Genomic DNA, 72089 nt, shown 5'->3' with positions numbered 1-72089 from the left:
TTCCACTGTAAGCTTTCGGCGGGGCTGGAGCAGCTGGAGTGGCCGGGGTGGTGGCAGCATGGACCGCCACAATTTGCTGGTCCTTGGAGGCGGTTTGAGTTTTCTTGCCTTTCTTCTTATCCCATCGTTTCCTTTTTCTGTCAGATGAATCGGGTGGTGCAGTGGTTGTTGTGGTTGTTGTTGCTGGAGTAGAGGAGATTTCGTGGTTGATCAGACTCTGGGTCAATTCCTTGGCGCTGTCAAAAGTGGTAGGGCGTGAGGCCAGAACATTTCCTCGATACGGGGGCACTAAACCCCAGAGGTATCGTTCAATCTTCTTGCTTTCAGAGGGGATCATGTTTGGACACATAGCCGCCAAGTCGCAAAACCTGGCCGTATAAGCTGTTATGTCAATCCCCTTCATCTTGAGGTTCCAGAGTTCTTCCTCAAGTTTCTGAACTTCGCCCCTAGGGCAATACTCTCCTCTCATGATATCTTTTAGAGTGTCCCAGCCCATGGCATTGGCTGTGACCAAGGAGAGTGCACTGACATGGCCGTTCCACCATGTCAAGGCCCTGTTAGTGAGGGTAGCGGTAGCGAATTTGATTTTGCTCTCCTCGGGAGAAGAGCATATCTCAAACACAGCTTCGGTTCTTTCGAACCATTGGGATAATGCCAGAATTCCTCCGGTACCGTCGAAGAAGGTAGGTTTACAGTTCATGAAATCCTTATAAGTGCATCCCTGCACCCTATGATGGACTTCACCGAACCTGGAGTTACCACCGCTCGCATCCCCAGAGTTCATTTGGGTCATGGCTACTGTCACGGCCGCGGTCACCACTGTTTGGAACAACACCGGGTCGATCTGCGGAGGAGGAGGTGGTGGAGGAGGGGTTTGAGTTGCGGGTCTTCTTCTGCTGGGACGCTTTCGTGGAGGCATCCTTCATTGGAAGATCATAGAAATGATAGCAATAGTAAGAGCCTATTGCGAATATGAATAGAGTGTTTCGTGGATTAAATCAACATAATCCAAGATCAGAATGAGAGTTATAGCAATAGAGAAATCAACTGCCAATATACTGGTATTAATGATGCAACACCAGTTCATGAAAATTGACCTAGTAGTAGGTCTTACATCATACCATAGAGAAAATGTTGGTAGTTTAGAGGTTTAACTAGAGTACTTTCAAGCTAGGAATGTTGACAGATAATAGACCTACGGAACATAGAGAGAAAAGGCTAATCCTTTAAACAAAAGATTGAGGTAACTAGACGTCTTCTACTAACGACGATTACTTGTTGGGCGAATCCTCAGATCCGCTAGCTGACGCATAACTTCTTGAAGGTGTTGATCATGAGTCCTTTGGCGTGCACGGAGTTCCCCAACTTCGTCTCGGGATGCAGCCAGTTGATGCTGTAGAGCCTCGTTGGTCCTCCTTGTCCTGCCCATGGCTTCTTCGAGTTGGCGGATGCGGACAGTGTTATGATTCGAGTTGGCATCCACTTCTACAACTCGACCTATAGCAGCTTGACCTTGCTCGACATTCCTGGAAATCCTTCGGATCATGATGTGAAGAACCCGATCTGCTGATCCTCCTTCGCTTATGTTGTAGAAGCTTCGGTCTCCATTGTATGGCATGGGCTGACCCTACTCCTCGCTCCATCTGTGCAAGGATATGGCCCACATAGGAGTGGGACCCTGAATTGTCGGACGGGGGTTGGGGTTCGAAGCTCCGGGAGGTAGGTTATTAACTTCTGGCTCGGAGTTGGAGTTATCCGAAAAGCCTTCTGCTCGGTGGTCATCTAGAGGGATTGGGTGGTCGTCGTCCGACTCTTCGCTGAGCCATCCTCCATTGCCCTGGTTTGGGTAGTATGGGTCGCCGGGAGGGTGGAAGCCAACCATAATATCTATGCGAGAAAAAAAAGGGAAAAGAAGATTAATAGGCGCACTAACCTAAATTTCTTATAAGATGATCGTCACGAGTTAGGCCAATACTTGCATAATGCATACTAATTACATGTGACTGGGGCAGGATAGTCCATCGAATAAGTGACCCTAACTCTAAATCCACAACCAAACAAGGAACAGGAAGTAAAGCAAAGATCACAGATTCTACGTCTATAACGCCCTAGTCACATGTAACCCGAAAGTATCCATTTAGCAACTATTGCTCCATCAGTAATGACCCCTTTTTAGTTCTCACAGATGTATGTTTTTAGAGGTACAAAATACTCCTATAGTATTCTAGTGCTAACGTTATTGTGGCAGTGTTGGTAAGTTTTAGACTTGTTGTAACACCACAACCAAGCTTAGGCACATGCTAGTCACTCCCAGGAAAACGTAGTTGATCAGGCTACATCCCCTAAATGTGACTATATGTCTCTAAGCCCAATCGTGCTATCCATCAATCTTAATACTTTTGTTTTGTTCTAGGATGATACTGACTTCTGTGTTTCATAGTGATGTGTGTGTGTGTGTGTGTGTATATATATATATACTTAGTTAAATCCTTTAGATACTTAACAATATATATTCTTGGTCAGAGTGTTTTAGTCCCGAAGTGTTTATAGTTCGTATATCTTTTATAGGTTGATATACTTGATTCACTATAAACAATGCTCTGATACCAATCTGTCACACCCCAAAACCGATAACGGCGGAATACGTTTCGGGGTGGAGGACGTAGTGTACGGTATCATCACAATTGCATAATATTAAAAGCAAGAAACATACAACCATTTCATTTACATAGTGAGTGTATTTACAAGTGTGTTTTGTAATGTTCAACAAACACCAAAAGTAAACAAAGATAAGAGATGGGTCTTGCATGCTCCATCTTCTCCAAAAATGCTGCATTCGTACCTGTCTATCTTTGACCTGAAGATACAAGTTATTTTGAAAAGAATATCAGCATAAAACTGGTGAGTTCATAAGAGTTTAGTGTGTGTTTTTATATAAAAATCATTAGAACCGATAGTATGAAAGCTGAAATTTACAGTCATAAGTAGTAGTAAAACCTAGAAAATCCTATATTTTCCAGAAAGGGATAGTAAGTGAAAACCTTTAAGAAATATGTCATTTTCATCTTTGAAAACCATTTATCGTGGATGTATAATAGTGACTCACAAATAAGTAAAGCAATATGGTAAGTTATACTTGAAGTAAATAATAGTGGTGCAACTTCCTTTAGTATTAGATACTTGTTTACTTCGGGATATTAACTTTATCCTTTGTTTAGTATTTTAGTGCGGTTATAGTGTATTTCTTGTATGTTACTAATAGTGTGAGTAATAGCGGGCCCCCATGACCTTCCCGGTCATGTACAGTGTAGTGGAGTAAAGGCATCCCTGGATCTGTGCGGCTCGGACTGAAATTATCAGTCGGGATGTAATAGCGTCTGCCCCGTATAGATCTATACATATAGTGTCGTCTTCCTATCGGAAAATTTCGGGCGTAGTGCGTAGCGAATAGAGTATCTCGTAGTGGGTTAATGAGTTACCTCATGATTAGTAATTTCTCTTGTATTATAGTGGAGTAGTCTTTTGTATAACTCGTATTGTATTCTCTTATTAGTGTATAGTTTCATAATAGAGAGAATTATAGTAGTGTAGAGTAGTAGTTAAAACCAGGGATAGAGACCTTAACTATACCTATTATAGTTAACTTAGTGTGTGTGGTTCTAGTCAGGTTAGTGATTTAGGCATCTAATGAAATAAGAAGTACTCGTAATCCGTACTAATATACGAGATATATAACTAAGAAATCAACGATAGTCGGATGGATAACCACTACCCTAAGCCCACCATCAAACAAGAACAGGAAATATGGCGAGCTATCGGTCCTAAGTCCTTCAAGTCTTACTTATGTAAATATATCAGTGTGGTTACATTTTTATAAGGAGATTTATTAAATAAAAGTATTGTACAAAAGAAACATTTAAAACTTGTTTGTTTATCCAAAATAGTTTTGAAAACAAATGATTGATTTATAAGGCATAGTGATAAATCACATGTGATTTGAACTACAGGTGGTGAATCACATGTGATTAATTCTGTAACATGATTAACTGCCTTGTATAACTTTTCATAAACATGTATATTCAACTTGTATCTCCCCCCTAAAACATATAAAACATTTGAAAGGTTCATTAAAGGGGTATGAACTCACTTGAAATCGCGTAAATTGGGTGAATCGGGTAAATCGGGTAAAAGTGTCGGTTGAGCGTTTTGTTCCAAATAATGACTTGTGCACCTTTTAGGACCCTAATGTCATATGAAAATATGTTTTTTACAAGAAATTAATCATTTTATGCTTTCCATTTAAGTATTTAGGCATTCTAGCATCAATTCGGGGTTTTAGGGCCTAGAAGGGGTTCTCGGGAGTGGTATAAGGCCAAGAAAGATTTACGGGAGGGTCCATGAGCTCACTCCCTTGGAGTTTACGGCCCAAAGGCCACTCCTTGGGATTTTACGGCCGTAAGCTCCCTAGGCTTGGCCGTAAACTCATGTGGTCTTCCAAAATGGAAGTTTAAGGCCTTATTTCACTTCCTTAATTTAATAGTAAGTGTCTTGAACTAATATGGAGGGATTAAACCCTCATTTTGTGACATTTTGGGGAGTTTACGGCCAAGACTTGTGCTTGGGCCGTAAACTCCATTTAATCCCACAAAATGGATGTTTAAAGGTACAACACACTTCCTAGGGCCTTAGTTAAATTCCTTACATGCCCTAGATAAGTTTTTGGGGCTTTTAACAAGGGTTTTTTGGGTGTTTACGGCCTAAGCATAAGTTTGGGCCGTAAAATCCTTTTTAAGCTTCAAACTCTTGTGTTTTAATGTCCAAACTCTCCTAGGTATATCTCTTAATTAGTCCACAAACTTAAAGGAAGGAAAAATGAGGCTTTTGGCATGTTTTTAGGTGTTTACGGCCTAAGGGGCTTCTTAGGCCGTAAAATCCTTTTTGGTCCTTGATTTCTATGATTTTTAGCATCTAAATACAATGAAGTATGTTTAGAATAAGATAGGGAATGAGTCCTTACGTTTGGAGGCTGGAATTTGCGGATTTGGGGTCGGTTTCGGGTCTAGAGAGAGAAAGTAGTGAGAGAGAGTGAAGGTGTGGTAAAAGAGTTCCAATGTAGTGTCCATTTGTTTATATATGTCTCGGGTATTGCACCCAGTACACGGCTATCCGATGCTAAAGTTTAACGGGGTTAAAGCTTTTTACCCGAGTGAAGTGGTTGAAAAGTAATATAACTCTATTTAGTTAAACGGGGTTAACATTTACAAGTTATAATTACTCATGATAATATCGGGACATATAAATAACTTGATATTTGTTTATTGACGACTCCAAACATTACAGAAAATACATATAGTGACGCATTCCGTTAGTGAAAATGGGGTTTGTAACGGCAATATATTTGGGGTTGTCACAATCCTTAGGTTTTCTGTTTGACTTTCTTGACCGAGAATCTAATATTTGACTTTTAAGATTAAATAAAATGGCCAATCTAAAGGATTTAAATTGAGAAACAAAATTAATGCGATTTAAATTCAATGATTTCTCATCTGGTCTGTTTTGTGCAGGAAAAATGGAAAGTTTCAAGGTTGCTGAAAGTCACAACGTTTCCATTCTGCTTGATGATGTTCAAACTGCGTGAATGCTATATTTTCTCAGCACTCACTTGGAACCCCATAATCTACTTGGATTCAATCAACGAGGTTTGGAGATCAGCTAGCTTTAGAAATGACAGCAACGGAGCGCAGACAATTGAGGCAACAATCAAAGGACGTAAAATTGGGATCACCGAGCAATTCATCAGAGACAAATTGAAGATTGATGACAAGGCTGCGTATCCTACCGACATTGATCTGCGAATTATGGATGAGTATCTTGAAAAGATGGGATATGAAGGCGTTTTCCCACCTACCCTAAAGAAGCTGCTACCCCCATACTGGAGGTTTTTGGCCCATGTGTTTGTCAACTGTATATCGGGGCGTAAGGGTGGAACAGACGAGATCTCTTCAAGAAACACTCAAGCTATTATTGCATTGGCAGTAGGAGTCGACTTCAACTTCTCAAGATTTTTCTTAGAAGAAATGATCACTAATCGCAAGAAGAAGGCGAAGGACCAATTTCTGCTTTATCCTCGATTCATCCGGATCTTTCTCAATTGCCAGTTTCCTGACCTTACCAAGATGGGAGAGATTCTTGACATGAAGGCTTTCGTACCAAACACAATCAGTATGATGAAGCAAAATCAAAAGGGGAAAATCATGTTCCAAGGGAAGTAACCTTTTGAGAAATTTGGAAAATTTGCTAAGCTGACTGAATCTTCTGAAAACTGAGAAAACTTCAACTGATCATGCATCATCAGACCGTGCAAATTTAACTGATGATGTAATTTATGTTTCAGACCGTGAAGAAGAAACTGTTGTTGCTCGAACTGCCTATGTGGCTGATGAGCACATTTTCACAAATGTAATAGTTCGAAGAGACTTTGATGAAGGTTCCACAGAAGAATTCACCGAAACCGAGGAAGGAGAAGAGAGTGAAAGAGTTGATCTATCCGGCTATGACAAAGATGACATTGTTGATCAATTCACTGGTATTGAGTACACTCCGTCAAATGAAGATCTCGTCGACATCTTCAATGATATCGATGATGGTACCAATCCTACTCTGAAGATAAGGAAAATTTTTGACAATCAAGAAGTTGTTCCTCTTGTTCATGTTCAAACGGATGATTCTTCAATTCAAATGGACACCTCTTCAGGGATTCCTCCCCTTGAAAAGGTGATATCAACATCTGAGCCTGCTGCAAATGAAGCATAGACAGACCTGACCTCCCAGCCCTCGATGAAAAGACCAAGAACTGATCCAAGGGTGGGAGTTATCTTTCCTGGCCTCACTCAAACCATAGAGACTCCTCCAATCACATCTACTGCCCCTTGTTCATCCATGCCTATTCAGGAAGGTCCCATCTCGATTCATGAAGCTGGTGGCTCTTTTGTTGGCTTGAGCTTGTTTCCTCCAAGGCCTTTTCATGACGTTGCCTCTGAAAGGCTTGCCGTGCATTTGGCCCAGTATCTAAGTTCAACACACTCCTCACGCGGAAAAGGTATATCCTTTGAGGAGAATATTGATGGGTTTTGAGCATTCTAACACTTCCTAAGTGTACATGCAACCCTAATAACCTTGGATCTATGTTTGTCTAATTTGTCATGCAAAGTTGAATTCCAAGGTTATATCCTATCTAGCATACATGGGGAACAATTTTAACATAAAGTATAGACAGAATAACTTACCTTGTTGTTGCTTGTGTTCCTTGAAACCTTGTGAGCCTAGCACCTCAAGTGGTGATGCCTCAAATGCTTCACACAACACCAAATGCTCTTGGAAGAACTTATGAGAGAATTCACACTCTTCAAAATCGGCCAAGCCCCCTTATTACTTAGTGTAACCGATTTGGGAAGAGATCATATTCCTTATATAGTGTTGACACATCTAGGGTTAAACCCTAATGTGTCATGAATCTTCATTTCCATGACCCATGGGTTTGTAACTCCCATGGAGCATCCATGGAGCATCCTATGGGTGGAACCCAACTTGATGATCCATGGAGCCTTTTAGCCCACTATACAAGATATGGATGATTTACTTAATCAACCCATATATTTAATTAGTTATCTTTTGATCACTTAATTAATTCTAAATTAATTCTTGATCAAACTAATCAAATAATATTATTAATATATTAGAACTTATAATATATTAATAATCTCCAAGCGTTATTTCTCTCATTTAGTTTATCCAATTGCATGGTGCCATGCAACCCAAATGGACCATGCCGGGTCGGGTCAAGTACATACCAGAAATAGTTATGGACTTAGACACCTTATCCAACAATCTCCCACTTGGATAAGTCTAGTAACTATTACTGCAAGTATGACTTCAGGAACCGATCGGCAATCGTAGCTCTTTACAAGGTTTCTCGAAACTTGAGAAGATGATGGTACGCCATTTAAGATAAGTGATCATATAATCCTCTGTTCTAGATATCAGTCGGACAAATACATGGAACAATGTCTTACTTATTGTCCAACATTTGTTTCCCGATTTCAGATTTGTTTGACAAAGAACTTTATTGAACACATCAATCTAGTTCTGACCGGGCCCGGTACATAGGTCAAAACAAAATCATCGAGGGGCCCAGATATCAGCTTCTAATCCAAGAAGGAATAGATAAACTTCGACTCATATGTTTGTTCTACTACTTATTGAATTACACATAAGAGCACGATTTTATAACATCGAGTTACCAATGCGTTTTTCGTACAATCAATGCATAACCAACTCGTAAGTAACAAATCATATCTCTAGGTTTAAAGACTTATATGATATTACCGTCTCACAATCACTCGAGATAGAATTCCATGAAGTGATTCCAGTGAGCGTGGGTTGAGTCCAATGCTCAGAACTTATGAGCACTCATGATTGTTGTAGCCTTGTCCCAGACCTCTACAATCAAACATGACAGTCTTGATTCATACCTACTTCCGACATATGACCGACTGTGGAGGTTTGAATAATATGTTATACCAAACAAAATTATTCTGGAAGTCAAAACATGCAAAAGAAATATAGTAAACGATCGACAAGAGATAGCAACACTTTACTCATAAATAAAACACTTTTATTCATCATCAAATGTCAATTACACTTTACAAATTTCGAGATTATCTAACTACTAAATCTAATATCATCCTTCAGCCCTATGTTCCGAGCATGCTGGAGATGCTTAACCCGAGTCAGTCCCTTCGTGAGGGGATCTGCCGGATTCTCATCTGATGATACCCTCTTTGCCACGAGGAGTCCTTCTTCGATCCGATGTCTGATGAAATGATATTTTCTGTCAATGTGTCTGGATCTCCCGTGATCCCTTGGTTCCTTGGCTAAGGCAACAGCACTTTCACTATCATAGAAAATTTCCATTGGCTCTTTAATAGCTGGTACAACTCCAAGGTCTCCAATGAAGTTCCTCAGCCATAACGCCTCCTTTGCTGCTTCGCTAGCTGCAATATACTCTGATTCACAAGTAGAATCAGCCACTGTCTCTTGCTTGGAACTCTTCCAAGAAATTGCTCCTCCATTTAGGGTAAAGACCCAGCCCGACTGAGAGCGGAAGTTATCCCTATCAGTCTGGAAGCTAGCATCACTATACCCTACAACTCTCAAGTCATCACTCCCACCGAGGGTAAGGACCCAGTCCTTAGTCCTTCGTAGGTACTTGAGAATAGTCTTTACCGCAGTCCAGTGTGCCTTGCCAGGATTCCCCTGAAACCTGCTAACCATGCTAAAGGCAAAGGCTACATCAGGTCGAGTACACGTCATAGCATACATGATCGAACCTACAGCCGAAGCATAAGGTAATCGACTCATTTCTGCTATCTCAGCCTCAGTGCTAGGGCTTTGTGTCTTACTCAGCTTGGCGCTACTCTGGATGGGCACCTCTCCTTTCTTGGAGTCTTGCATTCTGAATCTCTTCAGAATCTTCTCCAAGTAGGTACTTTGACTAAGTCCAATTAGTCTTTTACTCCGATCTCTCAAGATCCTTATCCCCAAAATATAGGCAGCTTCACCAAGGTCCTTCATAGCGAAACACTTTCCAAGCCAGGACTTTACTTCCTGCAGGGTTGGAATGTCGTTTCCTATGAGTAGTATGTCATCCACATACAATACCAAAAAGCTAACTATACTCCCACTAGCCTTGACATATACACAAGATTCATCTTCACTCCTAGAAAAGCCAAATTCCTTGACCTTTTCATCAAAGCAAAGATTCCATCTGCGAGGCGCTTGCTTTAATCCATAAATGGATTTCTCAAGCTTACACACTCTATTAGGGTACTCGTTACTGACAAAACCCTCTGGCTGACTCATGTAAACATCTTCAGCCAACTTCCCATTAAGGAAAGCGGTTTTGACATCCATTTGCCAAATTTCATAGTCATGAAATGCGGCTATGGCTAACAGAACCCGAATAGACTTAATCTTGGCTACCGGAGAAAAGGTCTCATCATAGTCCACTCCAGGAATTTGAGAGAAACCCTTTGCAACTAGTCTAGCCTTATAAGTGTGTACTTTACCATCCATGTCGGTCTTCTTCTTGAAGACCCATTTGCACCCTACAGTCTTTCGACCTGGTACATTCTCAACCAAGTTCCAAACTTGATTGTCATACATGGATTGTATCTCGCTATCCATAGCCTCTTTCCATTTAGCAGACTCGGGGCCTGCCATGGCTTCCTCGTAGCTGTTAGGGTCATCTTGACTTACTAGTGTCTCATCACTAATAAGTGTCTCACCTTCTGCAGTAATATGGAATCCATAGTAATGCTCAGGTGCACTCCTAACTCTCGTGGAACGCCTCAGAGGTACAGATTCGTCAATTGGCTCAACAGGAGTTTCCTCCTCAAGTTGAGGGCTAGAGTTTGAAGTTCCTTCACCACTTGACTCTTGAATTTCTTCAAGATCAACTTGCCTCCCACTGTCTCCTTGGCTTATAAACTCTCTTTCTCGAAAGACTCCTCTTCTTGCTACAAAGACCACATTGTCACTAGGTCTGTAGAAGAGGTAACCAAAGGATTGCTGTGGGTAGCCGATGAAAATACACCTCTCGCTTCGGGGTTCGAGCTTATCATGAGTCTCGCGTCTCACGAAAGCCTCGCAGCCCCAAATCTTGACGTGGTCTAGTTTAGGTACTTTACCAGTCCACATCTCGTGAGGAGTTTTGGAAACTTTCTTTGTAGGGACTAGATTAAGGATATGGGCGGCAGTCTCTAAGGCATACCCCCAGAATGAGATTGGTAGCGAAGCTCGACTCATCATGGAACGAACCATGTCCAACAAGGTTCGATTACGCCTCTCAGCCACACCATTCAATTGCGGTGTCCTGGGAGGTGTCAATTGTGAGACAATCCCACATTCCTTTAGATAGTCGAGGAACTCTGAACTAAGATACTCACCACCTCGATCGGATCGAAGCATCTTAATGTTCCTGCCCAATTGATTCTCGACTTCCTGTTTAAATTCCTTAAACTTCTCGAAAGTCTCTGACTTATGCTTGATTAAGTAGACATATCCATATCTACTGTAATCATCGGTAAAAGTCAAATAATAACGATTAGCATCCCTTGTGGCATGTTTGAATGGTCCACACACATCCGTGTGTATAAGGTCCAACAAACCTTCACCCCTTTCACATGAGCCTGTGAAGGGTGACTTTGTCATTTTTCCAAGTAAGCATGATTCGCAACTATCATTTGACTTTAGGTCAAACGACTCCAAGACTCCATCCTTTTGGAGTTGGCCTATGCGTTTCTTGCTTATATGTCCAAGACGACAATGCCATAATGATGCTTTATCCAAGTTATTATTATTAGTAGAATCAATACACAAAACATTATTCCCTAAGTTATCTACAATAGATACAGCTTCATACACACCATCACAAGGTAATGCTTTAAAATAAAGTACATTATTAAAGAAAGCATTAATCGAACCAACTTCATTATCAAACGAAAAGGTGAAACCTTGTTTGTACAATGCATGAAAGGAAATAATATTTCTTGCCATTTCTGGCGAATAACAACACTTATTCAAATCTAAATTTAACCCACTACTTAGAGATAAAGTATAAACTCCAATCTTGGTGACAGGTGTAACTTTCCTATTCCCCATGATTAAGTTTATTCTTCCTTGCTCCACATTCTCACTTCTTCCTAGTCCCTGCAAGTCACAACAAATATGAATACCGCAACCTGTATCAAGGACCCAAGATTTCGAATGGGGTGAGTTATTAGAAATGATAGTGTAAATACCTGCATGGTTGGGTTTGACTTTCCCATCCTTTACATCTTGCTGGTACTTTGGGCAGTTCCGCTTCCAATGAGCTTTTTCGTGGCAATAGAAGCATTCAGCCTCTTTTGGGTCAGAAGAAGGAGTAATGAAACCTTTCTTGGTTCCACTTGAAGAAGAGCCATCAAGGGTCCGAGCCTTGGTACCCTTTGAAGACCGGAGTTGTTTCTGGAGTAGGAGTGATAGCAACCGACTTCCCCTTAAGACCTGTTTCTGCGGTCTTGAGAAGTCCCTGAAGTTTGCTGAGGGTGACCTCTTCCTTGTTCATGTGATATGTCATGCGGAATTGATCATAGCACGATGGTAAGGAGTGCAAAATGATATCTATTGCAAGCTCCTCAGGGAAGTTCACATTGAGCTTCAGCAACCGATCCACATACCTTTGCATTTTCTGCATGTGGCTCGTGACGGACTCTCCGTCCTTCATCATGGTTGTTATCATGGAGCAGATGACTTCGTACCTCTCTTGTCGTGCACTTTGATGGTATCTTTCCATCAAATCTTGGTGCATTTCATAAGGGTAGAAGTCTTCATAAGACTTTTGGAGTTCAGCTGTCATGGTGGCTAACATGATGCAAGCCACCTTGGTTGCATCTCTTTCATGAGTATGAAAGTCAGCGATCTCCTGGGGAGTTGCAGTGGACTCGTCAATTTCCTTAAGCTCCTTGTCAAGGACATATTCTTTGTCCTCGTAGCGGGTAATCATCCTGATGTTTCTGATCCATTTGTTGAAGTTGGATCCATCAAAGGTGACTTTCCCACATAGACTCATAAGAGTAAAGGAGCCATTAGGATTCGAGCCAGAAGCATTAGATGAAGACATCTGAAAAGGAAGAACAAGTTTAGTTTAGATTTAAGAGAGTCCTTAATAAAACACCCAAATGTAATATTAAGGCTAGGACCCAATCACAATATAATATAACTTAGAAGAGGTATGCCGTAATCTAAGCTATACCATATTTGAAAGGTAGGTGAATGACGATTCACCAATTTCCACCACGAAAACCGAAATATTAAATATTTAGTTTTTATTGGTTTTAGAAATTCCTAGATTCTTTGAGATCCAATGAACTTTTCAAAGGCATGTTTCGATCTCGGGAGTGCCCTCCAGGTTTTGTGACTGGGATGCCGAGGATCACAAAACGAGGTGTGAAGTAACCATGCAAATCACTTGGTACCCTTAAAGTTTATCACTCAATCGATGTGCCGGTAAACCACACACGCTCCACCGATACTATAATAAACCTTAAGTCACCCTTTACCTACCTTGTTAAGTCCAAGTTAGTGTGCCGGTTAACCACACACGCTCCACTAACGACTTTGACAAAGTGTAAAGTGTAATTTCATGGATTAGCACCTTATTCACATTTTTCCTAAAGTAACTAAGATTGGGAATTTAATAAACATTTAGTTACTTTATTATATTCATCATACTTTGAATGAGAATTTATAAGTCCTTGTCTTACCCGTTCGGCTAACGACCCTCCACCAGTCAAGCAAGCGGCGGGTGAGAATATACACCCATTAAGTCACCATTTTATAGGCAACAACCTTATACCCACCTTATAGACCGGCTTCGTGAATGAGGCGTACTAGCGGTAAGACGACTTTATTCTTATACATATATATATATATATATATATATATATATATATATATAATTATTAAATTATCATAATATAAGTATAAGGGTTGAATTTTAACTTTTAAAATTCTAGGGGTTGGAACTAAAGTTTTAACTTAACTTTACTTCTTCCAAAACTTGAGGGCAAGTTTTGTAACTTTCAAAACTTTTCATTTCTTGTAACTTATGAGTTTAATAGAGTCATAAAATGAAGACTCTTCATTTTTATAACTCTTGTGTTTTCTTAATGGTTTTTAACTCAAGTGACTCTTGGTTTTCCAAAACTTAAGGATAAGTTATGGACTCCATTAAAACACATTATGATCAAGAATTAAACTACCAAATAGGTTACAAATAATTCCTATGATCATCTAAAACATCATAAGAACAAGAACATGAATATGAACATAATCAAAAATTACATAAAACTTTGTAATTTTGATAACTAGTTGTTGTAAATGAATTAGCAAAACATTACACCACCAAAAACAAGTTTATATTTACTAAAACAGTTTAGGGTAATGTTTCTAATTCATTTTCCAGCAACTGAATTGAAATTCTGCACTCATTCGACCCTACTCGCCGAGTTGGTTGAAGATACACATGGACTCGGCGAGTCCCCCCTATGGACTCGGCGAGTCCGATCGCAGACAGCAAATTTTCGATTCTGTTTTTCAACTTTTAAGAACAAATAAGAACAAACAAGCCTAGGCTCTGATACCACTGATGGGTTTTGAGCATTCTAACACTTCCTAAGTGTACATGCAACCCTAATAACCTTGGATCTATGTTTGTCTAATTTGTCATGAAAAGTTGAATTCCAAGGTTATATCCTATCTAGCATACATGGGGAACAATTTTAACATAAAGTATAGATAGAATAACTTACCTTGTTGTTGCTTGTGTTCCTTGAAACCTTGTGAGCCTAGCACCTCAAGTGGTGATGCCTCAAATGCTTCACACAACACCAAATGCTCTTGGAAGAACTTATGAGAGAATTCACACTCTTCAAAATCGGCCAAGCCCCCTTATTACTTAGTGTAACCGATTTGGGAGGAGATCATATTCCTTATATAGTGTTGACACATCTAGGGTTAAACCCTAATGTGTCATGACTCTTCATTTCCATGACCCATGGGTTTGTAACTCCCATGGAGCATCCATGGAGCATCCTATGGGTGGAACCCAACTTGATGATCCATGGAGCCTTTTAGCCAACTATACAAGATATGGATGATTTACTTAATCAACCCATATATTTAATTAGTTATCTTTTGATCACTTAATTAATTCTAAATTAATTCTTGATCAAACTAATCAAATAATATTATTAATATATTAGAACTTATAATATATTAATAATCTCCAAGCGTTATTTCTCTCATTTAGTTTATCCAATTGCATGGTGCCATGCAACCCAAATGGACCATGCCGGGTCGGGTCAAGTACATACCAGAAATAGTTATGGACTTAGACACCTTATCCAACAAATATATCTAGAGATGATGACACCTCTGTGCCTGAACTAAGAAAAGAGATTAGTGTGCTAAACTAGAAAAATATTGAGCTTGATATCAAAATGGCAGATCTTCAAACTGAAAATGTCATGCTCAAAAGTCAAGTTACTGATCTTATTGAAGAAAATGCTCAGAAATCGAAGCAGATCACCGATCTTCAGACACAATTTTGCATGTTGACCACCAGTTATTATGAATTGAAAAAGAAGTTAGAAGAAGAATTTGGTGACAAATTCAAATCATCTGTCATTGAGCCCATAATTTATCTTCCTAATCAAGATGCTCCCATTATTCCAACTCCTTCAAAATCTACCAGGGTTGTCGACCGCTTTGAAAAAGAACCAGCACAGGCTCCAAATATTGTGGTGTTAAAACGTGCTAGGCTAGAAAAAGCTGCTAAAAAGGGCAATTACTATTTAAGAAGAAGACAAATCAGAACGCTCTCATGAATCAACCAAAGATCACCGTTACTGACATTGGAGAAAATCGTTTCAGAGACTTTTATGATGATACGTCCGGGATCGTTTCATGGGGATTCCATGACCCCTTGAAAATGTGGATCGTTAAAAGGAAGAGTGGAAATACTGAACTATATAAAGATGCTCACAATTTCAATTCCTGGACCAGGGTTGATCTTACAGAACTATCTAAAGCCCCATTTTCAAATCCAATAAATGAACCTAAGGCAACACAGTTCAGGTTATTTCTAGAAGGTCAAGTGGCTAAGGATCTTCCTTCAATGAAGACTGCAGAGTCTATTATCAAGATATACTCGAAAGTTATTGATCCCAAAACCAATCAGCCTCTTTGGTCAGTGATGTGGCCCGCTACTAATTAAGTTAAGCAGATTCCTATCCTTCAGAACCATCCAGATAGATCTCTGCAATCCATGGAATACTGGGTATTTGATGAATCTACAGCTTCTGTTTTCATCAAACTTCAGAATGGATGTATTCGTTTATATGACAAGAGGGATCTGCTACAATTTAGAAAGTGGGATATTCATCAGCTTTTTATTCATCAGATCAAGGTGGATGAAGATTTGTTTGAGCCTCCTGCTAAGGAATACACAACCATGGTTGCTGAAATTATACAGAAGGAGATGTGGAATGGAGCCATGGGACGGTCAGATGTGCTGGTGGTCAATAAAGATTGAATCATGCTAGCCCCAAACAAAGGGGGGATTGAAGGATCAATTTATATGGTTTGGGCTAGGCATCAATGCATGGAAGGATTAGGGTCTTTGCTATTGTGTTTTGGCTTAGTCTTGTGTCTAGATGAGTTTTTGGTCTAGGTAGGGTTTTGGTCAAACCTCTTTGACCGAAAACATGTTTTCTATCTTATTTGTTGTAGCCTTAAATAATTGTCAGGTTGTCATATGTAGTGTGTGTGAGCAAGTACGTTTTTGGTCAATTCCAAGTTGTATCCGACACTTCTTTGATTGAATGTATGCAAGCTTGGTTCATTAATGTTCTTCTTCTTCTCCATTTCTATTACAATTGATTGATCATTAGATTGATCCTACGGATTCGGGACCTAACAATGATGGAATCCGATCATAGCATCTGCATGAAAAATGATACATACTAATATAAAATTACACCAAAATTACTCGTATAGTATATTTTAATCATTTAAGTTTGAGTTCCTAGAGTGATATGGAAATGAGGTAAGCTTCTAGATCTATTTCCCTATATAATTACTCCCAAACACACGTTGGTCATACTTTGAACAAATATACTTGATAAGACTATATTTATACCCAATGTGATTACATAACTGTCCGGGTTTAATCATAGTGTTCAATTTCCTCCAAAGGCTTTTAGTGTTATTGTTTTAATGTGTACCTAGGTATGCATATATTCAGAGTGCTTTAGTCTCTCATTGTATTTATAGTTGCATATCATGTATGACCAGATATGCTAGTTCACTATAAACAATGCTCCGATACCAATCTGTCATACCCCCAAACCAGACGGCAGAAATGTCCGAGGGCTTGTGCGTGACTTCATCTTGAAATATCATCACAATAAATATACATGAAACATAACACAATCATCACCAAACATTACATAATACAACTGATATTTTTTACATCAAGTATATTGTCTCATGATTCACTCATGATAAAATCCATGAAGTGATATAAATGAGCATGGGTTGACTCTAATACTCGAATCTCATTTCAGGAGCACTCATGAACACTACTGCCACTTTGTCCTAGACAAACTATAGACCCTTCATGACAGTCTTACCTCAACACCTATTTCTAAAGTTTGATCGACTGTAGACAGTTTTAATAACCTAGGTATTTGGGAATTCAAAACATAAAAACTAAAACACAAGAATAATCAAATCCAATATGGTCTCACAACTTATGAATATAAATAAAACATATTTTATTATCACCATATTTATTACACATTATTCATTCTATAATGTTTCGAATAATCAACTTAATACTTGAACGGAAACAATATTCATGCCATGCTCCAAGCATGCACACTATGTTTTTTCAAACAATAGTTATGCGATACACCAAGTATGCACATTATGTTTGTCTATGATCCTTACTTTGTGGAATAGATCAATTGAATATAATTCTAATGATTCTCATTTCATAATCCCAAATCCTTATCATAAATGTAAGAATTCCAAATTCCTGCCATTTACCGAAATCTATTAGATTCAAAACTTATATGCATTGATCCTCTTGTGATGACTATACACAAAGTCACAAAGACCTATGAACAGACATTACAGAGTACTCCAACAGAGATTAATTCCATGGAAATGAAGTCTCAAATTTAAAGTACATTGCTTTGAAAATCCTTTTTGCATTAAGTTTTCTAATCTTACACAAAATGAATAACTTCCACCAATAAAGACATTTCCATATTCCCATTTTGACTATCACTCCTGAACAAGAGTTGCCTCTTTTCAGAATATGTCAATATGGTCATTTCCAAAAATTTACAATATACTTCCAACTGTCCATGAGCAACCAATATTTGGTGAACCTCAGATTGTCGTTGACAATTGCTTAATTATTTTAGTCATATCCAATTTTAAACCTTTTTCCCTCTTAATGCCGTAGGCATTTGGAAAATATAGAAAAGATAAATATTATAGCACATGTAATTGATCCTAGAAATTATACTTCATTTCTATTCTAAAATCTTAGATTGATATTTTAATCATCTTTAGTCAAGGATATATATATATATATATATATATATATATATATATATATATATATATATATATATATATATATATATATATATATATATAATTTTATGTTGGAATGGTTCAAATTAAGGAAATTCTATATATATATATATATTGCGGTCTCAAAATTCAATTATGATTACAGCATCCCTCTTCATAGTTGAATTATGAAAACATGGCAAATAAAAAAATATATTGTAGCAAGAGACTGGTCAAGGATCATGTCTTTATGTGAGACGTCATAAATCCTGTCCCGTACGCTTCGGATTTAGGATCGATTACATGTGCTATAATATATTGTACACATGTAATCGATCCTATATCCGAAGAATATGGGACACGATTCATGATGTCTCACATAAAGACATGATCCTAGACTAGTCTTTTGCTACAATATTTTTTTATTTGCCATGTTTTCATAATTCGAATATGAAGAGGGATGTCGTAATCATAATCGAATTTTGAGAACACAATATATATATATATACATATATGTATATATATATATATATATATATATATATATATATATATATATATATATATGTATATATATATATACATAGAGAGAGAGAGAGAGAATTTCCTTAAGTTGAACCATTCCAACATAAAATTCACACACACACACACACACACACACATATATATATATATATATATATATATCATTGACTAAAGATGATTAAATTCTCAATCTATGATTTTAGATTAGAAATGATGTATAATTTCCTCTCCGTTAATTATAGCAAAACGACTTTTCCCAATTGAAACTTTTGTTTTGTATAATTAACATTGCTAACTGGCAACACTTATCATAAATATCATGCTCCCAGTAACGTGGTAATTATTTGCATAACACTTATGCTCTCACTAGCTTTGACATGTATCCTGAAACCAGTTGGACTTCTATAAATCAATACTTAATTGACTTTCTTACCAAAGTTCAGTTTTCTGATACGAGATGCTTTGATAAGACTTTATCAAAATCATACAGCTTTTCTGAGATAGCTCATATGCGTGTCTTCCATTTCTCACAAGTCCATGTTAGTGTGTCGCTTACCCACACGTTCTCCACCAACGTCTTTGAGAATGGAAATATCACAATTGCTATCTACTTAAAATATACTTAGTAGAAGCATTTCCTCACCATCATTTTCATGAATCGGAGAGAAACCTTATGATACTTAGATTTATGGTGTATGTATTCCTATCCATGTGAATTTGTCAAAATCATAATCACAAGACAAGGTTAATGTCAAATCCAAACTCATATGGACCGAACTTGTACAATCTTAACTTCTTGTCACTTGGAAGCACAAGGCCTACCATTGCTTCCAGGTTGTTATGCAAACAATTGAGAACTTGTAGAAATCAGATGCATAGTTAACTTTAACTGGAATGCACACAGAAATAAGAACATGTCAACACAATAGGTTACAAACCTTAAGTTGTGCGTTAGTGAAAAACTACATGTATTCTTTTTGATTAGTTGTTGTAACTCTTTCAGGATCTTTTAGACTCCCACTGTCCTCTCAACATATAAGACTCTCTTACCAAGAACCATTCCTTGACAAACAAATATTAAAGAGATAGTATGGATTCTTATCAAGACAAACACTTCACACAATTAGCCTTAGTTCATCTTTGTTTTATCCAAAACATCACAACTCACCAATTTCAAATGTACAAGAGTAGAAAGCATTTTACTCTTACATTTGACAAGTGTTATAAAACTTCTTTACGATGTGTCATTTAAGTTACAATCTTGGAGTATGACTCTAAGAATTGTTTTTGAATGAAGTATGACTCATCTTCTTGATTTAACCACTTCAACAATACGTGACTCCTCTTCTTAGCCATAAGAATGCACTAAGATGTCCTTAGAGGATCAATTGTGATATGGTTTCAACAATACGTGACTCCTCTTCGTTCTGCCATACATTGAAACTTTTCAAATGTTTCAGAATTATACTTAAACTTGTAAGTACAACCATATTTACTAAACTTTAGTAAATCATGACGAATAGTCTTATCGATCTTTGTGGTGGACTTGACTAGTGCACAAGAATGTGTACTCGATCCCATAGTCCTTCACTTTACTCACATATACATGTGAACAAGGAATTAGTCTTAATTTTCCAAAGATGAAAATTCTCATTCATCATACAATACAACTTGCATGATTCCAAGTTTCGGTTCATTTGAAACTTAGGTGATGAGAATCTTTACTTATTTGGTAAATTTAGACACTACAACAAATGAAAGAATCAAATTCATATTTCCATTATTTTTATAAACATACAAACACCAATTTTACATAAATGCCATTGCAAGGAGATATAAAACGAAAACAAAATTTTATTTATTTATAAAATATGGAAAAAAAACTTTTTTCTTACAATGCAACTTTAAATGAAACCTATGCTATTACATATTTCCTAACAATCTATCATAAGCCCTAAGTAATAGCTCAAAAATCCGATCTTCAAACCATGCAAGAAATCCATATTCGTGACCATATTCAATATACTCTTCTTTTAAGCTTCCTTCCCTTTGCTTGATCCCGCAAAACATCAAAATGCAACCCATTCACATCATGTATTAAGAATAAAAAATTTAGGAACTTAAAAAAGTTAGATAGTTGTCTTACCTGAGGCAGAGTCAATTTTTTTGATTCTTCCTTCTCTTAGATCTTTCAGGTAGTTAGGGCAGCTTCGCAACCAATGCCCCTTCTCTTGACAGTAAAAACATATAGACTCTTTGGGAATGGTACATGGGACTATCACAGACTCAGCCTTTCCCTTTACCTTTTGGTCAACCGGGTTGACAAGGGCTGATCCATTTCCATTGCGAATAGAAAGCTTTTATGGACTTCTAATGTTACCAATGTCAATATCCATGGAAGTTTGAGAAATAGACCTTCCACCCAAATTTACTTTTCCAGTGCCAAAACATTTATGATTCAGCAACAACAAGCAAATAAGAAAGATTAATAAGGGTCATGTGGTGATCTATCACATAGTAGTCCTTAATGAACTCAGTAAATGACTCAGGAAGTGACTGAAGAACCCCGTCAATAGCCAACTTCCTTGGGACAACGACACCCAACATTCTCAACCTGTCAATGTGTGACTTTATCTCTAAGACATGAGTACACACTGGTCTTCCATCTTTATGTTTCATTGCAAGTAGGACGTGAGTGATCTTGAACTTTTCAAGACTTCAAGCTTGGGGGTCAGGGAGAATAATTGAAGGAAATGGAGGAAGAGAAGTATGATTTCCATTATCCAATCGCAGGACATTATCTTCCTTAGGAAAGCTTGTTCCACAAGATTTGGGAAGATCATAGTTGTCTGAACCAGACATCTACAATGGGAGAAATTCAAGTTAGTTGATTTAAGACTTTAATATAAAATATTAAGGCTAGGACCCAACACAATATTTTATAACTTGTAAGAGGGATGCCATAATCCAAGCTACAAAATATTTGAAGGTAGGCAAATGATGATTCACCAATTTCCACAATAAAAAATGAAATAGGTATGTGGTTTTAATTGGATTGAAGCTCCTAGATCTTTTGAGATGCATTGAACTTTTCAATGACATGTTTAAATCTCGATTGTACCCTCTCAAATTTGTGACTGGGATGCCAAGCATCACAAACAAGGTGGGAATAACCATGCAAATTAACTTGGTACCCTTTATTTTTATCACTTAATCGATGTGTCGATTATTCACACGCGCTCCACCGATCTATGATAAACATTAAGTCACCCTTTGCCACTCTTACCAGTCCATGTTAGTGTGTCGGTTACCCACACACGCTCCGCCAACGACTTGGTAAGGTACAAAGTGTAATTTCATGGGTTACCACCAAATTCAATTTTTCCTAAAGTAACTAAGATTGGGAATTTATAAAAGGCTTAGTTACTTTATATTTATCAATATACTTATAATGAGAATTATAGTGCTTGTCCTACCCATTCGGCTAACGACCGTCCACCAGTTGAGGAAGCGGTGGGTGAGAGTGGACACCCATTAAGCTGTCATTTTATAGGCAACAACCTTATACCCCCTTATAGACCAACTTCGTGAATGAGACCAACTAACGGTAAGACTAACTTGCTCTTATATATATATATATATATATATATATATATATATATATATATATATATATATGTGTGTGTGTGTGTGTGTGTGTGTGTGTGTGTATATATATATATATGTGTATATATATATATATATATATATGTATGTATTTAACTTATAATACTATAAAGTACAAGGGTTTAATTTTAACTTTTAAAACTCTAGGGTTTGGAATTAAAGTGTGTATTAGACTTTACAAATTCCAAAACTTGAGGGCAAGTTTTGAAAATTAAAAAAACTTTTGGATTTTTTAAACTTATGAGTTTAATTAAGGTTTTAAAAACTGTCACACCCCCAAACCAAGGATGGCGGAAACATTCGGGGATGGAGGACTTCATGTATATTATCATAACAACGAGTATAGTAGTGATCAAAGTAAATACAAGCATCATAAATATAATCGAGAAAGTTACATAGTTTCATGAGTTACATGTTTCAAAATCGATTACATTATAATGATAAAATATTTTGCCTAACGTCGTAGCATCCCATCATCAAAAGCTGGTAGTTAGTTGTTTTATTAATTACCTAAGAATACAATTAATTTTAAAAGAGTGTCAACAATTAAGCTGGTGAGTGCGTAAGTTTTTTTTGGATGTAGTGTTTGAAAGCCCTTGTTTGAAAATGTAGTGTATGTTCAAGAAAAATCCAATATTCTCCTTCTAAAATGATTTGTAGTCTTAAAACCCAAGACCTAGTGTTTGAGTGTTATTTCGTACTTGTAATAGTGTATGTAGTTTTAGATTAATAGAACCCCTGTTTAAAGTAGAAATTCCTGTAAACTATATGTTTCGTTATCTCCCTATGTTAGTCGCTATAACCATACTCTGACATACTAGACGTGCTGCGACGTTCTTCAGGCATCGGAACTGTTATGATATTTGTCACTTCCGACCTGTCAGTCGGGCTGTTGCAAGCAGCTTTGGTGTGGGTTGTCAATCCCAATATAGATTTATATACTACTATCATGCTCTCCCTACAAGAGACTCTGGTTATAAATTTTAGGAATTTTAACCCGTACTTTAAGAGTACAATGAAAGTTGTAGATCTTGTTTCTACCTACGCATGGATATAAAGAATGTCAAAAACGGAGCTCGTATGCGAAAGTTATGAATTTTTGAAAATCGAATGATTTCCACCCTATGTGCAATGCCACGTGTCAGCACCAGGCTGTGCATGGGTGTCTCCAGCTGGCTCACGACATGAACATCATAAAACTCACGACGTGAGTGACGCTCCGGCCCCTATAAATATGAGGTGAAGCCCTCTTAATTCCTCACACCTCCCATCACTTCACTCTCTCTCTAGAACCCCTCTAGACCCGTAGCCCCCCCGAAAAGCCTAGGGAACCTCCCTAGCACAAGGCGGAAGCCCCAGACTGCCCGACGGCTCCGAGAAGAAGATCCTTTCGGCTCGGGAACTGTAACACTCTAAAAATTCAAGCCAATTTAAACTTTTTTTTAAAGAAAAACAACCTAATTTCATTAAGTTATTACAAAGAGGTTATCAATAAATTTATTATCAGATTATTCCCAGAACCATATCATAAAACAAGAACATGAGGAGCGGTACGATCACGCCTTCGCCTTACAACGGTCTCCTGAAGTACCTGAAAACATTAAACCACAACTGTAAGCTTAAAAGCTTAGTGAGATACCCCCAAAATACCAGCCACATATACCATACACATAACATATCATAATAGAACAGAACAGCCATGCACTTCGGGTCTACTGTGTGACTGGTCGGCCGCACTGGGCCTTCATTCCATCTGGTCTACCCTCTAAGTCTAGCCATATCCATCGAGTCTGCAGTGTGGTTGGTCCACCCGCAACGGGCCTTCAACCCACCTGGTCCACTCTCTGAGTCTACATTATGAATGGTCCGCCCGCACCGGGCCTTCAGTCAGCCTGGTCCACTCTTCGGGCCTCGGCAGATCTGGTCCGCCTTTGTGAGGCCTACAGCCTATCCGGACCGCTCATTCGGCCTTCGGAATATACGTTCCACCCTGGGTATGTTGGCCTACAACACAAAGCAGGACTCGCCTCAACCCAACCCCAGTTAACCAACCATGTGCACATAAACATATAACCATATAACAATTAATCATCAATCAACCGATCTAGCAGATCACATACATAGCATACTCTAAACAGGATACCGACCTAACCGGTCACTAATATAGCATCATCCTATGTACCAGGATACCGAACTTAACCAGCTCTCTAACATATACCATCCTAACTACCAGGATACAAATATAGCAAAGCAATAACATAAGAACAATACCCGAATTACAATCCGATTAAGGGCCGGTATTGGTGCCTTAAACCCTGTCGATATAGTGAGGATAACTCACCTCACAACTGTTGACTGAAGAGATAAGATCACGCTGCTCCAACCTCCAACACGAACTCCACCACTGATAAATACCAAAATACTGAACTCCATAAATACCAATAATTACCAAAATACCCCTGGAAGTCAACTGGTCAACTCTTGGTCAAATTCAAAGTCCTCAATCAAAGTCAACTTCCTGACTGACTCTACTCGTCGAGTCAGCCCGCTACTCGTCGAGTCCCTATGCTCTGAAAACTCCCATATCGCGACCCAACTCGCCGAGTCGCCCCAAGACTCGCCGAGTCCCACGAACTCTTAGTCACTTCCTGCTTAACTCACCGAGTCGTCCCTCGACACACCGATTCACAGCTCAACCAAAAAGGTTAGGACTTCGCGACCATACTCACTGAGTCCAAGAACAAACTCGCCGAGTCCAAGACAATCTTCAACAGACCCGCCGAGTTGTTCTTCCAACTCGTCGAGTTCCTGCCTTTCTTCATCCAACTCGCCGAGTACCTCTAGATCTTAATCCATACAGTGGCTTTCAAGTCATGCAGTGACTCCAATCCATAGATCTACTCTCCTACAAGCCATCCATCACATAAAGTGGCAAACTTTACGTGAATCCAAAGAGATCTAAGCATAAAACACTCTTGTGCTAGGGTTTGGGACAAGAAGGCTTCACCAACAATTCAAAGACAGGAACTTTACGATCTTCTGGACCATCTCATGTCCAGATCTAAGCTAGCAACCTTAGATCCAACCTCCAAACCCAAAATAACTCTAGAAATGCCACAAAACTCAAGCAACAAAGGATCTACATGCAAAGGACCTTAAGCAACCGATTATTACCTCAAATGAAAGCTCCAACTGAAGGATGAACCAAATCTCTACAAATCCCCTTGCTCCAACCTTCTTAATATTCAAAGATCTCTTCACCAAGCACTTATCAAGGTTCCAAATGCTCTCCAATGCTCTCACAAATGAATTTAGGGTTTCTGGACTTCAAAAGGTGCTCAGGGGATTGAGGGGAGGGCATTAAGTCCTTTAAATAGGGTGCAACCACAGAGATTAGGGTTTTTCTCTCTTCAGCACCAACTCACCGAGTCCAGCCTCCGACTCGCCGAGTTGGTCACTTAACGTGTCACCAGATTCGCGACTCAACTCGCTGAGTCTATCCATCGACTCGCCGAGTCAGTCTTACATATTTACACTTTGCACCCTGAATTTGCACTCCTGAATTCAGGATGTTACAATTCTCCCCCACTTAAATTAGGCTTCGTCCTTAAAGCATGAGGCAACACAATTCCAGGAACTACTCTTGCAATGCACCTCCTGGCATTAACTGATCCAGGTTTCTCCAATCACTACAACCGAAACCCTATAAACCCAACTTCTCCCTTGCAGTATCCTGACATCTCCCTTAAGCCGACCACCGGCTTCTTCCTCAGATAAAATCAATTTTCAACCCAGTACCTCCCGATGATACTTTAAGCAATCCAATTCACCCCAATCACTTGGCTCTGACCAGTTGCTGGGACTCATCCCGCTTCCCTTTCTGAATCCAATTTGTTCCTTCCCGAGATGACAGGATGACACATCCTTCAGCTCCTGATCACTCCCACGAGCTCCTTTGTGCAATCACGTACACAAATACTGAACTTGCTCTAACATCCTCGGGCTGGAAAAACCCGACATACTGACGATACCTCCAGACATTCCCAGGATGAATTACTGCCACATACACAACCTCCTGATTACAACCATACCAAAAATCCAAGGCTCCATCCTTGCATCCCTTCCGAACTCCTCTAGATCTACACCGCCAAAAATCCTTCCGCAACCTCAACAGACACCCAACCCGGATATGCTTCCATACCACTGGTATATCACAGTGCTTCAACAACCATAATTGAAATACTCTCAATCATTCATTCTCACTACTTCTTCCACTTCCGTGAACCAACACTCATTCCCGGAGTTACATATCTTTCCCTTTCCTTATCCAAGGAATTCTACTTTCCAACCTCACCACTTCAGACTAGTTCCACGGTGTACACACCCCACTCTACACTATCACTTTTAGAGTAACTGCTACTTCACGCATTACACATGCTCTGAATCTGCTCACTAGGACTCTCACGTCCTCGCACTTCCTTCCACTAACATGATCAATACCCAAGGTCAGACCTACCTGTTTCATTGCAATGTGCTCAATTCATCTCCTCATACATATCTATCAACACATACAGAGTCTTCAGCACAACTGGACCACCTTACTAGGCCTTCAGTTCATCTGGACCACTCTCAGAACCTTCAGCATGTCTGGACCGCTCTTCAGGGCCTTCAGCCTGTCTGGTCCGTTCCTTAAGCCTTCGACCTGACTGGTACACCCATTAGCCTTCAGTATCCCCAGACCGCTGAGACTAACATACATCAACTCGAACTCTCCTTCTTGGGAATCTCTCCCGAACATACTGTTCTAGCCCCCCAGGGGTTCTGAACTCGAACTCCATTCCCATACTCTGACCCCGACCTAATCCCAGGCCTCTCATTATCCAATCACCTTTCTAGGAACCTCGGTCTGTACCCCATCCCATCTGTCTGCCCCTTACTCATACCAATCCACACTCTTGTCTGACTGAATACTGATGAATCCCACACAACTAATCAAACTCAAATGCTTGTCGATCCTTTAGAGAATCTTCTAACTCTGCACCACTTAGAACACTAACCTCCAAATACCGGTGACTCCTCCGGCCTAGAACAATCATCTATATCCCATACCTTCCTTATCCATAAACTGCTTTCCTTTGAACGAGTAACCTTCACAAAACTGCTCTCCCGACAATGTACATCTCGAATTCAAAGGGAGTCCGACTCCCAGCTGAACACTTCTCACATCGCGAATGCTATACCCAACAACAAGACCATACAACCAATCCTGACCATCCATCCCTTGGATACTAACCAGCTACAACTCCTAGCTATAAAACCCTCTACCAAAAGATAACCCAGACGAAAAGGCGAACAATACAACACTATAAATCAAGAAAACAAGAGTAGCATATGCAATAATCCACAATAACCACAAGATAACAAAATAATAAAATGAAAAAATACCCACAACTGCATCTGGATCTGCCCTGATCTCCTCTGCAGTAAGCTGAAAAGCGTACCCCTGAGCCCTTGGAGGCTCCGCTCCACCTTGGCCCCCGCAGTAATCCTCAACGTGGTCGGTGCTGGAGCCTACACCAACCTCCCTACCAGCTGTGGACAGTTGGTCCTCATGTGACCAACCTGATGACACTGATAGCAAATTATCATATCCTGGACTGGGGCTAACTGACGACAATCCCTCGCATAGCGCCCTTCTCTCCTACACTTGCGGCACGCACCACCGGACCTACACGCTCCGGCATGATCCTTCCCACACTCCTCACAAGTGCGGCTGCTCTAACTACTCAAACTAAAATCAACAGTCTTAGACTGTTTCGGCTCCGGCTGCGACTGTACCGGAGTCTGCCTCTGCTCTCTCAACTGTAACTCGATCTCCAACTCCTGCCGCTAGAGGCTTCCTGCAACTCCAACAATGTCTCACACCTCTATGTAGACACCAACTGCCTGATATCCCTCTTTATCATACTCAGATATCGGTACATCTGGGCCTGCTCAGAAGCAAACTCAGGGCAAAGCATCGCCCTCTCAGTGAACATCCAGGTGATCTCCGTCACCGACTCGGAATCCTGCTTCAGCTCCAGTAACTCCTGAGCTAATATCTCCCTCTCAACTTGCGGAACATTGTGAGTACTGAACATCTCTCTGAACTGATCCCAAGAAACCGCAGCTCGCTACACATCAGAATACAATCCCATGGTCAACCTCCAATAATCCTTCGCCCCAAGCCTCAAAAGGTTTAGAGCACACCTCACCCTCTGATCAGCAGGGCATGAACACGTGAAGAAACACCCCTCCACATCTAATAACCATCTCATAGCAACAATCATATCTTGAACTCCATCGAAGGTAAGGGGCTTCATATTATCGAAGTCCCGATACTGAAAACCACTACCGGCTCCTCCCCCTGCCGCTGCTACATCCGTTATAGTTGCCGCGGTAGTCGTCTCTGTAAGAGCTGCATTGCGCTCATCAAAATACTCGACCATGGCGGTCTTGATCGACCCAAAAAATTCCGGCAGCTCGACCCAGAACATAGCAGCAACCTCATCATGCAGGATCTGACGAATCCTAGCATCCAAGTCGTCTATGCTCATCTGACTGATAACCTTGAGTGGTACTGACCCACCCTGACCGCCCACTCTTGCTCCCGATCCTGACCCAGATCCACTCCCAGCATGCCTCGTAACCACTATACTGAAAAACACCACCAACATTAGAAACCTCCCACTAACCCGGGAACCGACTCTCAACCCAGCCCTAGGGGTTGTGACTTCCTTGATACGCGTATGGGTCCTATGCTTTCAGTAGTACGGGCCCACACTACCTTCCACACCTACCCATATTTATATCAAGTATCACCACAATAGCCTAGTGAAGAACAGGCATAACAAGCACTCAACCCTCACTCCTAGAGGAACACTTGAAATCTCATACAGAAAGAAACCCTAGGCTAGCAGGCATCATAAATCAGGCAACTCTATCATGCAATTCCTGAAGATTCGTAGCCTACTACTAGCATGATGTTCTATCATATCACATAAACAAATAACTTGTATGGTATTTTGGGGCTACTCACTGGCTCCGGCTGATCATACCTCCGCGTCCTCCTTTACTCATTTCTTTGAAAACCATTTTAAATTCTCTTTTGAATACTCTCCTTGATTTGAGAATGGATTCACACGAATGTTCCTCCAATTCACTTAAACCAAGGCTCTGATACTGTAACATACAGGTTCTGAAATTATGTATTGGTATTATTAAAAGTGAATAAAATTGAGTATTGAGTTCTAACAGATAGTTTTTACTATAAATAAAGTAAAACTATGTTTAGAATCACTCATAAAAATATTAGAAGTCTTATGAGATTCCAATTAATAGCCAAATAATGAAAATTTAGTGAAAATACAAAATTTTAAATAAGTAAAATTTTATTATTTGATGTTATAGAGAATATCGTTAGAAACATTTAGGCGAAAACCTCATCGAAAGTCGAGTTATAACGAAGAAGTTATGATCAATCGAAGATCCGCGACAAAACCGGCACAGCGCCGAATGACGTAAAAAGTGAGTTTTGGATAAACTACTTTTTATCCTTAGTAATATAAATGAAAGTCGTAGTATTCGTTAAACCGAAAAGTTCGATAAAAAGAATGCCAAAATCTGACTTCGTATGAGGAAGTTATGATTTTTCGAAGTTTCAGCTTCGCAGTACACAGCTAAAAACTCAAATTTTAGATCGAGTGATTTTTAGCCGACACAACCTAAACGAGAATTGAAGGTCTCATCATTTGTAGTACAACGGTAAAAATTCTGACGAAAACGGATGTAGGATGAACAAGTTATGAATTTTTAACGGATTTTCCTATCCCGGTCTGTTAAAAATAATAATATTAAAATTAAATTCAAAATTAGCCGATGAAATCTAAACAAAAGTTGTAGAGCATAATTTTAACTACGCGTGCATATAAATAACGTCAAAAACGGAGCTAGTATGCGAAAGTTACGGATTTTATAAGTTTTGGCTTCAATTTCCGAAAATTTCGCATGGTTGGTGTTTGGCCACGTCACCCACTCTCACGAAGTGCCCCGTGTGTGTCGTGTTCTTCCCCGTTCCGAGCTTCAGTCCAATCGCGTGATGACGTGTGTGGCTTCGGTGGCGAGCCCTCGCATCCGATGCGTGCCATCTCGCGTCCGAGCCACCTAACGCCTTCTCTCCTGCTGCTGCCATGTGTCCCTTCTCCTTCGCTGCCATCTGCTTCGCTGAGTCACCCTTCTCGGCCGACCTTCACCCTATAAATAGGAGACATGCGAAATTGGCCGGGTGCAATTGGATGTTTGCCAATTTTTACCCCTTTCTCAATATTTTGACTATTTTGACTTCCCCGGAAGCCCCGGTTTCATTTTTAAAGCCCGGAACACGTCCCAAAGCTCCCAAGAAGCCCGGAAATTTTATCTTTTCGGTTTTTAAGCCCTACCTTCGCAGATTTCGGTTTTCAATTAAGCTCCCGGTTTTCAACATAGAAAGTCATATTTAAAGCCGAAGTGTTGTCCAAATTACAATTTTAACCCCCGGTTAATTTAAGGTGAGTTCAATATATACAAACAATTGTATGTTATGTGTTATATGTGCTATATGATTTTTAGTGTTATTATTCTGAGTTATTTTCCCGTGTTATTTTTATTCGCTATTTTTAATAGCAAAGTTATACCTTTGACCATGTGATCAGTGAAAGAACTTAGATTCACGGTGGTACTGGTATGTAGCCTCTGGCCATGTAGAACATGCCTCATAAGAGAATGACTTCTAGTCTATAGCATTGGCAGAAGGTTAAATAGGAATGGTATGTAGCCTCTGACCATGTAGAGCATGACTCCGTAAGAGAATGAACTCTATTATATGGTATTGGCAAATGGTTAGACAGGGCTATAAGCCTAAAATCTACCAAAATGTTAATAAGAAATTATATGTCTTCTGTGCCATTTGGGCCAAAGCTTTATTGATGCATATCAAGTATTGAAATCGTTATGTCTCATTGATCGTAAATCTTTGAATGAAATCTTGAGTTGATATTGAAAGCCTGACATATGATACGCATATGTTATTGTTGTTCTTGTTCCCTTTGCTTCTGTCATATTGGTATATATAAGGCATAAGATTATATTGTATCTATTTACTGAATTCACTAAGCGTTATCGCTTATCCCTCTCAATATTTAACAATTGCAGGTGATGAGTATCCAATATAGTTTTGTACTGCTGAAAGATTTACAATAGTTAATACTATTTCTCTATATTTTAATGTTCATGTATGTATATGAATAGTAGATTCCTGGGTAGATATGAAATGTAATAAAATTTAGTCGGTTTGTATCCAATCTGTTGTAATCACTTTATCAATATAAAATATTGTTTTATAAATATGCATGTAGCATGTTTTGAGGAAGTAACTTAAGAATAATGTTGGAATAGTATGAAAGTTTGGGTCTTTCATAAATACGAAAGTTGGGGTCTTTCAATCATGGTATCAGAACAATGGTTTAAGTGAACTAAATATCACGGATTGGTATTTAAACTTAAACTATTGGAAGCTCAATATATGAGCTGATTCATAATAAGTATATGGATACAAACCATAAGAAACACTTAAGTGGGGTATTGGGTAGTGATAAACCCTAGTATTCTAAGATATTAAGTTACTTCAGAATTTTAAGAAAATTAGTTTAAGTGAACTAGAAATTTTGAGAATTTCTAAACTTAAACAATAATTATTAAGTGAAGATGATACGATATGTATCTGGTATATTTTAGGTTGAATACCTAATAAAGACAAGCACTAGATTATTAAGAGGAGATATGCCTTATATTTTATCATGTGCTAAATGATAAATGAATATAGCATGCGTTAGGGTGCTTATCTATAATTGCTATTATTTGAGAAAGCTTAAGGTCTGTTGCCGACCTTGGTTTAGAAAATTTTATGTTCATAATTCTAAGAATTTTCGTAAATAGAATTTTTCGAAGTGATAAAGAGACTTATGATAGTTGACATCGATAAGTTTATAAATAAACGATCGTGAGATATCGTAAAATAATAAATATGAATTGTTATCATAATAAGTGTATTAACACCAATAGAGTGGTAATATACATTTAAAGTATGTTTGATATATAATAACATCTTTGGAAGAAAGATGTGCGTTTGAAACACGTTTGGGCAAGATAAATGTGTTGGTGCAAATCCACGAAGTTGTTCCACTGTTGTTCAGATTGAAGCAGTGATTGTTTAGAGAGACAGAAGAACCAGAGATGGCGATCAATACTTCAATAGTATCTCAATTGATGTTGTACAAGATTAGAAGAATTAAATGAAGATCAAAGGAAAGGCTAATGAAGTTTTTCAGACTCAATAGGTCAAGAACTTGTGATGTAGTATGTAGTTCAAGTAGTAATATTATACAGGATGCTTAGAGTTAGTATTTAATAATACTGAGTGATGGCTAACTACTATCACATCCTTATGGAAGTTCCAAAATGTGTTAAGTCTACTTTAGCATACAATATTAGGATAGTGAATTGAGTCATTTAGTGGTAAATAGTTAAGCAACTTACTTGTCTATGTAAGGTAGAATACTTAATTGAAGAAGAAATACACCCATAGTATCGTATGAGAAGAGATGTTGTAGTCAGAAATGACAGCGAACCAAGTTGAAGCTAGTAGAGCTTGCTGAGATGCATCTATGATGCAGACTTCTTAGGATAGACTCCTATGAAGTAGACTTAGACTTACTCAGATACAAGAATAACGATGTCAAGGAAGAATAATGAAATGAAAAAAATGTGCATGATGGTTTGCGTGAGTTAGAAGATGATGCAGGTAGTAGAAGACCATTTATCTTCATGCTGCTAGAGTAAATTTTGGAATAGTGTGTCTTGTAGAATAGAAACTACTTGAGAAAGAATTTATACGAAGAAATGGAAGTAAATTTTCTGTCGACCTATGGAAAAGTATTAGGATATATTAAATCGAACATATGCATGAGAAAAATCCTAGAAGGCGAGTATAGGTAATCCAATATATGTTTGATAGAAACATGAAAACCCTAGTTGAGTCTAGGAGAAACTATTGTATGTATTTGTTTAAACACATTCATGTGTGATAAGTTGCTTTATGAAAACTTTTGAATGGTTACTTGGGAACTGCGAGACAATACTTGGGACGAGTATGAGTAGGTGTGAATAGTAGTAGAGGCCTATACTACTGGAAGCACATGACTGACACTTGGATAAGGAAAAAGTCACAAGGTTACCAAGAAGCTAGTAAATGATTTCGTTTTATTCATGTGTATCGTTACCTTCGTTTCGGTAATGACTAAGAAGATAATTATCATTCAAATCTTAATGCCATAAAGAATCGAGTGCGATTAGTATAAATCCGCGAAAGGAGTTGATTGGTTCAGAGAACCATGTCTTATATAGTGACAAAACTTCAGTAGGAATACAGAAGAAGTAAATGGTCAAGGTAGTCGATAGAAATAGAATGATCTTCATTAAAGGATTGAACAATCATTAGCCAGAGATGTGACCTGCTATGTGGTGTTACTGGCCACAAGAAATGCTTCTGGCCTACTCTTACTAGTCAAATGGCAGGGAGTCAAGTTCCCGTTCAACAATCAAAGAGTACTTCAACTAAAAAGGAGGAGGTGCCAAAAGTTAAAAGATATGTAGGTCCGAAAGCATGAATTAGAGATACATGGTGCTATTCTTTCTATTCCAATGCATCTACATGTTGATCAAACTCTTTTCATTTTCTTTATTCCATCAGCTTGATTTATTTGATCTGATTCTAATACAAGAGTTTGGTTCATTATGTGTCTTGTGTGTTATAAATACAAATGTCATTAGAATAAAACCATTCGAGTTGCTGTTATAGCCACTACTAGAAAAACAGCCTTTCACGACGCGCAATCAATGACACGCGCTGATAGAGGATGGGCATTTGTGCGTGCCCTAAAAATTGATGTTAGTTTTCCAAAATATGAAGCATAGAGGGCACACATTTTTGCGTGCCCTTAAATTAGTGTCTAATAAAAATAAAAATAAAAGCACGGAGGGCACCTTAAATAAAATGTGTGCCGTCTAACCATGCCATTTTATAAATTTTAATGAAACGCGCGTTGCATCTCTCATGGGGGGAAATGAAATCCAAAAAATTAAAAACCCCGCTTTGTTTCCACCGGCTGAAAACCCTAGCTCGTCCCTGTTGAAAACCCGCTTTCTTTCTTTCTTCTCTCTTGATTCTCAAACATCCACCGCTTCACTTCTCCACAATGTGCTCAAAGTAGCCGCTCAAGTACCCGACAGTGGTCCATGTGTCACATACATCGGCGAAGGCGGTTCCGGCAATTTCGTCAAAATGGTCCACAACGGAATCGAGTATGGTGACATGTAGCTGATTTCCGAAGCATACGACATGTTGAATCCATTGGGAAACTCTTGAACAAGGAACTACACAAAGTGTTCTCCGAATGGAATCTGGGGGATCTTCAAATCTTCTTGATTGAAATCACCGAGACATCTTCGAAATCAAGGACGATAAGGGAGACGAATATCTAGTCGACAAAGTGTTGGATAAAACAGGCATGGAAGAGACCGGAAAATGGACTGTCCAACAAGCAGTGGATCTATCAATCGTTTCCACCACAATCGCGGCGTCTCTGGATTTGTGATTCCTAAGCAGATTAAAAGAGGAACGTGTTGAAGCTGCTAAGATCTTTAAATACGGTGGGTTCGGTGATATTTTGGGCACTCAAAATGTGGATACACAATAAACTGGTTCTTTCACGCCCTCAACAAACATTCTATCAAGTTCGTAATTCCTTTCCAAATCTTGGGTGTTAATCTTTAAATCTCAATCTTTAATTCGGAATTACGAAATTGAAATTGTGCATATTCTTTTTATGCACAGACATAACTACTTCGAAATTGACCTAGATATACATCGATTTAGCTACATCTCTCGGAAAGCACTTGATGCATTCCAGGGACGATTGAAACATGGGATTCTTGGCATTGGTATAACGATTCAGGTAAATTGGGTTTCTGGTTTTTGAATATGGAATTGGATTTTGTGTTGTGATTCATAAACTGAATATATGTATTTGATTGGATTCTCAATTTTTAGGCATGACATCCTGAAGAACTACCCGAGCAAGTTTTATGCTGTGTTAGGCTTAACAAGATCGACATTTCTGATCATGGTTAAATCCCAAAAATTTTAATACCAAATAGTGATTAATGCTACAGAAAAATGAGAATGGCTGTGGAGTATTTTGAATTGAGTAGGAAAGGTGCAGCCCTCATGGATATATTAGCAGAAATGCCAAAGTTCCCTGAACGTGAGGTATATTTAGTTTAGGGTTTTAATTGATCTATTGGTTTAATAGTTGACCACATCTTAGATAATTGATATTGACTTTGATTATCTATTTGAAGTTCTCATTGATTAAGAAAGCAAAAGACACTGAAGTTGATACGGCAGAGCTAAGCTGATACTGCAGAGCTAAGTCCTCATTAATACTCCACAACTTAGTATGGTTAAAATCCCCACCGTTGACCATAATTCTGTGAATGTCTTGGAAAAGGACTATTATACCCTCCAGGATTACGCATAACCTAGTAACACAAAACCAAAAAACTTATCTTTTTATGATTTTCCCAAAATACCCTTTAATTAATTAACTAATTAATGATGTTAAATTCGGAAGCTAACCTTGCAGAAAGGGATATTACCACAGATGATGCTTAAGCATGCTGCTCGACTAGGTAAAACTTTTTTGAATCAATAGTTTTAAAAATCATATACCCAGTTCTTTTTTTTTCATTTCTAATGCTAGATGTATGAGAAACAGAAGAGTTCACTGTTTTAGCAATTTGGGTATCTGAAATTCTTGAAGTTTGTTGTGATTTCAATCTAGATTCTTGTAATGAGGTCATCTGATTTATTCTTTCATGTTTTTCTTCTCTTCTATCTGTTCTTGAAGTATCTAAATGCACTTCTTGTTTTTCATTTCTGATGTTAGATTGCATATGTGAAACATAAGAGTTCTCAATTTTAGCAATTTGGGTATCTGAAATTCTTGAAATTTGTTGTGATTTTACTCTAGATTCTTGTAATGAGTTCATCTGATTGATGGTTTCACTGGCACTGCATGTCCACTTGGAGCTAAAGGCATATTAAGTTCTGCATCCAGATCAGGTTCATTATCAGGTTGAATATATGAAGGTACCCCTTCACCTTCAGTTTCTTGACCCATGTCTGCCTCCAAAGCATCAAGTTCTTAAACATTTCCATGAAGTGAAGTTAACATTTAAAAAAAGAAAAATAATAATAATGAATTTGTGCTTACCACCCATGAGATCATCTTCATCAATATCATCTGGCACACTAAACTTCTACCAAGAGATTCTTGTATCTCACTGCTTATATCCATCATGTCCATCATTTCATCTTGAAAATTCTAAACATAAAAACAAGATTAAATGATCTGTAATTACAAAGTATCAAAAGAAAGATATTCATAATATTTATACTAACATCAATGTCTTGTATCTTCACAGTTTTCATCATTCCTTTCAACTCTTTGTTTGATCTCGTTTGTAGCAAATGCTTGATATCTATAAGAAGCTGAGGTAAAACTATGCTTTTCTTCCCAAAGATGAGGTCAACAAGCATCATAACTTTTATTCTGATCTTCTCAGGTATTATGCCATGAATGATAATCTTTTACCTAGAATATTAATAGTAGTATATAATTCCTTTACATTTTGAAAAAAATAAAGTATGGTTAATTTAATTTATCATCTAATTCAAGTATTTGAATTTTGATGTGATATGCTGCAGTGAGGACATAAGCATGACAGTTAGGCTTGTGGTAAGCTACAATGGACTTAAAATCAGTACATATAGAGAGTAAGTCTGATTTCAATCATAAATCTAATAAAAAATCATTTTTTGTAAAAAAAAAAAAAGAAAAAAGATGAAAATTTTTGTTTTTGTTTCTCACAATGCTTTTGAGAAGTCACTTCGAGCCCAATTAATTAAGGTGAAACAATATTCCAGTAGATGTTTTTTTTTAATAAATTATAACCATTGACTTTAATTTGGGTCTAAATGATTTCTGAAATAAAATTAGAATCCTAATTCACATTGGGCAGTTTAATATGATGTTCTATGTACACAAAGAAAGGTGGATTAAACAAAAGGATCAAACCTTCTACTTGTGAAGTCTTAGGTGGCTGCTGAGTTGACGCCATGTCATCTTTTTCCTTTGTCTGCTGTCCAACTTCGGATGCTGATTTGGCCACTTTACTAAAAGTGTTTGTCACTCATGAAGCAGCGGCTGCATACGCTGACTTGGTCTATGCAGAAATCTGAAGCTTCTAGTCGACCTCTTTGACTTTTTGGTTGACCATGGAGGTTCCTGTAGTCACCTTCTTAGTTAATCCTATTTTCTCATCGAATGATTTGGCTTTGGAAACAACATCTTTTCCCAGGATAAAACCCTTTAAAAGCATGTTGCTGATTACATCTTGCTCATAACAGATTCCTCACCTTCTGTAACTCCACGTGCCTGTAAAATGTAAAATTATTTATTTATGATTATTAATAATGGAAATAATTATATTAAAAAATAGATTTCTTACTGTTGATGTGCCATCTAGTGGGAGATGATAGTTTGGTGCTAGGGTTACGGTGACAGTCATGTCGACTATTGTTGCTCCCTTATGCAAAACCTTTTTAGCTCAATATAATTGAATGTGTTTATGACTTTTTGATTATTTGATGAATCAGGCACCAAATAGAGCATATGCTTCAAGTGGTGATACGAATTCCTTTCAGGATGAACAAAGTTCTTTACATTGTGCATATCAGATACCAAATAATATGGAAGCAGAATCTATTGGAGAATATGAAAAGCAGCTGCACTTTGACATGACAGAACTATCAAACAAACCAAAAAAGAAAAAGAAGGTGTTATTACTAATCTCTTTAACTACCCTTTAAATTTCATACTTATTGCAGTGACTGATGTTGATGACAAAACTTGGTTTGTGAAAAGGTGTTATTACTAATCTCTTTAACTACCCTTTAAATTTCATACTTATTGTAGCAAATATTTCTATTTATTATTTTTCCATTTTATCAACTGATACAGGAATTTTGAAAGATTACACAGGTATCTTAAGGAGATTCCTAATTACACATTACATTTGTCCCCTAAAAGAATATTCTATCAAGCACAGAAGATGCATTTGTTCACCAATGATGTAGACAACATGATAAATATTTCAGAGTATGCTCCTACATTTATCTTTATATTGAAAAAATCATTATATTTTGACCAATTTTGCTGTTAAACCACTTATACTTTATATTTTTCCTGTCAAACCATAAAAGTTACAAACATTTTTCCAATTTAACCATTGTGACATGTTACAAACCATAAAAGTTACAAACATCTTTACACGTCCCAATTTCAATTCGTTTATTTAAAAATTGATCATTTTAGGTTTCAGATTTTATTGATAACAGGTGAGACATGTGATATAGAAAGAATCAGCTAATAAAAATTAGATATTCACCTCTTTTTCTATATTTTGTACGATAATAACATACAAATTTTGTATATTTGGCAGAAACTTTGACCAGGACTTGTTTTCAATCTCTTGTGTGTGCAAATGATGTAACTACCTCTAGAAAGTTTTCTAAGAAAAATAAATTGGAAGCAAGCATACCAGATCAGCATCAGGATCTGAGGAAGGCATCATGATATTAACTTCAGTTTCTTTAGTAGTTGTTATAGAAGTTTTGCCTTTTCTATTCAAAATTATAACTTAAAAACACCACCTGTTCCCTCTTTTCTAGCTTGTATTACTGTTGCTGGCTTCCAAACGAGGCCTTAATTGTCATAAACATTCTACTGTTAGATTTGGCCCTAATTTCTTTAATAGTCAACGATAGTGGGGTAGCATATTGAACTACTTGCTTAAGAAAGACATTATATCTTGTCCAATTTATATTTGAATTCAAGTTATGCATAATGTCAATATTGTTGGATTAATAAATACATTATACCTAAAGAATAAAGATTGTATGATGAAAGAAAGATTATAAATTACCAACTATTGGTTTATCATTTGCTGAGTTAACCTACATTTTCTTTCTGTAGTTTTATCTTGTTTCTGATATAGCTGTGAAAGAACTCATTGCAGTTGCCACCAACAGAGAAGGTAAGCCATAATATGCCAAAGTTGAATTACTTTTTAAGAAATAGCAACCTACTTTTAGTTATTTGTGTATTATAATATAAAACTATAAAAAATTTAATTTTTTGATATACATTTTTTATTTTGTGTTCCAGAGGATACTAAAGAGCAAATCTTGCAAAGGATATTTTTTGTTTTGTTTTGCAAAGGATACCCCTCACATTTTCCCAAATTACCCCTTCCTCTACAATGTTTTTTTGTTTCTGTGTATTTTGTGCATCAGGTAAAGTTGGTGGAAGAAACGAATATGAAGCCACTTGATTCAAATCTTGCAACACTAGTCTTAAAGAATTATGAAAGGCAAGATGCAACTTTACTTAGCTGGAATTTGATGTAGAGAGTAGATTAGATGCAAATTTAGATATTGTAAAAAATAGAATTGTATGACATTAAATTTTATGCAATGGATTGTATTTTTTGTATATGATATTTTATTTCTATTATGAGACATTAAATGCAAATTTAATTTAAAAATTAATAAATATATAAATATTTTTTTTAGAACATTTAAAATTATGATACGCAAAAATGTGTGTCATCTTCATTTATGACATGGCCTTTCTTGACAGGGGCTTTCTTGATACGCATTGCGTGTCATAAACACGCGCGTCGTAAGGTTACGACACGCAAATGCGTGTCGTCTACCTTTATGACAAGGCCTTCCTTGATACGCAATGCGTGTCATAACCGCGCGTCGTAAATGCGCGTCATAAATGCGCGTCGTCTCTCTTTATGACAGGGCCTTCCTTGACACGCATTTGCGCGTCGTCTGAGCGTTTTACGACGCGCAATGAGCGTCGTAAAAGGCCTTTTTTCTAGTAGTGAGCAAAAGTAAAGATCTTATCGCGGGTTTAGTCTATAAACCAAGAAGGAGCAGGAGTCTGCAATGAGAATTGAGTTTTAACTCAAAGAGTAGGATCGAAAGCCCAATTGAGAATGATGAGCGAGTGCAGGTTTGAGTACCGCTAGTAATTAATAAGTTTGAAGATTTTGACAATAGTTTGGCAAACTAAAAGTTAAAATATCGTACATTTTAGATTACCACAAAGGAAGTAAGTTAAAACTCGAATGTTGTGACTAGTAATTTTCTTGTAAACTCTAGATCTACTCACATCTTATTAGATTTCAATGCCTCAGATTCTTCCTTGCCTTATAAATTTGGATATTCTTTTCAAATTGCTTGTTACGCAATTGTCCAATCATTTCATATAGATAACATAGGAAATATATCATTACTTGCTGATAAAGCCTATAGAGTTAGTGTCACAGGAATTGAAAGTTATAATCTTCCTGCTAACCGAATTCCTATCTTTGATATTATTCCCGACATGGATTGGTTGTTAAAGAACCACGCAGATCTCTTGTGCTCCAAAGAGATGATATGCATCCCTATTGAAAGGGAAGATTCTATTTATGTCTACGGTGAAAATAATAAATTTCTTTCTTAAAAACTCGTAAATTATGTCGAAGGGATATTTTACTTATCCGGCTTATACAGTTAATACCTTGAAAGAGGAAAAGAAAACTGTGAATGATAACCTTTGGATAATTATCGACCAGCTGATGAAGAGTGCATATTCTCGCCACACATGAAACGATTCCATAGGAGAAATACGCGTAAGTTACTTAGACGAAATCATCGCGAGACATGGTATGCCACTAAAGATTTTTTTTTCGATCGTGATACTCGCTTCACTTCTCACTTTTGGGCGAGTATGAAAAGTGAATTAGGATCTCAAATTACTCCCAACACAACTTATCATCCTCAGACAAATTATCAGAAGAAAAGAGCAATCCAAATAGTAGAAAATATACTGAAGGTATATAAAGTACTATATAAGCGTAAATGTCATACTCAAATATGTTGGTGTGACGTAGGACAGAAGATCTTTGGAGGATCTAAAATGATTCAATACATCAGTGACAAGATACAAATTTTCCGAGAAAGAATGCAAGCGGCCCCAGATCGACAAATGTCCTATGCAGAAAAGAGGAGACAACCCATAGAATTCCGGGTGGATGATTTAGTAATACTGAAGGTATTTCATGAAAAGGCGTTATTCTACTTTGGAAGAAAGAATGGTTAGTAAGCAAGCATACTACTTGGAATTGCCTGAAGATTTGACAGATATTCATGAAGTGTTTCATGTGAGCTATCTGTGTAAAGGTTAAGCATATATGATGAAACGGTTATATTATCCGGGGCGAAACAGGATAATAAGTTAAGTAGAAGAGAACGAAAATGAAAGAACGACTAATCTACGTAATAAAGAAGTGAAGTTAGTGCTTCTCAAGTGGAAACACCATCGAGGCTCAAATTATACTTGGGAAAATTAATAATGAAATAAGAGTGAAGTATCCCTAATTGATTTAATCATTTTGTAACATACACGTTCTGAAATTGTGTATTGTTATTATTAAATGTGAATAAAATTGAGTGTTGAGTTCTAACATATAGTTTTTACTAGAAATGAAGTAAAACTATGTTTAGAATCACTCATAAAAATATTGGAAGTCTTATGAGATTCCAATTAATAGCCAAATAATGAAAATTTAGTGAAAATATAAAATTTGAAATAAGTAAAATTTTATTATTTGATGTTGTAGATAATCTCGTTAGAAATATTTAGGCGAAAACCTCATCGAAATCCGATTTATAATGAAGAAGTTATGACCAATCGAAGATCCGCAACAAAACCGGCACAGCGCCGAATGACGTAAAAAGTGAGTTTTTGATAAACTACTTTTTAGCCTTAGTAATATAAATGAAAGTCGTAGTATTCGTTAGACCGAAAAGCTTGATAAAAAGAACGCCAAAATCTGACTTCGTATGAGGAAGTTATGATTTTTCGAAGTTTCAGCTTCGCAGTAGACAGCTAAAAACTTGAATTTTAGATCGGGTGATTTTTAGCCGAAACAACCTAAACGATAATTGAAGGTCTCATCATTTGTAGTACAACGGTAAAAAGTCTGATGAAAACGGATGTAGGATGAAGAAGTTATGAATTTTTAACGGATTTTCCTGTCCCGATCTGTTAAAAATAATAATATTAAAATTAAATTCAAAATTAGCCGATGAAATCTAAACAAAAGTTGTAGAGCATAATTTTAGCTACGCGTGTATATAAAGAACGTCCAAAACGGAGTAGTATGCGAAAGTTACGGATTTTAGAAGTTTTGGGTTCAATTTCCGAAAATTTCGCATGGTTGGTGTTCGGCCACGTCACCCGCTCTCACGAAGTGCCCCGTGTCCGATGTCGATGAGTCATCCACGCAACATCCAACGCGTGTCGCGTTCTTCCTGGTCCGAGCTTCGGTCCAATCGCGTGATGATGCGTGTGGCTTCGGTGGCGAGCCCACGCATCCGACGCGTGCCATCTCGCGTCCGAGCCACCTGGCGCCTTCGCTCCTGTTGTTGTCGTGTGTCCCTTCACCTTCATTGCCATCTGCTTCGCTGAGTCACCCTTCTCCGCCGACCTTCGCCCTATAAATAGGAGACATGCGAAATTGGTCGGGTACAATTGTATTTTTGCCAATTTTTACCCCTTTCTCCATATTTTGACTATTTTGACTTTCCCGGAAGCCCCGGTTTCATTTTTAAAGCCCGAAACATGTCCCGAAGCTCCCGAGAAGCCTGAAAATTTTATCTTTTGGGTCGTAGATCCTGGTTTTCAATTAAGCTCCCGGTTTTCAACATAGAGAATCATATTTAAAGCCGAAGTGTTGTCCAAATTACTATTTTAATCCCCGGTTAATTTAAGGTGAGTTCAATATATAGGAACAATCGTATGTTATGTGTTATATGTGCTATGTGATTTTCAGTGTTATTATTCTGAGTTATTTTCCCGTGTTATTTTTATTCGCTGTTTTTAATAGCAAAGTTATACCTTTGACCATGTGATCAGTGAAAGGACTTAGATTCATGGTGGTACTGGTATGTAGCCTCTGGCCATGTAGAACATATCTCGTAAGAGAAGGACTTCTATTCTATGGCATTGGCAGAAGGTTAAATAGGTATGGTATGTAGCCTCTGACCATGTAGAGCATGACTCCGTAAGAGAATGAACTCTATTCTATGGTATTGGCAAATGGTTAGACAGAGCTATAAGCCTGAAATCTACCAAAATGTTAATCAGAAATTATATGTCTTTTGTGCCATTTGGGCCAAAGCTTTATTGATGCCTATCAAGTATTGAGATCGTTATGTCTCATTGATCGTAAATCTTTGAATCAAAGCTTGAGTTGATATTGAAAACCTGACATATGATACACATATCCTATTGTTGTTCTTGTTCCCTTTGCTTATGTCATATTGGGATATATAAGGCATAAGATTATATTGTATCTATTTATTGAATTCACTAAGGGTTATCGTTTATCCCTCTCAATATTTAACAATTGCAGGTGATGAGTATCCAGTATAGTTTTATACTGCTGAAAGATTTACGATAGTTAATACTATTTCTCTGTATTTTAATGTTCATGTATGTATATGAATAGTAGATTCCTGGGTAGATATGAAATGTAATAAAATTTAGTCGGTTTGTATCCAATCTTTTGTAATCACTTTATCAATATAGAATATTGTTTTATAAATATGCATGTAGCATGTTTTGAGGAAGTAACTTAAGAATAATGCTGGAATAGTATGAAAGTTTGGGTCTTTCATAAATACGAAAGTTGGGGTCTTTCAGATGCCAACTTGTAACACTCTAGAAATTCAAGCCAATTTAAACTTTTTTTAAAAACAACCCAATTTCATTAAGTTATTACAAAACGTTTTTCAATACATTTATTATCAGAGTATTCCCAGAACCATATCATAAAAACATGAGGAGCAGTACGATCACGCCTTCGCCTTGCCACGGTCTCCTGAAGTACCTGAAAACATTAAACCACAACTGTAAGCCCGAAAGCTTAGTGTGATACCCCCAAAATACCAACCACATATACCATACACAAAACATATCATAACAGAACAGAACAACCATGCACTTCGAGTCTACTGTGTGACTGGTCTGCCGCACCAGGCCTTTAGTCCACCTGGTCCATCCTCCAAGTCTAGCCATATACATCGAGTCTACAGTGCGATTGGTCCGCCCGCACCGGGCCTTCAATCCACCTGGTCCACTCTCTGAGTCTACAGTATGAATGGTCCGCCCGAACCGGGCCTTCAGTCAGCCTGGTCCACTCTCCGAGCCTCGGCACGTCTGGTCCGCCCTCGTGGGGCCTACAACCTATCCGGACCGCTCGCTGGGCCTTCGAAATATCTGGTCCGCCCTGGGTATGTTGGCCTACAGCACAAAGCAGGACCCGCCTCAATCCAACCCCAGTTAACCAACCATGTGCACATAAACATATAACCATATAACAATTAATCATCAATAAACTGATCTAGCAGATCACATACATAATATACTCTAAACAGGATATCGACCTAACCGGTCATTAATATAGCATCATCCTATGTACCAGGATATCGACCTTAACCAGGTCTCTAACATATACCATCCTAACTACCATGATGCAAACATAGAAAAGCAATAACATAACAACAATACTCGGATTACAATCCGATTAACGGTCGGCCTTGCTGCCTTAGACCCCGTCGATATAGTAAGGATAACTCACCTCGCAACTGTTGACCGAAGAGATAAGATCACGCTGCTCCAACCTCCGACACGAACTCCACCACTGATAAATACCAAAAGACTGAACTCCATAAATACCAATAATTACCAAACTACCCCTGGAAGTCAACTGGTGAACTCTTAGTCAAAGTCAAAGTCCTCAATCAAAGTCAACTTCCTAACCGACTCTACTCGCCGAGTCAGCCCGCTGACTTGTCGAGTCCCTATGCTCTGAAAACTCCCATATCGTGACCCAACTCACCGAGTCTCCCCAAGACTCGTCGAGTCCCACGAACTCTAAGTCACTTCCTGCTCAACTCACCGATTCGCCCCTTGACTCACCGATTCACAGCTCATCCAAAAAGGTTAGGACTTCGCAACCAGACTCGCCGAGTCCAACAAAAGACTCGCCGAGTCTAAGGCAATCTTCAACAGACTCACCGAGTTGTTCTTCTAACTCGGCGATTTCCTACATTTCTTCATCCAACTCACCGAGTACACCCATGTTACTCGCCGAGTACCTCTAGATCTTAATCCATAAAGTGGCTTTCAAGCTATACAGTGACTCCAATCCATAGATCTACTCTCCTACAACCCATCCATCACATAAAGTGGCAAAATTTACGTGAATCCAAAGAGATATAAGCATAAAACACTCTTGGGCTAGGGTTTAGGACAAGAAGGCTTCACCAACAATTCAAAGACAGGAACTTTATGATCTTCTGGACCATCTCAAGTATAGATCTAAGCTAGCAACCTTAGATCCAACCTCTAAACCCAAAATAACTCTAGAAATTCCACAAAACTCAAGCAAAAAAGCATCTAGATGCAAAGGACCTTAAGCAACCGATTATTACCTCAAATGAAAGCTCCAACTGAAGGATGAACCAAATCTCTGCAAAGCCCCTTGCTCCAACCTTCTTTATCTTCAAAGATCTCTTCACCAAGCACTTATCAAGGTTCCAAATGCTCTCCAATGCTCTCACAAATGGATTTAGGGTTTCTGGACTTCAAAAGGGCCTAAGGGGACTGAGGGGAGGGCATTAAGTCCTTTAAATAGGGTGCAACCCTGGAGATTAGGGTTTTTCTCTCTTCAGCACCAACTCGCCGAGTTGGTCACTTAACGTGTGACCAGAATCCTGACTCGAATCACCGAGTCTATCCATCGACTCGACGATTCGGCCTTCCATATTTACACTTTGCACCCTAAACTTGCACTCCTGAACTCGGGATGTTACAAGAACGCTGCTCCAGCGGATCCCGGTTTTGAGAAAAACCTGTTGTAAGTGAGCTACACGTAACCTATCTTTAATATAGCTTATGATTCATTATAGTAATGTTATTAGGACCTTCTAATAAATATTTGGCATATTATTATGAGTTATATAAGTGTCGTTATAATATCTTTTTAACCACTCACGGTACGGGGAATGTAGTTTAAAGGGCTGCATAGGGTTGTTGGATTTCAGAAGTGCTATATGCCAAAATGGTCCTGCCCTCCGGTGTTTTATGTATGGCCCATGTTTGTACATAGTGGGTGAAGAGTATTTTTTTAATTCTTATATAATAGTAATAATAGTTAGACTACTAATTAGTCTCGGTGAATATTAGACTAAACTCTAGTGGTAATGATACTAGGTTCTGTCAAAGGAGTTGTTTAAAGTAAACGAAGTGATGTCTGAGTACCGATTCACCACCTTATCAGGTGAATGCATAGTTACTTTCATCTTACATATAGATATGAAGTATTTAATATAAATTATATGCTATGTGTGCATATTGTCTGTATACCCAAGTGTTGGCCCTGTCATCTAGCAGAGTATGGATGACAACCACTAACTATTCTAGACAATCCAGTGGAGAAATAGCAAGCTTGCAACCTGTAGGTGTTATTTGAACTATGTATTCACTAGCTTTACTCTAAAACCCATTCACATGTATTGCTAGTGGATTCTCGGAAACGATACTATCGATAAACAATATAAAAACCCATTGACATGTATTGCAAGTGGATTCTCGGAAACGATACTATCGATAAACGAGATAACCTTGGCAGCTACGGATTTAGTGCCTGATGAGCAAACCCTAGCAACTATGGATTTAGTGACTGTTGAGTAAACCCTGGCAACGATGGATTTTGTGCCTATTCCTTAGGAATGAATGAACAGGGAATAACTAATTCTTAGGGTAAATCCTTAAGAGTAAAGAAGATAATGGGGATGGGTAATTCGGTTAATTGTTTGATGATTAAACATAATATTTATATTATTGTGGGTTGGAAACCCTATGTACTCACTAGGTTCCCCAACCTGACCCACTCAATTTATTTAAATCATAGGTGTTGATATGAAGTCACATTACACTGAAAGATTAAGGAGATATAAATCACTAGTGATAATGAATGTAAGTTCTATTTATGCTTATATTTATGTATTGACGATGACATACCAAATGTTTTAAAATGAATAAAAATACTTTTCTTCGGAATTGCTTTGATAACGTATTTATCATGTTTTACTGGGAACAAATTCCACAACATTTTTATTAAAATAAGTAATCTGATTTTTATAAAGCATAACAAAAATCGATCTTTTCTAGCCGTGAAAATGTGGATGTCACAGAAAGGATGAAGAGATAACAACCTTTTTTGTCCTTTAGATCCTCTAGGGAGGGTTGGAAGTTGATGAAAAAGATGGAACCTTTAAGACACAAATAATGAATCAGGTTGATGTAGATGCTACTCCATAAGCTCTTAAACCCTTAAGCTTTAAGTTCATAACCAATATAAACTTAAATAGGGTATGTAAAAGCAAGTGTTCATCAAGAAATGATGAAAAAGAGAGAGTGAACTCATTCCCATACACATGTTACGTTGTTTGAGAGTATCAATGAGCTAGCCACATGCAACCTCATAAATGGTTTTTATTACACAAAAGGGTCTTAAGCCTTTAAGACAACTCATGCCCCTAACTCATGTTCTCCCCCAAGCTTGAAAGAAACCCTTTACTTTTCATTAAACTAATAAAAAGTCCATACCCTCTCTCTTTATGTCAATTTTTGGCTATACTCCATAAAAGGAAGACAAAAGTTTTATATTTTATCAACCAAGTTTATAATATATAAACTCTAACTTTTAGGTAAAAGACAAAAAACATTTATCTAGTCTTAAAAGTTGAGCGTGACTTATTAATTCATACCATATGAATAATATGTTACTTGCTAATGAAAATTATTATTTCTATGAAATAAATAATTTCCAATTTAATTATAAGAATATTTAACAAAATCAATTTCTAATAAATAATCAGCTGTATCAAGTTGTTGTTACTATGACCCATTAGTATCATATGATAATTAGCAATATCACTTTAATATAACTCTTGAGCACACTATACCTTTCAGTATCTTGGGGAACTCACTAAGCCTTGTGCTTATAGTTGTTGTTTATGATTTAAGTTACTTCTGGTTCAAAAGGGAACGACCCAACGTGATCGCAGCGCACACACCCATATTTTCCGCAACTCGAGATTTTGGGATTGTACTAAGATAATTGTTTTAATGTGAAATACCTTTAAGTGTTTTAGCAGACGATTGGTAGTTTTATGTAATGCTTGTTTCAGGTATCACTTATTTCTCTAATATTTTAGGGTTTTGGAGTAGTACTCGATGAGTTAAGTAGCTACAAATCGTCGAGTATAGAGCAATCTGTACGTGACACTTAGGGTCTATTCGACGAGTAGACGCTGTAAAGTAAAACCCAAATTTTTAGGGTTTTGTACCCTATTTAAAGAAATTATGGATCATTTGTGACTTCCCTCGTTGTCATTACTATCCAGAGAGAAACCATAGCCGCGCTTTAGTGATTTATTGAGTGTGTGAGAGCTTTGGAGAGTGAATCTTGTGATCTTTGGAAGCAAAAAACGAAGTTTGAAGAGATTGAAGTGAGGAGGAGGCTATACATCCGACATCTACCCTGTGTTAGCAACCCTTTGGAGGTAAACATTCTTTAGCTTGACCTCTTGTTTCTTAGATCCTCTCCCACGGGAGTTTAGTGCATTCTTCACCCATTTTGGAGCCACTTTTGAAGTTAAGCATGATTTGAAGTTGTGACTTTAGAACTGGACACCATAGGCCCCCTTGGGCCTAAAGATTCAAGCTTTATCAAGCACTGGCCTTTCTCCATGCCCTAAACCTCTTTCTAAGCTTAGTTTTGAGTATTTTAGCCTCTTGAGGCCTTGCATGCACGTAAAGTTGGCAACTTTATGTGGTTACTACACCGTAGGGGACTGGATCTGTAGTTTAGAGCCTTAGATTCAACTGGAAAAGGACTGAACATGAAAAGGGTTGAATGAAATCGACGAGTTGCATAACCAACTCAACATGTTTGGCATGGTTTGCTTGCCTTTAGGATTCTGAGTGAACTCGGCGAGTGTGTGAGATGACTTGGCGATTTGACTCGATTTTTTGGTTTTCTGGACTCTTAAGGAACTCGACGAGTTAGGTCAACATGGACTGTTGACCTTGACTTTGACCATGGTTGACCAAGTTTTACTTTAAGGAAATTTTCGGTATTTGGGCATTTTGACTAATAGGTCACTTGGAAATTGTAGGCGACTGAGTTGGAGTTATGGATTGGGATTGTTCGTATCAATTCTGCATTTGTTGAGAGGTGAGTCTCCTCACGATACCGATGGGTTGAAGGCACTAAGGCCGACCCATTATATGATATGTGGATGGTTAGTTGATTATGTGATATGTCAGTAGTGTATTTGTATGGAAGATCTTTGGCATTTCTGTGTCATTATATTAAGACCATGAAGGGGTTCCTATGGCATTTGTATAAACCCTTGGACGATTTCCATGGCATCCTAGTATGTTCGCATATTTAGCTCGTATGATATTTCCTTCGATAGTGAAGACCATGTAGGGGTTCCCATGGTAGGTAGTCAATACCACATGGGGGTCCTAGTAGCAGTTAATAAAGGCCATGTGGGGCTTTCCCATGGCAGTTAGTGAATACTATGCGGGGGTTCCCATGTCAGGTAAATAAAACCACGTGGGGGTTCCAGTGGCACTCGGTATAAGACCTTGGAGGCGTTTCCATGACATCTTAATATGTTTTGTATGCATGGCTTATATGGTTTATGTGATTATGTGGATTGTGTAGGGTGTATTATGGGGAACTCACTAAGCATTAGCTCACAATTTGTTGGTTGTTTCAGGTATTTTAGAGCCTGAGGGCAAGGTCCCGGAGTGATGGCGCAGCATGCGCTCTACGGCGTTTTTGGGACACTGATGTTTTTGGATAATTTATTTGATATTACCTTTTTTTTAAATGTGGTTGAATTATTTTGTCTTTTGAGAATGATTTTATTAATTAAAAATGAAAATTTTTAATTAGAAATTAGGTTGTTACAAGTTTGTATTAGAGCCTTGGTTTGAGAGATTCAGGCACACTCTCGGGTGTATCAGGACTCAAACAAAGGAAATCGTGAAATAGTTTTCAAAAATCAAAGTTAAAACTTCTTAAACTGGAAATAGGAGAGTGCAATGTGCGAAATCGGCTGAGCTTAAGTAAGTGGTTGCCGAATATGATTATCCATGCTATATTGATATTTGAATTATGATACTTAGATGGCTATTGCTATATGTATACTTTAAAAATTGTATGCGGTTAGTATCTTATTGCCTTAAAATGATTGATTTGGCCTTATTTCCCGTTCCTTATCTGCTTGCGGTCCTAGGGTAAAGTCTATTATTTGAAAGTATATTTGATCCTGTTCAGTGTATAATTTGCATATATATAGGGCAACCTGTTATGTCTATTATGATTCTGGCTTGATGGGGTTGAACAAATCTTAGGATAGCATAGGATTTGAGTTGCGCAGTAGCCTATGAGATATGTTTTGTGATGGGAAGAATTAGAGTTATTAGGTAGAGCCTTGGGGAAGATACAGGTAGGTGTGGAAGGTAGTATTGGGCCCGTACCATTGAAAGCACAAAACATGTATCCGAACTAATGCTAGATCTGGAAGCTCTAAGGAGAACTGGTTTGGAGGGATCCCTATTTTGGATGATTGATCGTTTGGTCTTATGCTATTATAGATCAATATGGTGGTTACACGACATGGACTAGGGGGATCAGGATCAGGATTTTTGTATGACGACCCATGTTCTTTTCGATTCAGGAGCTACCCGATCATTCTTATCTCTTGCGCTTAGTAAGAAGTTATGGGATGCTTCGGGGAATTTGGATTCCACGCTTGAGGTTGAGATAGCAGATGACTGCACTGTGAGTGCTGCTAGGGTTTATCGGGATTGTGTCCTGAATGTGCTTGAGGAGAGATTCTGTGTCGACCTGATTTTGATACCATTACGAGGACTGAAGGTGATCGTTGGGATGGACTGTTTGGGGGCTAACGAGGGCATGATAGATTGCGAGCGCCAGCTAGTGATTACTCAAAGCCCAAGTAGCGGAGAATTGGTTATTCGGGGAGAAAGGGCCTCAGAGGGGCCAACCCTCTGTTCAGTTACGAGGGTTGGGAGACTTCTCCATCAGGGTTGTTCAAGATTCTTGGCATATGTCTCAGATATGAGGGTTGATCCCACGATATATTTGGATAGTGTACCGTTTATATAGGATTTTCAGGACGTCTTTCACGAGGAGTTTCCTGGGGTGCCTCCAGATAGGCAAGTAGATTTTCGCATTGATTTGGTGTCAAGTGCCGCTCTGATAGCTAAGGCACCGTACCGGCTAGCTCCGCCCGAGATTCAGGAGCTTTTTACTCCGCTTCAGAAGACGTTAGACTGAGGGTTCATTCGTTCGAGTAGTTCCCCGTAGTGATCACTGATCATGTTTGTTAAGAAGAAGGACGGATCACACAGGATGTGTATTGACTATAGGGAGCTGAACAAGTTATCTGTGAAAAACCATTATCCACTCCCGAGGATCGATGATTTGTTCGATTAGTTATAGGGTGCATCTTGGTTTTCCAAGATTGATCTCCATTCGGTGTATCATCAGTTTAGGATTAGAGATGAGGATATACCAAAGACAGCTTTCAGAACTCGGTATGGCAACTACAAGTTTGTGGTGATGCCATTTGGGCTCACCAATGCCCCACAGCATTCATGGATCTCATGAACAAGGTATACAGGCCGATGTCGTATCGGTCTGTGATTGTTTTTTATTGATGATATCTTGGTCTATTCTAAAACCAAGGAACAGTACCTAAGGGAGGTATTGGAGACACTAAGGACAGAAAAGGCTTTATGCCAAGTTCTCAAAGTGTGATTTCTGGTTGCAAGAGGTGTAGTTTTTGGTGAACATCATCAACCGATAGGGTATTTCGGTTTATCTTGCCAAGGTTGAGGCAGTGACACGATGGGAAATACCAAGGAATGCATTTGAGATCTGTAGCTTCTTGGGTCTAGCGAGGTATTATCAGAGATTCATCCAGGATTACTCCAATATTATCGTACCATTGACCCGTTTGACAAACAAGAATGTGACTTTCTGGTTGGGGCCAGACCAGCAGCTGGCTTTTGAGACCTTGAGACAGAGGTTATGTGAGGCCTCGATTTTGGTACTACCTGAGGGGCTAAATGATTTGGTAGTACATTGTGATGCATCGATCTCAGGGTTAGGTGCGGTACTAATGTAGAGGGGCATGTGATTCCATACACTTCGAGGCAGTTGTAGCCTCATGAGGATAATTACCCCACTCACAACTTGCAACCTAGGGCAGTGGTGTTTTCTCTCAAAATCTGGAAGCATTACTTGTACGGAGTTCGGTGCACCATTTTTATTAACCACAAAAGTTTGAAGTATTTGATGGATCAGCAGAACCTCAACATGCGACAGACGAGGTGGCTTGATGTACTGAAAGATTATGACTGTGAGATCTTGTACCATCCAGGGAAGGCCAATGTGGTGGCAGACGCTTTAAGCCGTAAGGCGGTGGGTTCTCCGATCAGGAACATATGTTTGAGGATGATGGTGGTCTCTCAACTGTTAGAGATGATCAAGAAGGCTCAAGTAGAGGGTTTGAAGAGAGAAATTGGATGTTAAAGCGGATTTGGGGTCAGATTTCCTTGTTTGTTCGGATGGTCGGGGTCTTTTGACACAGTGTGGCTGAGTGTGGGTTCTGGAATCTAGGGGAGTAAGATAGAATATATTGGAGGAGGTGCACAAGTACAGGCTCTTTATACATCTGGCAGCTGAACTACTTGTGGCCCTTCATGAAGTGGGAGATCGCATGGTTTGTGGAGTGGTGCTTGACCTGTAGGAAGGTCAAGGCCGAACATCAGCGACCTCATGGCAAGGTTCGGCCATTACCCATTCCTATGTGGAAGTGGGAAGATATCACTATGGACTCCATCATGAAGTTACCAAGGACATCGAGGGGTGTGGATTTCATATGGTTCATCGTGGACAGATTGATGAAGAGCGTCCATTTTATTCTGATATCTGAGAGTATCTCTGCTAAGAATTTAGCATATATTTATGTGCGATAGGTGGTGGTTAGGCATGGGGTGCCGATTTCAGTGGTCTCTGACCGGGATGTTTGGTTTACATCCAGATTTTAGAGGAAGTTCCATGAGGAACTGGGCAGACAGTTGCACTTCAACACTGCATATCCTCCCTTGACAGACGGCCAGAGCGAGAGGACGATCGAGACACTCGAGGATATGCTGCGAGCCTACGTTCTGGATTTCTACACTTGAGGATATGCTGGGATACATACCTCCCACTAGCAGAGTTTTCATATAACAAAGTTTTCCATGCTAGTATTGAGCGACCCCCACTTGAGATGTTGTATGGTCGGAGGTGTAGGACCTCGGTTTGTTAGGGTGAAGTTGGGCACCAACTCATAGGAAGCACCGAGGTGGTAGTTAAGACTACCGAGTTAATCCAGCAGGTACACGACAGACTATGGACCGCACAGAGTTGTCAGAAGAGCTATGATGACTAACATCGCTTGGATCTTGAGTTCCAAGTGGGAGACTTCGTCTTGCTGAAAGTGTCACCGTGGAAGGGTGTCATTCAGTTCCGGAAGATATGCAAGTTAGGGCCCTCATATATAGGTCCATTCAAGATTATTTCCCAGGTTGATAATGTGGCTTACCATTTGCATCTGTTAGATGAGCCTCGACAGATTCAAGACACCTTCCATGTATGTAGCTCTGGAAGTATGTCACTGACGAGGCAACGGTTATATCTCTGGATCAAATTTAGGTGGATGAGAGCCTAAACAACATTAAGAGGCCCTTTACGGTCCTGGTTATGAAGACTAAGGTTTTTCGTAACAAGGAAGTGAAACTAGTGAAGGTGCAATAGCATCACAAGAAAGGCTCAAAATGGACATGGGAGCGGAAGGTTAAGATGCGGGAGCACTACCAGGATTTATTTACATCAGCATACTTCGAGAACGATGTGTAGTTCGAGTGGGGGAGATTTGTAATGCTTGTTTCAGGTATCACTTATTTCTCTAACATTTTAGGGTTTTAGACTAGGACTCGACGAGTTAGGGAGCTACAAATCGCTGAGTAGAGATCATTTTGGATGTAGGACTTAGGGTTTACTCGACGAGTTAGAAGGACCCAACTCGACGAGTATACGTTGTAAAGGGAAAGCCTAATTTTTAGGGGTTTGTAGCATTTTTAAATAACTTATAGCTCATTTGTGCCTTCTCTCATTGGCCTTACTGTCTAGAGAGAAACCCTAGTTATGGTTTAGTGCTTTCTTGGGTGTGTGTGAGCTTTGGAGAGTGAATCTTATGCTCTTTGGAAGGAACCTCGAAGTTCGAAGAGATTGAAGTGAGGAGGTGGCTATAGATCCGACATCTACCCTATGTTAGCAACCATTTGGAGGTAAAAATTATTTAGCTTGACCTCTTGTTTCTTAGATCCTCTCCCCCGAGAGTTTAGTGCATTTTTAACCCATTTTGGAGCCACTTTCGAAGTTAAGCATGATTTGAAGTTGTGACTTCAAATCTGGACACCTTAGGCCTCCTTGGGCCTAAAGATTCAAGCTTTATCAAGCTTCGGCCTTTCTCCATGTCCTAAACCTCTTCCTAAGCTTATTTTTGAGTGTTTTAGCCTCTTGAGGCCTTGCATGCACGTAAAGTTGGCAACTTTACATGGTAACTACACCCTAGGGGATTAGATCTGTAGTTTGGAGCCTTTGATTCACCTAGAAAAGATAGTACATTAAAAGGGATGAAGAAACTCGGCGAGTTGCATAGCGAACTCGACGAGTTGCATAGCCAACTCGACAAGTTGGGCAGGGTTTACCCACCTTTTGGACTCTGAGTTAACTCGGCGAGTTGACTCGAGTTGTCAGTTTTCTGGACTCTAAAGGAACTCGACGAGTTGCTAGATGCACTCAACGAGTTAGGGTCAATGTGGACTGTAGACCTTGACTTTGACCATGGTTGACCAAATTTTACTTTAAGGGTGTTTTTGGTATTTTGGGATTTTGACAAATAGGTCACATGGAAATTGTAGGAAATTGAATTGGAGCCATGGATTGGGATTGATCTTATCAATTCAACATTTCTTGAGAGGTGAGTCTCCTCACAATACCGATGGATCGAAGGCGCCAAGGTCGTCTCGTTATATGATATGTGGATGGTTAGTTGATTATATGATATGTCGGTCGAGCATTTGTACCAAAGACCTCATGGGGTTCTCGTGACAGTAGATTAAGACCATGACAGGGTTCTTATGGCATTGGTATAAGTCCTTGGAGGGTTTCCATGGCATGCTAGTATGTTTGCATGTTTAGGTCGTATGATATTTCCTTGGTTAGTGAAGACCATGTAGGGGATCCAATGGTAGGTAGTCAAGACCACGTGGGGGTTCTAATGGCAGTTAGTAAACACCATGTGGGGGGTTTCTCATCACAGTTAGTGAAGACCATGTGCGGATTCCCATGGCAGGTAAATAAGACCACATGGGGGTTCCAGTGGCACTCGGTATAAGACCATGGAGGGGTTTCCATGGCATCCTGATATGTTTTGTATACATGGCCTATGTGGTATATGTAGCTGCTATAGCTTATATGGTTTACGTGATTATATGGAATATGTGAGGTGTGTTCTGGGGAACTCACTGAGCATTAGCTTACAGTTTGTTGGTTGTTTCAGGTACTTCAGAGCCTAAGGGCAAGCGCCCGACATGATGGTGCGACATGCACTCTCCGCGTTTTTGGGACACTCTGATGTTTTTGGATAATTTATTTGATATTAAGGGTTTTTGAAAAACAAATGTGGTTGAATTATGTATTTTGAGAATGATGTTGTTAATTTAAAAGGAAATTTTTTTATTGGATATTGGGTTGTTACATTTTAAAAATGAAATTTTTACCCTCGTGTTTGGGGATGTTACACTAGATACTAAACATTGAAGGCGGATCAACTTTGGAGCTGAGAGCCTTGATACCTAGAGATGATGATGGATCGACATTGGAGCTGAGAGTTGTTGACCAGGTGGATTGATAATGGAGCTGAGAGCCGTATTTGTATGCTGGATTGGCACAAAAACCGAGATATTCATTTGTATGTGTATTGTGGTTTGTGGTATTTCCGGGAACTCGATCATTTTTGGCTTACCACTGTTGATTTAATGTTTTCCAGGTAGTTCCTATGATCGAGGAAAGGCTCCAACATGAATGGACAGTACACGCATCGTTGTTGGCTTTATATGGACTTCTGTTATTTATGATGTTTGATACAATTTAGCACTATGGTTTGATTATGTTTAGGAAAAATTACTACTTTGACCTTTTTATGCAAAATGTTTTAAATGATTTGCATATGCTTTAAAAGGAAAGTTTGGTTTGAAAAATTAGACAGTGGGATATTCTTTATGCTTATGATGAGTACTTGAAGATGTACAGATGGACTTCACATGAAAGTCTTGAAAGAACATCAAGTGGTATGTAGTATTTTCGAGAACTCACTACACTGACATAGAAATGATGCACGTGGCATATGCATCCAATCATGGATTACCTTACATGACATAGAAATGTTGCACGTGGCTTGGAGGAATTTCCAAAAACGTGGTGATATCAATACATGAGAAATGATCATTAAGACCCTACAATTACGCTCGAAGCAGTAGTCTCACAAGATTTACGGTTTTTTCATGCATTGTTTGGTTTCGTCAGTTCTAAGAACAACATCCACATGTCAACAATGTATTAAATGTAACCACCCCTAATTGTCAGTATTAGGTTAACGACGTAAAATACAAGCATGTGTATTATCTTGTTGACATAATATACTTGAATATGCCAACTTTTGTGAAAATATTTGCCTAACCTAGCAATGATAAACAACAAAGGTTAAAGGTTGCACAATAATCAACAAAGAACGTGAAACGAGCTTTTGATGTCCTCTAAAGTCGTTGTATTGTTTGAAACCCTTCGTGAGCAATACAACCTAGAAAAATTAGAGAAATAACGCATACTTGTATTATATTACATATATGATTTTAAAAGGCGAATGTCAATCTATTTGATCGTTTCACAAAAACAAGCTTTTAGCCGTTCAACAATGTTTAGAAGTAAATCAAGATATCATTCATGAATTATTTTGTGATAAACCCACAACAACCTACAATCAAATCTCTGGTAACATATTGTAAATTTCTACCTACCCAACTTTAAAGATTGTTGTTTTTAGTTGTGTTCCTCTATTTTTTTTTATATATTGGTTATATTTTTTCATTTATTATTATTATTATTATTATTATTATTATTATTATTATTATTTGTAATTGTTTTTGTGAAAAATTATTTTTATTACTATTTCCCATATTTATTTATTAGTTTTCAGTCTTTTTTTTTTTCATTTTTTATTTAATGAATATGTTGCTGAAAGAGATAAGAAATATGAGCATTTTCATATTTGAAAAACGGTTTAGGGATAGAAAGGGAACCCAGTGAAACAATCAATTTGATGTTAATATATATATATATATATATATATATATATATATATATATATATATATATATATATATATATATATATATATATATATATATATATTAGACTAGATTATAAAACATATTAGTTATATTTTGAAATTTAAAAGGTATAAATTATAAAACTTTTGATGGAAATCAATTATACGTAAATAATTCATTAATACTTGACAAAATTTTGAAGACTTGAATTAAGGAATGTTATTAATAAATTCAATGTGAAATAAAATAAAAAATTTCAAATATTAAATATATTTATATAAATTAATATATATTTTTTAAAATAAATATTAATATTAATTAATTTGCATCACTAGTATAAAAAAACAGTATAAATATAAGGTATAAACATAAAGATTTTATTTAAAAATAGTAATTTTTATTACCTAATAAAGAATAATAAAATTTAATAATTATTTGTCCATACAAAATTATTCACCAAAAATGTTATTTATTGTCGTCACTTTGCGCGGGCACGCGTCTAGTGTGTGTGTGTGTCTATATATATATATATATATATATATATATATATATATATATATATATATATATATATATATTAGTGTGAGACCCATATATTATACAGGTTATTTTAAAAAAAATTAAACAAGAAAATGTAAGCAGTAAATATTTTTTATGTAAAACTTTAAAATAAGAAATAATGAAACATATTCATTTCAATTTAATTTCATATATGTTATATTTAATACTTTACATATATAAATATATAGTTTTAATTTTAAAATTTGAAACAAATCATTAATTGACAAGTGGATAATATTTATTTCAAAAATACCACAAAATGACAAGTATCAAAACTCATGAGAGATTGACAAGTGACCAAAAAAACATTTATTTATTAGAATATATATATATATATATATATATATATATATATATATATATATATATATATATATATATATATATATTCGTTTCGTTGTAGATGTCTGTGCTATGATTCCAAAGCCCTAACAAGTAATATGAATCCCCATAAACTCATGAAGATATCTTTATCCATTTCTAACCATAATCTAATTTTAAGATTACACATCCTCATTATAAGACTCACTTATCCGTCTACTAAAAACAGTTACGATTGATATCTATAATTTTCACCATGTATGGAGAAGCTTTATATAGTTTTAAATAATACATATATATTTTATACTTATCAATTACAACCATTTATAGGTTAGGAAGGACGTGTTCCAATGATGAGATGGAAAAGTAGGAGGCATGGTATTGTCTTCTTGTTCAAATTTAATATGGAAGATGTTCAATTTGATGCCTTGGGGTTTTGGTTTTTTCACCAACCATATTTTCCAAATTATCTTCGATATAAATATTTATTTAATCAATTAATTAACTCTATGGCCGGAACTAAACTTTTTGATGCCAAAATTTATATTCCTACTTGCAAATTTAAATATTAAATTAAACACACATTTCATTAGGTGTGCATATTTTATTTAAAAGGGTATTTTGATGTTCTTTTTAGAAAGTACGCATGATTGTTATATCTTTGTCGTGACATTATGTAGGAAATGACCCTTACACATTTGTCGTAATATTACGTCAACAATGACCGTTAGTGACGTGTAACTTCACAATAGTAATGAACGATTACAAGTAGACACCGAATGAATGGCAAACTTTGTTGAAGAATAAAATTTAAAAGCATAAAATGTTAAAAAGCGGTAGTACCCTAAAAGAATAAAATCTAAATACTAAAAGTCAAAGAACCAAGCCATTATAAATCAATTATGTATTTACGGGCAAAATGGTTTATTTTTATTTTTGGGTTTAATTATAGAAAAGAAAAAAAAGTATTTTTTTTCATTAAATATATATTATAACATTATTATTGATAACGAAAAAAGATTATAATTAAGAAAATAGCAATAACCCTATGTTAGGAATTACGATATTGAGGCACAAACCGTTGTTGTATTGCAACATTTTATTGAAGAATAAAAACATATATCGATAAAACAAAACTAGCAAGGAGCTAGTGGTCAAACGATATTCAAACATTCGGTTTTCGAGCCCTTACACGAAACTTTCCCGTTTATACTAGAACCTCTTGTAGCTCTACATGTAATCTAGTTGAACGTCATGATTTTGATGCCTCTAACCATGTCTTTGCCGTTGAAGATGCAGTTATTTCGATAACACAAAACCCAAATCAGAGCAATAGGGACCACCATGGTCCATATTTGACCTTGTTGATAACAAATTATGATCGCCATATGTGAAAAGTTGAAGGATAGAACTATCAATAGTAGGGATGTTGTCTCACCATTGCTTATGTATATCTCTTTCTTCTTTGACAGTGAAATAGTAAGTAAACGATGTAGATCCCAAAAACTCAAGTGATTTGTTTTTAATTTTTAAAATAAAATAAACACTAATTTTAAGAAATTACATTCAGGTCAAACTATTTGTTCATAAAACATTATTCAGAAATCAAAGTTATAAAAAAGACAATGTGGAATCTTAAATCAATAAATTATTGATGTATTTCCCACGATCACAATTCGATAATAACCTGCAAAATATTTAATTCACAACTATAATCATAAAAATCAATGAGTTCCTCAAAATAGTACATACAGTACAACATGATAATCAGCTAAGGGTTATTAGCAAACTCAAGATACTATCAGTTGTCCCAATGGGCTAACAACATGCACTTCAGATTAACATAGCACCATACGGGTTATCAGCAACCATGAGGACTTTCAACAATCCTATTCACTTACAACTGTACAAGAGTTATCAACAACACATTTCATATATAACAGAAATCAACAAATGAAACCTAGTCGGTCAACATGTATATACTACTACACATGCAAGTATAATAAGAAGACCCACCTCCTAAGTAGCAGCTAAACACCACAACTTTTCTCCCAACGACTACTGGTCCTAGAAGGCACCTAACAACAATAAAGAGTATCATCTTAGTCTACACTCCAAAACCCTTAGTTTGACTAAAAGTTGTAACGTCCCAAAAACCAGAGTAAAACTTTTCATTTTTAAAACACAAAGCCATACACTTGAAAGTTACCAAAACATTGTTTACAATCATAATAATTCATAACATCGAATCAAAGTATCAGTTAGTATAAAATGCAGGAGGATGTGTACAATCACACATTTACCTTTCCATGCTCATTAGAAGTACCTGAAATAATGAAATCCAGACTGTAAGCCAAAGCTTAGTGAGTTTCCCAAAATACCCTACAATACAGAAAATTATAGATATAATATAATCATGCATATAGGGTTTATTGGTCCAAGACCTCAACCCAACCATAACGGGTTGGTTGGTTTACCACACAGAGTAGTAAAATCTCAACTTAACCATCCAGGTTTGTTGACATGTGGCCTCAACCTCACCATACGGGGTATGTTGACTTCTAGTCTCAATCCAACCATACTGGGTTTGTTGGCGCATGACCTCAACCTAACCACCCATATGTCAACATATACACAAAAAATTACACATATAACCATCAAAGTAATATTACATCCTAGGATACTTGAACACAACAAATGTGTCGACCTTGGTGCCTTAGACCCATTGACATATTGAGAGAACTCACCTCTAAACCAACCACAAGATAAAATAAATCTCGCCTCCGAATATCGGCTCTACCAGTCACATATTATGCAAATCATTTCTCAACCTTAATTATTACCAAATAACCCAAAGTACCCTTAGGCCAACATTGGTCAAACTCAGTAAATCAGACGAGTCAACCCATTCGAGTATAAAAATCTAGAAAGGATATGGAAGTCTTGCATCATCCTTAAAAATCTAGAAAGTATAAAGTTCATACCCTGGTGATTAAGTTGTTAGACCAAACATCATCCTTGGACATATAAAGTTCTAACAACTTAATCACCAGGGTATGAACTTTATACTTTCTAGATTTTTAAGGATGATGCAAGACTTCCATATCCAAGCTTGTTTATAGCTTCCAAGCTTCACCACCACCTTCTTCTTCCTTTGAAACATACAAAAACACACTCTCAAGCTTCAAAATGCAACAATGGGGCTACGGTTTGCAAGGGGAAACATTTCAAGTGATGGAGGCTAGAAATAGGATTGGGAAATAGGACTTCAGGTTCAATATATAAGGTCCAAACCCTAATGATTAAGGTTAATGTCCAGACGAAGCATGTACTGCGTACTTAGAGTATGCCCAATATACTCTCAAAGCTCCAACATTTCACTTACACCCCCTTACGCCCAAGATACTATCCAGGTAAACCCCACATAAGGGTAAAAGTTGCCAAAATCACAATTTAAAGGATTGGAATGAAAACTTACGATGATTCAAGTGTAACAATTCTCCCCTACTTGGATAAGAATTTTTCCTCGAAGTCTGTCGAAGAAAACAACTCCAGATAATGCTCCCTCATATCTGACTCCGACTCCCAAGTCCATTCGGAGCCCTTCCAGTTGCCACTGCACCTTGACCATCAGTACCACCTTGTTGCGTAAGGCCTTTGTCTTCCCATCAAGAATCACTATCGGTCACTCTAAGTAGTTCAAGTGCTCATCGACCTGAAGGTCATCTAGTGGTACCACCACCATATCATCAACCATGCACTTTCGTAACTTAGAAACATGGAAAGTACTATGAAACCTCTTCGACGCACTTCCGTATCATCAACCAACCACTTCCGTAACTAAGAAACATGGAAAGTACTATGAAACCTCTTCCAAGAACTTTGCATCAACTAAGAGCTTCTGACATGAATATCATTGTACGCTTTCTTTGACCATCAGTCAATGGGTGATCAATAGTACTAAAGTGGAATCTCCTACCCAACTCCACATGAGACCTCTTCTAAAACCTATAAGTAAAACGAACATCCTTGTCTATTATGATGGAAGCCAACACCCACTAACGAGAGATCACCTATTGAACGTAGATATCTGCAAACTTTTCAGCCAAAGAACACTCTCTAATAGCAAGGAAATGAGCAATCTTAGTCAAGTTGTTGAAAATCACCAATATAGCATCAAATTTGCAAGTATTCCAAGGTTATTTCGTAATGAAGTCCATAGAAATTTGCTTCCATTTCCAATAATGGAACCTCTAAGTTTGTAGCTTGTGGTGAGGAATCTGATGCTTAGCCTTGACTTTCCCGCAATTCAAGAACCTATCTACATATCCTCCAATCTCTCTCTTCATTCACATCCATTAATAGATAATTCTTAAGTCCCGATTCATCCTGGTCACACCAGGATGTATAGAAAGTCGAGACTTATGTGCCTCATCCATCAAAATCAGCCTCATGCCTCTAGTCACTGGAATCCATACCCTGCCACATTATGTCAACAATCCTTTGCTATCCCTGGCAAAGGTAGAAAATTAACCCTTGATCTTCTCTTTCTTTTGGTTCTCCTCCTTGATACCCTATGGTTGTGACTGTTGGGTTTTGAGCATTCTAACACTCCTAAGTGTACATGCAACCCTAAATACCTTGGATCTATGTTTTCTCTATTATACATGAAAATATGAACATCCAAGGTATTAGCCTAATCTAGCATACAAAACAATGACTATAGCAAGATAGAATACATACCTCTTTGATGTAGAATGTCTTCATGAAGCTTGAGTGCCTAGTGCCTCATGTGTGACACCTAAAATGGTTCACACAACACCAAATACACTTGGAATAACTTGAGAGAATTCTACACTTCATGAAAATCGACTAGCCCTATCACTCACTCATAGTCGCCGATTTTCCCAATAATATGATCTTTATATAGTGTTACAATTAGGGTAAACCCTTAATTGTCATGGATTTCCATTTCCTTGGATCCATGGGTTCAAATACACCATGGAGCATCCGTGGAGCATCCTATGGGTTTTAGCCCAACCTGATAATCCATGGAGCATTAGCCCACTATACAAGTATGGATGATTTACACAATCAACCCATATATTTAATTAGTTTTCTTTTGATCACTTAATTAATTCTAAATTAATTCTTGATCAATACTAATTAAATAATCCTATTAATATATTAGAACTTATACTATATTAAATAATCCTTAAGCGTTATTTCTCTCGTTATAGTCTATCCAAATGCATGATGCCATGCAACCCAAATGGACCATGTCGGGTCGGGTCAAGTCTTACCAATTATAGTTATGGACTTAGACATTAATCCAACAGTGTCCCACTTGGATAAGTCTAAAACTATTATTGCGTATGACTTCAAGAACCGATTGGCAATCGTAACTCTCAAAAGCTTCTGTCGAACTCTAAACTTGTAGATGAACTCTAACCTTTATCAATGACTTGTCCGTTAGATAAGGGATCATATATTCCTCCATTCTAGATATCATATGGACTGAGAAATGGATTATAATCATTCTCTCTGTCCATTTGTTGTTTCCCGATTTCCGATTTATGACGACTAACTAATTGAACAAATCAAATCAGTCCTGGCCCAGCCGAGCACTTCCATTTGTCATCATCAAATCATCGAGAGGCCCATAGATATCGCTTCTATCTCGAAGGTAAAAGGAATGGATAAACTTCAACTCATATGGCTTGTTCTACTACCTGTTCAATCATACACAAAGGTACGTTTTATAACATCGAGTTACCAAGGCGTTTTCGTGCACTCAATGTACTATCAACTCATAGTAACAACTCATATCTCTAGGTTTGAAGAATATAAGATATTATCATCTCATGATCACTCGTGATAAAATCCATGAGGTGATTCCAATGAGCGCGGGTTGAATCCAATACTCATAACTTATGAGCACTCATGAGTGTTGTAGCCCTTTGTCCAACACCTTAGACCTCTACAAGCCAACCCATGACAGTCTTAATTCATATCTACTTCCAACATATGACCGACTGTGGATGGTTTGAATAACTTAGTCATTTCGGAAGAATAACCTAGTTATTATGGAAGTCAAAACATGCAAAATGAAACACATGAATAATTGAATCGACTATGGTATCAAAACCTATGAACATAAGTCAAACACCTTTTATTTATCACCATATGATTACACATTATTCATTGTATATTGTTTCGGCTATCAACTTTATTCTTGAATTTAAAACAATAGTTGCCCCATGCTCCAAGCATGTACACTATGTTTTTCTAAACACTAGTCATTCCATACACCAAGTATGCATACTATGTTTGTCTATGATCTTTACTTTGTGAACTAGATCAATTGAACATAACTTCAATGATTTTATTTTCACACTCCAAAATCCCTACCGCAAATGCAAGAATTTCAAATTCATGCCATTTACCGAAATCTGTTAGATTCTAAACTTATATGCATCGATCCTCTTATAATGAGTATGCATAAATTCACAAAGACTTGGCAACAATCATTAAAGAGTATTCCAAAGGAGATCAACTCCTTGGAAACATCTTTCTTGCATTAAGTTTCCTTAATCTTATACAGATTGAAATTTCTAACTTTGAAACATTTCCAAATTCCATTTTGACTATCACTTTTGAATCATAGTTGCCTCCTTAAAGATTATGTCAATATGGTCCTTCCCGAATTATCACTATACTTCCAACTTTCCCTGAGCAACCAATCTGTGGTAAACCTTAGATTGTCCTTGACAATTGCTTAATCATTTTAGTCATATCCAGTTCTAGACCTTATCCCTTCTTAATGCCCCAGGCATTTGGAAAATTTTAGAAAGGATGAATATCGCACATGTAATCGATCCTATATCCGAAGAATATGGGACACGATTCATGATGTCTCACATAAAGACTAAACTAGTCTTTTGCTATACTATTTCCATTTCAATTTGCCAAGTTCTCATAATTCAGATTATGTAAAGGGATGCCGTAATCATAATCGAATTTTAGAACGCAAATAATGGATCCATATACAGAATTTCCTTAGGTTGAGCCATTCCAACATGAAATTCATATATATATATATATATATATATATATATATATATATATATATATATATATATATATCCTTGACTAATGATTAAAACCTCACGATCTAAGCTTATAGATTTGAGATGAAGTATAATCTCCTCTCCCTTAATTATACCAAAACAACTTTTTCCCAATTGAAACTTTTTGTTTTCTATAATTAACATTGCTAACTTGCAATAATTATCATAATTATCATGCTCCCACTAACATGATGATTACTAGCATAACACTTATGCTCCCACTAGCTTTGACATGTATCCAGAAATTGGTTGGACTTCCAGAAATCAATACTTTATTGACTTTCTTACCAAAGTTCAGATTTCTGATACTAGATTGCTTTGATAAAACTTTATCAATATCATACACCTTATCTTAGATAGCTCACAGGTGTGTCTAAACAATTTTAAGAACTATGAAAAGGGATGTCGTAATCATAGTCTTAATTGTTTTAACCTTTACCACTTCTCACAAGTCCATGTTTGTGTGCCAGTTAACCACACACGCTCCACTAACGATTTTGAGAATGCAAGTATCACAAATGCTATCTAGCTAAAATCTACTTAGTGAAAATGTTTCCTCACCAACATTTTCATGAATCAGAGAGAAATCTTATGACACTTAGATTTAATAGTGTATGTGTTCTTATCCATGTGAGTTGTCAAATCATAGTCACAAGACAAGGATAATGACAAATCCAAGCTCATATGGACTGAACTTAATCTTAATTTCTTGCCACCTAGCAGCTCAAGGGCCTGCCATTGCTTCCAAGTTGTTGTGCAACCAATTAAGAACTCTAACAAATCATATGCAAAGCAAACTTTAACTGGAATGGGCACAGGATATGTTAACATGATAGGTTATAAACCTCAATTCGTGTGCTAGAACTTTAGGTTTTATTCTTGATCAGTTCTTGAGACTTTCAAGACCTTTAAGACTGACACTGTGCTCTTGACATATAAGACTATCTTGTCAAACATCCAAAAGATAGTGTGGATTCTAATCAAGACAAACACTTCACACAATTGGCCTTAGTTGGTCTTTGTTTTATCCAAAACATCACAACTTACCAATTTCAAATGTACAAGAGTACAAAAACTTTTACTCTTACATTTGATAAGTGTTTTAAACCTTCTTTAAGACATGTCACTCAAGTTAAATCTTGGAGTATGACTCTAAGACTTATATTGGAACGAAGTATGACTCATCTTCTTGATTTATCCATTTCAACAATTCAAGATTGATGAGATTTGTAATCGAGTTTAAAAATCAATTCATGTAAGAATTCAGAAAGAAGAAAAACGATGAACTCGAGAGTAAATATAATCTTGGTTCAGCTCATATTATGCTCTTGATTTTATAGAGTACAAAGAATATTCTGTAAAGTCTTAGTTAAAAGTTCCTACTCACTTAATACAGACCCCTATTTATAGGAGTACCAAAGCATAACAAAAATACTAAGGACTAGACATTAAGACTATTCATTATAATGCCTTAGTAAAAATAATATTACTTCTGAAGAATCTTCATACGAAGACTAAAGACCCTTCGTAACAACTAACACTTCGACATATTACAACATTTAAACCCTAACAATCTCCCCCTTTGGAATAAATGTCGACGTCTTCATGAAGTTAGTAATTGAACGGCATACATCAACACTCTTTGAATTTCTGTATACCATGATATAACTTTCTTTATCTCCTTCTTGTCTCCTTCTGAGTTCTTCTTGTAATGATTCATACGAACAATTAAGTTCGTATATTATGAATTTGTATATCTCTCCACTTCAGAAGTTTGAAACAAAAATCTTTTATCTTTTCCAGCTTTATCCTTTCCTGCAAAGATAATCCCCAATGGCTTTAAACATATTTCACCATCTTCAAACTTTTTCAACTCAACCTGCTTCTTTGTAGGAGCCATTGGTGCGGTTATTTCAAAGCCTTTAACAGTAGCAAGTTCAACATCAGTTTGAGCTAGGCACTCAAAATAATTTTCCAAGAATATTTTTATATGCCTACACCCAAGACTGAAAACTTCTGGTTCTGTCTCTTGAAGAAAAGAGAATGACTTGTCTGTAAGTATCAGTGCAACATTGATAAGATCATAAGTGTTCATCAATGGAAAGTCTGCCACAGTAAACTCTTGTATCTTTCCACTTGCCCTTGCCACAACATATTTTACATTTTGAAACTTCTCTTCGAAAATGACATCCATTTTATAGATATCACCTTCTTAATTTTCTCCAAGAACCAAACTTCTTCTTGAGCCTTTGCTAATACTTCATGAAAACGTATCTTCAACTTCTTTCCCTCTTCAGTATCCATAGACTTTGTCTCAGACTTGAATTGTGGCATAATGAATATCATTTCATTGATTGGAAAATCAAGTTGACCAAAATCAGTATTCGTTACCACAAAGCTCTTCTTTGGAATCTTTTCAAAAGAATACATGTGATTGAACATCACCCTGGATTTTATTGTTTCGTAATTGTACAGTTTTGAAGGATCTCCCTTATCAACATTTGAACCTTCTAGAGCTCTTTGTCGCATTATACTTTGAACTTGCCTCATTTTTTCAATTCCAGCTGCCACCTCAACTTTCTTCTCTTTATTAGACTTCTTAACCAAAACTCCTTTTCCCTTTACTTTATCATTCAGAGGAGCTACATTCTTTGATGAAGCGTCATCACTTTGATTCACAATTACAATCCCTTTTGCAATAGGTCTTGAAATTGGAATAGTTGTAGTCACAGTTGAAATAACTGGAGCAGCTGAAACAATAGTTGGCTTAACCAAACCTTTCGAAGGATAAACCTTTCCTACTACCTTGATATCTTCAATTTTCTTCTCATGTTCTCCAGCCTTTGATTGACCAACCTTTTCTCCCCCTTGCACCCCTGTGAAAGCAGGTGGGGCATCTGATATGTTGGGCAAAAGGCTTGAAATTCGAAGCAATGGAGCAAGGTGTTTTTGTAGAATGGCTTCGAAATGAATGAATTTATGAGAAAGAAATTCTTGAGAAATAATTGGTGAGGAAACTTTCGAAGATATTTGTTGAAGTTCTTTCAGCAATTTCACCAACTCTCCAAAATGTTGTTCTTCTGTAGCTGAAAAAGAGATCATATGAGGATTGAGTTGTTCGAACATCTGAACACATTGAACAACCGCATCACAAATAATATCGATCTTTTGATGTGCTAACTCATACCCTTGTTGAATATGCTGAACCTCCTTCATCATTGTTTCACGAAGTTCACGAATTTGCATATTAACGTCTTCTCTAACCTTCTTAACTTCCTGTACGAAGAGCACATGATGCTCCTTCTTAACAACCTTCAAATCCTTCACTTCCTTTAGAAAATCAGATTTCAAAGAATTGATTCTATTCTCTGTAGAACTATCATTCTGATCAGTTTTCTCAAGAATGCGGCTTTCAGAATCACGTATTAACCCTGATGCCTTCGAAATCATCTTGGTTTCCATTTCCTTCATTATGGAATCAACTTCCATGATAGTGATTCCAACACTTCCCATATTCGCTTGAGATTGCAAGATAGAATTTAATTTTGAATTCAATATCTTGAACTGCTTCATCGTCATTAGCATATGGTCAGGAAAATCTTCTTCAGCTTTATCAAAAGAAAGAGCTTCGAATGTTCCTCCAAATCGTTCGTTATCAGTTTCCTCATACACAACCATGGTTTCAGCAACAGGTGATGATGAATTTGGTGGATCGGTTGATTGTGTTGAGAATATAGTGGTAAAAGGTTGATCCATAATAGATTGGAATGTTGGAGAAGCAGTGGTGGAAGTAACCTGAGGCAAAGATGTTGGTTCAATGAGCTTTATAACATCACTCTTCGAAATTTCAGTAGACTGAAGAAGCTCTACTTCTTTAGGAATTTCCTCTTCAGGAGTCTCAGGAACTTGTTCCACTTCTTCTATATGTTGGGTTTTCTTCAAAAAATTTGCCATATCTGCAGCCCTTCGTTTCTTAGAAGATGGAGACACCGGAGCTGGAATTTCTCGAACAGTAACCCCTTGATCAGTAACCTGTGTTTTCTTCACCAACTGAGATTTGCTTTTGATTTTTAGTCTTCGAAAAACCCCCGTATTCGAAGGAATCATGTCTTTTGATGGAGAGGCTTCGATAAGCGGTGTATCAGCCACTGAAGTTAAAACAGGAGACACCTCTTTAACAGTTTGAGATGTAACTATTAGCTCTTGCTTCTTTGGTTCTGCTTTCACCCCTTTTTCCGAAGACTCACCCTCTGTCTTCTTTGATTTCTTCGACTTCTTCTTCTCTTCTTGTTGTAACACCCTAGTAACAATGGTTGTGTCAATAGATTGCAAATATGACACCAACACATTATTCGTGGGATCCACCTTCTTGAGCATCGCATCCGGAATGCGAGCAACTGTTGTAAAGATAGCTGGATCATCATGCATCTCCTTCAGACTACCATACATGTGGAAAACTGCTTTTCTTCGTATTCTGGAACTTTGATTTTTTCTTTCTGATAGACATATTGGACTATCAGACTCCAATATCTTGCACAAGAAATCCCCTACTTAGCACTCGTCTTCGAAATGCTTGTTAAGAACTCTGTCCATAATTGTTCAGAGTAATCGACCTACAAATCATAGTACAACCCAGCTATCATTGCATACACCTCCATGCATCCTTTATCAAGTCCCACAGTTCTTCCAGTAAGACATCGAAGAAAGATGCCAAATAAAAAATTCCAGATTGTTGGTAACCCTGACTTCTTGAAATCACTGATTCGCTTCAATGGAGGTTGATAACCCATCTCGTTGAACATGAACACCACTTGAGAAGAAGAAAGTTCATCATAAGGACCAGAATTCGGAATTCCCAAAATCTTGCAAAATAACCGCTTGGAGACCCTAATTCTCGTATCAGTAACCATTGTGAATTCCACACAGCCTGTCTCCTTGTTGTATGAGGCAGTAGAACCTGCTTTTGACAACCAGGACATCGGAGCAGCAAATGAATCAAACATTGCTTTAGACAGAACTGAATTCTGTAAAGCAACCACAAGCATGTGAAGTTCCTCCGGATACTTTGACAAATCCGATTCGACTTGATAGTTGGAACCCTGGATCTTTAGAATCGGAACACTGATTATTTCGTCTGTAGTTGGTGATGAAGTAGTCGCCATTGATGAAGATTTGAGTAAAGAACTAATGAAGAAGATGAATTGCAAAGAGAATTTTGTATTTCAGAGAGTTTGATCGCATAAAGTGTGAATAAGTTCTGATTTTCCCTTTTATATGTAACCCTAGAATTTTGAATTTGAAGCGGGATGCATTAAATGCTTGCTGACATGGCACCTTGAAAAACGGAACGTACTCATCAAAAAGTAACAATCGTAACTGTCAACACGCCATTCACGCTTAGCATACACCATGCATCATCAAGAGATAGGACTGTTTGGTATTCCCCAAAAGAATTGTTACCGTCAGATGCCTTCAGAATAGAGGTCAGGCTCTTTCACTTTGAGGTTTTAAAAAGCGAAGTCATTTGCCAGAATTTCGGAATCGTCAGTTTAAGTTGGTGTTACTCAAACCTCAAGGATTTCGTGTGTGCTGTGTTCCAAAAGAAATTAGATGAGAAACAAGAAAAAAAAACTTTTGAAAACTTGTGATGTCAACAATTTCTTGTTGACACAAAAACAATTTTATCCCAGGCAAAGATATC

At 37.6% G+C, this 72089-nt stretch overlaps 1 pseudogene; it reads right to left on the bottom strand.

Moving 5' to 3' along the window:
- Positions 1 to 36620: 36620 nt before the first annotated feature.
- LOC145036173 (vacuolar protein sorting-associated protein 60.1 pseudogene) lies at positions 36621 to 37177 on the bottom strand (annotated as a pseudogene).
- Positions 37178 to 72089: the final 34912 nt, after the last annotated feature.

Source organism: Lactuca saligna, chromosome 3 (assembly GCF_052625555.1).
Source record: "Lactuca saligna cultivar CGN05327 chromosome 3, ASM5262555v1, whole genome shotgun sequence".
In the NCBI taxonomy this organism is placed as follows: domain Eukaryota; kingdom Viridiplantae; phylum Streptophyta; class Magnoliopsida; order Asterales; family Asteraceae; genus Lactuca; species Lactuca saligna.
This window is presented reverse-complemented; position numbering and strand designations above follow the sequence as displayed.